We start from the raw sequence: 72,089 nt of genomic DNA on the forward strand, positions 1-72,089 counted from the left end.
CCCTCCCACCCTGTTACAGCCCCAAACTGTTGGTTGCACTGTTGGTGTTTCAGATGTAAATACAGGCAGTGCATGAAGATTGTGTGCATGTGTTTCATTCATTGATGGCTACCAGGGCCGTGCAAAGATGTTTAAAGGGACAGGTGCTCAAAGTTAAAAAGGGGCAAATAGAACCAGGCAGAATAACAACAACACACATTAATCAAGAACCTAATAGTGAATCACATCATACTATGTCACTATCAACAGGTGGGGACAGTGCAAAGCAAACGTAGCCTATGTTTTACCTGATGGGTACAATGTTGCTGATGAGGACTTGAGTTTTCCACCCTCTCTCCCATGTGTGGGTGTCACTTACAGGCCTTCCATATTCTTCTGAGTCTGTTTTCTGCTCTCATGTGAAGGACCAGGTGGTGATTTTTAACAATAGTTGACAAAATTCTGTTGGGGCAGCTTGCTTCCCATCATGTGCTCTCAGAGTCCACTATTCCGTGTTTTTCCTTTCTCCATCCATCCGTTGATCTCAGAGGCTCCTGCCTCTTTTTGCATTGCTTTGATATCATCTTCTGTCAATGATGGTAGTGTCCTCTGTCAGAGCAATCATTTGTCCTTGCCCTCCTTTCTTGTTGCCAGGTCTGCTGCCTCATTTCCTTTTTGCAGGCATATTTGGTTCCTTTGATGTCCTTCTATTTCATCACTGCCTCTTCCCTGGGCAGCTATCGTATCGATTCTTCCAATTGTTCTTTTTGTTTTACTGGAGTTTTGGTTGTAAAAGTCTCCATTGTGGTCCACTGACATGAATTGCTGAGTCTGTATAGATGTTTACTCTTTTCCTCCTGAAAGTCGTAGTCCTTTCTGCTACCTGAGCTAAGCCAGGTTGTGTGACGTTTACTTGTACTGATGTTCCATGTGTCTCTCCATCATGGCTCTTTGGGAAAATAGCCCTCAGCTTCCTGCATGTTTACCTTGAGTAACCACTTTCATCATAGGTTTTTTCTATTGATTCCGGATTCAAGTAACAATTTAACAAAAATTATAACCTATAAACTCTTGAGTCCATTAATTAAAATAAATAATAGCAGTTTCCCCTAGTTTCACAGTAGGATGTAATGTAATTTCAAAAAGTTAAAATGGAACAAATGTTCAGTTAGAGACATTAGAAATGGGATGTGAGTTATGCGTGATGTCTTACAGCTTTATTTTTATATTAAATCTATGGTCTACATTCATTAACCATTTACGGTTGTCTTTCAGATCAGATTAACTTCACACATTTTCTCACCCTTCAGTGTCGGCTTAGCTGCTTTGCAATTCTCTTGTCTGAATCCCTCAGCAGCACATTTAAAAACTGTGAGGTTACGAATCTCTCCCTCTCTTTAGTTGTGTATGTGTGTACATCTGTGTGAGAGATTGTGTGTGAGACAGAGAGATGGTGTTTAACAAATCAGATCACAATCTGCAATACCATTTGGCAGGGATGGAGAGACCACAGATAAAAGAAGGATGAAGATCGGTGAACCATGGAAAGCTCCACACTGTTCTCATGAAAATGTCTCAAAGAGAAAACTGCAGAGGTCATAAAACCGGTTTCACAAGGAGCAAAGTCAACCAGAGACAAAGTGCCGGCAAATTGACCATAATGTGATATCAATGGCAATGTTTTTAATTAGAGGAGAGTTCAAAACTGAGTCTCAGAAAATAGATGCCATGAATAATTGTGATCATATTTAAGCAGCACTGTTCATAATAAGTTAGGGTGACCATATTTTGATTTCCAGAAAACAGGACACTTTAATAATTCTGTTTGTTTAGAGAGAATTGTAACATTTTAAACAATGCTTTCTCTGTGCGGTTAATGAATGGTGAAATAAAAATGTCATATAGGCTCTTACACATCAACAAGGGCAAAAAACTAACTTAAACTCTGGATTTAAATAATGGTGCAGAAATATGGCCTCATCTGTATAAAACGTGTGCGCAATGGTTTCTGCTGTTTCTGTTTTGTTTGCAAGGCACTATTCTTCCATCAAAGGACTGAATTATGAATACTTACATAAATCTTTTCTCTGCTCCATGGTTACTTCCATCTTCCGTGACTTCCACTGAATGTTACACTATCATAACATTGACAATAGCTTCAGTCTTGGTGCAGGCGCTGCTCAACCTTGCAGCATCCTTGTTTTCCCCAGGTCTAACAAAGAACTCAATTAATTTACCCGATTAATTTTTATTTATTATTATTATTATTTTATTTTTATTTTTTCTGTGTCCATGTGAGCAACAAGGTCTGCGGCACCTTTGTTAGACACACAAACGTATGTGCCAGCTCTGCACACGATGCACTCCACCTCCCATTTATTCCAGCCGGGATGGTATGAGGGAAATTTCTTTTCCAGTTCATCTGAAAAGATGCACTTCCTCTTTGGCATCTTTTAACACTAGATTACTGAGCCTTTTTTTCCTGGTGCAAGTCCCTACTACTAGATTTACTAACCCTGCGCAAATTTGCATAAATTCCCCTGAACCTAACACCTCCTAGCACCCTGCTGAGATTTTCACAGGCCTTCAGCTCCATTGTTCTCCTGCTTTTGTTGTGCAAACCACCCATTATCTTTGAGGCCTGGCACATTTGTATTTGCTCACTCAGAGTAGCTCCGATCCAAGCCAAGAGAAAAATCTGTGTTACAACCCTCAAAAATGCCTGCTGTATCTATACAAAATATCCCACACATTGACTGACCTGCAAATATGAAAGACACACATTCACAATATATGGAAAAACAAGTCTGTTTAATTTATAAAAAATTGTGTGAAAACAGAATCAATAGTTGCTGATACAGTAGCATATGTGATCTCTCCATCTTTGTGTGTTCTCTCCTCTGCCTGTTCATGTAAAAATAGCAAAAATTAAAAAACAAAAAACATAAAAAATAAATTCTGTCCCTCAGTTCTTTTGCCACACTGCAAAAGACAGCACTGTGTGGGTTGAGGAGGACATTGGGATGCCCAGTGCAGAAGCAAATCGCTCGTGCTTCACTGCGCAGCTGGACCCACAGAGTCTGCTAAGGTTTGTCATTGACATATTACATATGATATTTATATAAACCCATTTACAATGAGCTTCATGTAAATTTACCATTCTCTAATTATTTTAATTACTCCCCATCAGGGAGTGTACGGTCCATCAAGCCCACAGAACAGAGCAGGCCTGGAATTTGTCAGTTCATGAACTGATGGCATTCATTTCAATCCTGTTTGTAAGATCAATCATGTGTCCTGTTGGTGCCATTGTGGATTGCTGGTCAGAAAGATTTCTGGTGCCAGTAATCAAAGAGACAATGCCCCGAGATAGATTCATTTCAATTATGTAACACCTTCGATTTGATGACAAGGACACGCGGGCAGAACGGGTGAAAACAGACAAATTTGCGGCGATCTCTGACATCTGGACACGCTTCAACGAGAACTGTGCTAAGAGTTTCACTCCAGGAGAACACATGACCATAGATGAACAGCTGTTCCCTACCAAGGTTCGTTGTCCATTCACACAGTATATCGCAACCAAGCCAGACAAATTTGGGATCAAGTTCTGGATGGCCACGGATTTGGAGATCAAATCTGTCTTCATGCAGTGCAAAACAACGTTCCTGGGCACGGTGAATAAAGTCCGGCAAGAACTTCCTCAACTTGCAAAAGACACTACACAGCGAAAGATATTCTCCATTTCAGTGCTTAGAAGTGTCTCGTGCCAGGCAGTGCCAGGTGCAAGACAGCTGCAACAGGAATCGCAGCAGGTTTACCTGTGTCAGAAATTCGTGACTCAGAGTAAACAAATGTAAATGTTGCACAAACACAAACACAAAAGTAGCTAATCTGTCTTTATTAGTCCCACAGGTGGAAAATCTGCATTGTCATTGCAGAAAAGTGGACAGTGCAAGACAAACGCAGCAAAAATAAAAACTGTACAAAGAGCAAAGTATAGAAAGTGCACTATACAAACAATCTGGAAACATAAATATGGACACGTTGTTAGGGTTCAATGTTGAGAGAGGAATCCATAAATAACCACAGATCCAGTCCGGTGTGCAATTAGACAGTATTTTAATAAACACATGTGTGAGTTCAACAACCCAATCAGTGCTGAACTGTCTTTATCATATTCAGACAACTGTTTTATGGGGTTAAGAATTGTACAGCCCCCTTTTCTGTTACTAGGCAGATTTACGTCACACCAAAACCACAATGACTTTTAACATAGAACATCATCTTCGTGTCTACGGCTGATGCTTCCTGTCAGCCCGCCTTCGCTGTCGCTTATCTCCCTGGAACATCAAGTGCACTTCCTGTAGAAAATGTCACTCATACAGGCACAACTTCTGCATTTCTGCCCTACCAAAATAGATTTACCATGGTGTGTATGTGTTTGTGTGCATACGCGTGCGAGGGCGCGAACTTAAGCAACTTGAACTTTCCCCTATCAGTGATCCCTATATGTGTACTCTACTGAATTAATGTTTTGATCAAAAGCCTCTACTAACAGCTTAAATCAAAGATAAATGCATACTAACTCTTTGGCTCTTTGGCTTTCACTCGCTCTGCTTTCGGTTTCACTTCTGCAAAACATGCTCTGCAGACGCATTTCCTGTCAGCCTGCAACTCAGTTTTCTCACCCACTGAAGACTATGTGTAAGAATATAAAACATTCAAAAACCTTTAAATTATAGATTCAACTGATTATACTGAACCTGTAATAAAGACTAATATAATACCAATATATTTTGAACATCTGAGTGCATCTGAATGCAACATCACATGAAATGGTAATGATGATTATAAAATAACAGCAAATAATAGCAGTAAAATATTTCTCCTCTCTCGATATTCCCACTCTCGACCTCTGGCACACCAGAGGTCGCCATACATTATGTTGGGTCACTCCTTGGCCCATTCAACTGCTTCCCTGTCCACCCCTGACGTCATGGACATTTAGGATCACTGTTCTTAGCTCTGACCCTCTCTTGGCATCCTGTGACTTAACAAATCAGACAACCTCATGTCATCTAGGTGGTCTTAGTTATAAAATGCCCGCTCCCACTTGAGAACACTTCATGCTTAAGTGGTCTCTGCTCCTCTTCTGGGTCCCACTCTAGTGGAACTCTGGCCACCTGCAAAGGAAACAAAACACTTTCTCCCTAGTACGGCTTCCCTGCCTTATGTCCCTCAGTTGTCTTCTTTATTCAAACCTAATGTTACTCAACCTAATGTTACTCAAAACATGAACCTAATTTTGTATTTGGTTTTTGACTTTTATTTTTATATCTCATTCAACCGTACTCAGCATTTGTAAAACTCTCACAGCACTGCCTTTAAGAGAATCGGAGGAAGCACGTCTCTACATGTGCTTCCTCTTTGCTCCTTATCTGATCATCAACATCCTGTACACAAAACTGTCCCTGCTGCAAGTGCCTCTCATCTAAAGTCACCTTTCACAAGAAAAATCATCATAAAATCATTATAAGGGCTTATTCTACTAAAAGGATCAAAGAAAAAACAACCACTTTAATCACTAAGTGTAAGCACATAGTTAATTGCTCCTAGATAAACTTCATCATAGCTAAAAACTGAACTCTAACTGTATTTTGAACTCCCATTTCCTGGGTGATAACCTGTTTGAATCTATCATTTTATTTCATTTTGCTGCTTTTAATGTAATGACTCCTTCTAACTTAAACTTTATCAGACTTAACCAACATATATAAGCTTTCTCCCTTTGCTTCTGTTTTCTGTATTTCTGTATTCTGTAACTGCTTTTTATATAAGAGGACTAAGTTAGAGCTGCATCTGTTATCTCAATATTTTACATGTCACCCAATTTAATTACAACCGAAACTCCTATTCAGTTAAATGCTAAATGGATTTCAGGCCTTTTGCCTGGAATCAATACTGTCATGTGTCTTAATGAACTCTATATGTCTGTATCTAACATTATGTCACTGTTACAACTTATCCTAAAAATCAAAAAGAAATCCCACATTTTCTACTCATAAAATCTTCACTATTTTCCCCAAAGCATATCCTTTATTCCCACAGTTTCCCCTTTAAGTTTGGTGTACAACTTCTTATTAACACCAGCAATTTATCTTCTAAACAGAATTCAGTTCATTTTACTCCTCTTTACAATCTCTGCCTCGGTTTTACCCTATCTAAATTATCAAACAACCCCAATCGTTATAAAATCAAACTAAAACCCATTTCAAATTAAACAAATTAAATCTTAAATCCCTCTCTTTTTTGACACATCTCATGTGGCAAAAACTCAACATGCTTCACCCAAGCTTAGGAAATTAAAAGGAAAAAAGGTTAGTCATTTCATTTCTCAGAACAGCTCAGCAATTCTCCTCTCCGGTATTTTGTTCCAGCCCTGAAAACCTGTGTTTAAGGAACAAAATCAATTTTATCATCATGTCAAATCTTCTCCAACTCGTTGCTCCATCGAACTCTGGATCCTTGGGACTCCCTGGAAACAAAACCTGTACTTCACTCTCCCCCTTTATGATCCAGTCTGTGTCATGACAAAAATAACCTTAAACAAAACAGTTATTAATCATGAGTTACCTCAGTTCATGGTAACTTGAGTTACCTCAATGTTTCCCTTTTAGCATTTGGCATTCTATAATGTAATAACATAATCCAACCCCAGTAAATAATTTTCTCAAAGCACACACCAATATCCCAAAATCAGCATCCCCAGATTTAAGTCTCCCACTTGTCCTGTTTGTCAACCTTTTATTTATTTCCCCTCTTGGTCCCATCACTCACATTCACTCCCATGCATTCACACATGATATTTTTTGCTGATCTGCAGCCTTCTGCGCACGTCATCAGATGCTCCACATCAGCAAAATGAGCTCAATCATTTGTTTTATTTCGTTTTTCCTTTTTAGGAGAGTAGTTCTCTATTTTTTGACTGGATTGACACGCTGCAATCATTTTTAGACAGAGACTTGCCGCCACTCAGTCTCTGATTATAATCAATTATAATTCTGTAAAGCCCACCTGATTTTCGTACTTGGTAATTTTGTCAGCGCCGTCGGTTCACTGTCTTCCAGGCCTGCTTAGAACAAAAATGAAAAAGAGAGCTGATTATTAGCTCATCAAAGTACAAAACAAAATCACCTGACAGGTTTTTTAAGTGCACTGTTACAAAAACTATGGGCCCTTTTAGACATGACCATGTTTATCAAAACTCCCTCTCTTGAAATAGAAACAACAGCCTCAAAAATCTAAAACAATCTTAAATTTCACCCATTCAACACACCGAAAACCTCGTCAAAAGATCAAAGACCGTTTGCACAATGTCACCCTTCCTCCCTTTGCCATGTGTTCATTCAGCACAAAATAAAAACCAATTTCAACCACATATCATCCTTAAATTATAAATTTCCTGTCCAAATCTGCCCCTCTGAACAGACCTGACCACCGTAATCAAATATCCTGATACTTTACCATTATATATTTCTCCCAATACTCTTCAACAGCCACTGCTCTCTCTTGAACTGAAAGCCTCCGACACACACGCACACAGGAAGTGTCTCTGCTCCAGCTAATTTGCATAAACCCACAGCTCAACAGCCACCTTGACAAGAAAAATACATATTTAAACCTTATCACATTATTGAATTTTTCATTTTCTTTCTATACTAATCACTTACCCTTATCAATCAGTGCAAGAGCACTCCTAAGTAATCACTTCTCTTTTGTTTTGTTGTTTTTTGTTGTTTTTTTTTTTTTTTTCCTAACTCACTCCCTTGTCATACAGCTTCGTTTGAGTTATTCCACAACAACTCTATTTTATCCAAGTGTGTTTTAAGTGTATTTTCTTCAACATTCACACCATTTTAACCCTCATGAAATTAGCAGGCTGATTTAATTACATATGTTTGTGTTCTTAGCCAGGTTTTAACACTAGATTTACTATCCTGCGCAAATTTGCGTAACTTCCCTAAACCCAACACCCCCTAGAATTACTGGCTTTTTTATTTTCTGGTGCAAGTCCCGAGGTGTTAAGCACCCCTGCTGAGATTTTCACAGGTCGTCAGCTTGTTTCTCCTACAGCTTTTGTTGTGCAAACCACCCATTGTCCTTGAGGCCTGGCACATTTGCATTTGCTCACTCAGAGTTGCTCAGATCCAAGGCAGGCCAAACCTCTGTGTTACAACTTTCAGAAATGCCTGATAGAAATGCTTCAACTTACTCATGAGATTTTGACCACATTTGTTGCGGAAGTCACAACTATACTGAATGCACGACCGTTGTTGCCAGCTGCAAGAAATGCTTGCATATATATATATATATATATATATATATATATCTATATATATATCTATATATCTATATGTATATATATATATATATATATATGATATAGATGTGTCTGTGTGTATAACTAGACTTTATGCATATTATATAACGTGTGGCTATATAAATATATGTACAACTTTATGTATATATGTTTATGGCCAGGCATCCAATGTAGTGACAAGGATTGACAAGATCTAATATTGCATATGAGAAATATTGCACATAGAAACCACCATGGTGTATAGTACGCTGCAGGTAAGGAAGGAAAGTAGCTTTGCAGGGAAGGAAAGAATGGTCCAAGTCAGGCCAAACCTCTGTGTTACAACTTTCAGAAATGCCTGCCGTATCTATACAAAATATCCCACACATTGACTGACCTGCAAATATAAAAGACACACATTCACACCTTCCTTGACTCTCAGCACAGATCTTCCATTGTTCCATCGTCACTGTGTATGTGTATGTGCCACTCCCTCACATACACAGTGACGATGGAACATTGGAAGATCTGTGCTGAGAGTCAAGGAAGGTGTGAATGTGTGTCTTTTATATTTGAGAGAGAGTGGCATTGCTTGCCTACAGCACAGTGCTGTGCATAAAAGCAGACCGACCCAGGCCGGAGAATCATTTCTTGTTCGCATTTCTGAGAACGCACATCAGGATGGCCTCCGTATCACTGCCATGCAGGAAGAACCTCTCCACGCAACAGGCTATATATATATGTATATATATATATATATATATATGTATATGTATGTATGTATGTATGTATGTATGTATGTATGTATGTGTGTGTGTGTGTGTGTGTATATGATATAGATGTGTCTGTGTGTATAACTAGACTTTATGCATATTATATAAGGTGTGGCTATATAAATATATAAATATATAAATATATGTACAACTCTGTGTATATATGTTTATGGACAGGCATGCAGGCAGGTAAGGAAGGAAAGTAGCCTTGCAGGGAAGGAAAAACTTGAATCTCTCATGGTTAGGGGTCGGGGGAGGGTGTGTTTGCACAACAAAAGCAGGAGAACAATGGAGCTGAAGACCTGTGAAAATCTCAGCGGGGTGCCAAGAGGTGTTAAGGTCGGGGGGAATTTACGCAAATTTGCGCAGGCCAGTAAATCTAGTAGTAGGGACTTGCACCAGGGAAAAAAGGCTCAGTAATTCTAGTGTTAAATCATTATCTGTTCATTAATCTTCATGAGCTTGTCTGTGTAAGGTTAGTGCATTTTCTGTTTGTAGGTGTGATTCTTATAAATGTTTCTTTATGATCTTTGTGATCTTGTAAATGTTTCTTTTCCAGTGTTCCAAACTCCTTTTGACAGGGTGTGTTTTCTCTCTTTGGCTCATCACTGGTCATTGTTAATGACATTTCCCCTCGCCTGTGCCCAGTGGCCTTACCTGTTAAATCCCGTCTCCTCCAGTGACTCCAAGGTCACTCCGGGACTTAGGTTCAAGCAATCGTGACTGCGCCTTGCCTTAGGTTGTCCCAGGGTTTCGAGGTGGGATCTTACCCGTCATGGGCTGTCCAGCCTTCCATGCCCGCCTACTACAGTGGCCAACTGGGCAAGAGTGTTATCAGGCCTAGGGGACACACTGGTTCTGGAAATTAAAGGAGTGTAAACTGCTTTCTTTATTAAACTTTCCAACCATAATTTCACATGTAACAGTTTGTGTACGTGCGTTTTCAATTCATTAATGTAATTGTTAGTTCATGTATTTATTTCTCTCGGTCTGTCTCTTTTCTAAAACCTGTAATTAATATAATTTTATTACTTTATTACTTTTTCTTAACACATGCATTCGCTTCATCTTCTTAGAATTTAACTCTGTCTATTTCTCTGGGTGCTCCCCTGACATCATCAGTCACACACACACCTTCCTCTCACACACACTTTTAAATGTTTCTAACCTCTTTCAGACGCCATGACTCGTCTCACACACTGCCTTTTCTCTCTCAAACTTCCATTTTCCACTCACTCAGACAAATCATGCAGAGTCACTCAAATCAAATACTGACAGCATTCACACAGTTAAAATCACACAAAATACGCTTTCATACGAGTATCTTGGACATGCCTTCCATGACCAGAAAGAGCAAGTCAAAAGAAAAAAGAAAAAGAAAACTGAAACCTCTCATCGTCTCACAGCTTCTCCCCACACACACATAACTGAAAAATAAAACACACCAACCTTTATGGCTCACGAAATATACATCTATCAAAATTCAGTCATTTACTATACATCCACACTAATATATTCAAACTGTATTTACACTCTCATAATAAGCAAAACCAACCTCTTATATACAGGCATTTTAGCAAAATTTTTCAAACAATAGTTACACATTCACTCCACTCGAAACCGAAAGCGATAGTCACTATGAGCGTCACTGCTCCTCATTTACATGAACACACACCATCTAAAAATAGAAGTCAGCAGGCAGTGCTTCTGATACAGAGACTCCCTTCAGCCGAGGATTTCTTATTCTTATTATTATATTACAGAGACGTCCTTATTTTTACAACTGCACAGATTTTTTAGGCCTCTTAGCTCCTACCAATTTCGAAAAATTTAACATAACCGACTCGAACGGGCAAACCTCAGGTTTTTTGCAATCAATTCACCAGACCAGACTCTAACTGGCCTGTCCAAATATCTAATCCTAACTTAATTTACAGGTAGCCAAATAAGCGCAAAAATAGGAGACTCTAACTCCTAGCAATTTTGGAGATTCCCCAGTTTTCCCCGCTGTCGACGGTACTATCCCTACTCTTCCGGTAGGTCAAGGATAAACGCCTTTATCCAGGAGGGAGCGTTACCTCCGAGAAAATGCGCTTCTTAACAGACGCCGCTGTCGTCCTAGAAAAATTTAGAATAATTTGAGTCAACAATCTTACCCTCCCCAACAAGGATTAAGATTGAGGACAACCCTCAACAATTTCGGAGATTCCCCAGTACTCCTCGGATGTTGCCCGAAACTATCCCTACTCTTCAGGGTAGGTGAAGGATAAACGTCTTTACCCAGCAGGGAGCGTCACCTCCGAGAAACTTCTTCAGGATTGTATGACCAATGGGACTCTAACCCACAGATTGACCAAATTCTATCACTCTAAGTTCACTTATTACTTACTTATTCTCATTACTCAGTACTGTCACTTATACTTCATTATCATTACTTCACCCGGTAAACTTCATGAAAACTTCACCAAAATTAAAAAAACAGACATTCACCAGTAATTTTCAGTGAGTAGACTTTAATTTGACATGTCCAATCTAGCACATTTTGGAAAATTCAACAGGTATGTGCCTTACCTTTGTTTAAGCCGGCTTGTCTCTCACTTCAGACCACTGACTCCTATCTGCCCATCTAATCACCACAGACCCTGGATCTCTCCAAAACCCCAACATTATTCCCTCTCTCTCACCGGAACGAGCCCCCAAATGTTAGGGTTCAATGTTGAGAGAGGAATCCATAAATAACCACAGATCCAGTCCGGTGTGCAATTAGACAGTATTTTAATAAACACATGTGTGAGTTCAACAACCCAATCAGTGCTGAACTGTCTTTATCATATTCAGACAACTGTTTTATGGGGTTAAGAATTGTACAGCCCCCTTTTCTGTTACTAGGCAGATTTACGTCACACCAAAACCACAATGACTTTTAACATAGAACATCATCTTCGTGTCTACGGCTGATGCTTCCTGTCAGCCCGCCTTCGCTGTCGCTTATCTCCCTGGAACATCAAGTGCACTTCCTGTAGAAAATGTCACTCATACAGGCACAACTTCTGCATTTCTGCCCTACCAAAATAGATTTACCATGGTGTGTATGTGTTTGTGTGCATACGCAAGCGTGGGCGCCGAACTTAAGCAACTTGAACTTTCCCCTATCAGTGATCCCTATATGTGTACTCTACTGAATTAATGTTTTGATCAAAAGCCTCTACTAACAGCTTAAATCAAAGATAAATGCATACTAACTCTTTGGCTCTTTGGCTTTCACTCGCTCTGCTTTCGGTTTCACTTCTGCAAAACATGCTCTGCAGACGCATTTCCTGTCAGCCTGCAACTCAGTTTTCTCACCCACTGAAGACTATGTGTAAGAATATAAAACATTCAAAAACCTTTAAATTATAGATTCAACTGATTATACTGAACCTGTAATAAAGACTAATATAATACCAATATATTTTGAACATCTGAGTGCATCTGAATGCAACATCACATGAAATGGTAATGATGATTATAAAATAACAGCAAATAATAGCAGTAAAATATTTCTCCTCTCGATAACGTGTATCGAAAAATATTGGTGTGTGTGTGTTTGTGTGTGTAACTAGACTATGCATATTATGTAAGGTGTGGCTATATAAATATATGTACAACTCTGTGTATATATGTTTATGGACAGGCATGCAATGCAGTGACAAGGATTGACAAGAACTAATATTGCATATGAGAAATTTTGCACATATAAACTACCATGGTGTATTGTACGCTGCAGGTAAGGAAGGAAAGTAGCTTTGCAGGTAAGGAAAGACCTGAATCTCTCCTGGTTGGGGTTTGGGGGAGGGTGTGTTTGCACAACAAAAGCAGGAGAACAATGGAGCTGAAGGCCTGTGAAAATCTCAGCAGGGTGCAAGGAGGTGTTAGGTTCAGGGGAATTTACGCAAATTTGCACAGGGCTAGTAAATGTAGTAGTAGGGACTTGCACCAGGAAAAAAAAGGCTCAGTAATTCTAGTGTTAAATGCTGTAAATCTGTATGTGCGTCACGTGTGTCTGAGAATTTCAGCGAGTATAATTTAATGGAGGGAGAAATATAGAGACGGAGGTCTCACCACGGTTGAGTGTCGGGGTGCTGTTGATATCTCCCGCCATGAAAGAAGATTCTGTCTGCTTCCGAACCGTGTCGTTCCACATCCTGCGGATCCGACTCTGGAAGAGGAAGCATGGTGCAGTTAGTGGCGGTAAACAAACAAGTTAAATATAGAAACACTGTGGGTAGACTTTGTAATTCAGTGGGGCAGGCCACGATGACTGTACTCTCGTTAATGAAGAGGAGGCCACAGGCCCATGTCAAGCCAAGTAGGAAGAGCAGAGCGATGGCCCCCCGTGCGCGAGGGGGGGCGCGAACATTTTCCTTGTAAAACAAAGGGGGGCCTAGCGAAAAAGGTTTGGGAACCACTGTACTAGGAGGTTAAAAGTTCCACACAGTCACACCCACAGTGATACTGCCTAAAATAATCCAATAATTAAAAAACAAAGAAATGTCCATATCTTCACTCCTCAAAGGTTGTAAGGTGGCTCCACCTTTTTCTTCCTTCACATGAACTGAAATCAGGTGATTGTAGCTCACACTGCACAGGAGACAAAGGCATGTTTGGTGGTTTGTAATGGAAAACATTATTGCAATGTGATCACAGAGTTTAGCATTTTATTACTGCATTACAGAACAATACAAGTAAAAAACATTACATTCAACAATGTCAGTAGCTGCTGTCTAGAATGTTAACTCCAGTTATTATCTATGCTTCCTGTATTCATTCAGCCTCGTTGCCTCTTTGCTCCTATTTGTCCTTTTTTCTTTCAGCTAAGACCTGATGTAACAGGATCCATTGTGCCTGGTTCTGTTACAGATCTCTAAAAACAAAACTCTGGGTGACACCAGCTTTAGATCACGAGTCGGTGTTTGAGATAGTTTTAATTGTCCATTTGTGTGGGTTTCATTGCAGCCCTGCTTTGGTTGAGTTGTCATGTTGTTACAGTCCATCACTGCAACACACCATATACACAATGATGAGGATGAATGAAAGGACTTTCCACAAAATAAACAAAGCCTTTACCCGCTGCTGTCATCAGATGATGTTGTTGCTGCTTCAGTATCTGATTCAGTGGTTTACTGGAAAGTGAATCATTCGCAGGATTTGATCATTTCACTGATCATTCTGTGGAGAGATGTGGAGCCAGTGAGGACGAGAGGAGGTTCTGTCATGTGGGAGTATTTTGAGTTGGTCAGGTGGGTTTGCTAGGTTTCTGTTCTTGTTGTTTACTTTTGTATTGTGTGTGTTTATTTTATCTGAAAGTGTGAAAAACTCAGTAGCAAACAAAAAATCGGCTTTTCAAAATATACACATCTTTAAATAATTTTAAAGAGTCAAATGGAAGTCTTTCTAAATTTAATAAAATGAAATTTAAAAACGTATTTTATTTTTAAAATAAATTTGCATCAATTTAATTTGTTTATTGTTTTTACCTGATAGTCTATGGAAGACCGTATTCCTGCATCTCTACAGTTTCTCTGCACTCCTCCTGTCCCATGTGGGAGGATTTTCTGAGGCAGGAGAAATTATCTCCAAGAAAAGAAACAGACTCGGCCATCGCACAGTGGAACAAATTCTCTTCTTAAATAAAAACAGACAGGATGACCTTAAATGCATCATGTGTTTACTTTACAAGTTCATAAACATGTTCTGGTTCCAGTTCAAAATCAATTTACCTCAAAAGCCAAAAATATGTATGAGAAAATTGGCCTAATATAATATTACTTATAAACATACTGTTTCAATGATTACTGACATAACTACATGGAGACCTCACAGCAGAAGCATACTCCATAATGTGCTCTACATTATTATATGTATATTAATGTATTTTTCATCTATTGCATTTACCAAAATCAAAAGGTAACAAGCAAAGAAAGACGACACAATGATACGTTTAAATAAGGAAAGTTTATTGATCAAAATTGCTTATTGAACAAATCAATTTTTCATCCAAAAAAGTTAATGTTGAAAGCAACAGGACGGTGGCTCAATATCAGACAGAATTGTGAACTGCACTCTGTGGAGTGGGAAGTCATGATGAAGCAGTACACTTTAATTTGTAGACTCAAGCTGCTCTTCATGTTTCTGGCCACCAGGTGTCACCAGAGAGGACTGTGTTGACAAACAAAACAAAATGACACAATTCATTTCATTGAGGCCGAGTTTATAACATGGAACTGTTTAGATTTGTTATAGTTTCTCACTTTTAATAGAATTTTATAGAAATTTATTTATTTTTGTGCATGTGTGTTGTTGCTGTTTTAATTGTGTCATTTTTGTAAAAATGTAAATAATCAGTGTTCCTTAAATAAAGCCAGTATGGCTGCAGGTCAGATGGATGAATACCTGCTAAAAGATCTCATAGTGCTTTGTTATCACAACACAGTACTTCCAGTTCCCTCTTCTGTGGAACCAGCTGGGATTCAGGAGACAGACACTGTCTCTACCTTTAAGATTAGACCTAAAACTTTCAATCAAACCTTCATTTGTCACATGCAAGTTTGTCTGTGAAGGTTCTCAGTCATCCAGGTCATCGTAGTCAAAGGAGTTTGCAAAGAAAAGCGTCTGGACTTCTTTAAGTTGCTTGAAGACGTTTCACCTCTCATCCGAGAAGCTTCTTTAGTTCTAAGGTCAAATGGCCGAGAGTCCCAGATTTAAACTCAGTGGGAGTATCCCCCCAAAGAGGGACAAAGGACCCCCTGGTGATCCTCTAATCACATGAGCCAAGGTGTGAAAGCGGGTGTGGGACCTAATCAGCCAGGGTTTCGGGTGAGCCCATTGTGAAACCTGGCCCCACCTCGTCATGTGAATTCCTGAGGTCAGATGGCCCAGGATCTGTGGATAAAAACATCAAGTTCACCAGGGAAGACACAAAGGATGACTGTTTGCCTTTCCTGGACTGCGCTGTGCACATTGAAGAGAATGGCAACCTCAACATTGAAGTTTACTGGAAGCCCACACACACACGGACCAGTACCTCCTCTTTGACTCCCATCACCCTCTGGAACACAAACTTGGAGTAATTAGGACCCTACACCACCGGGCAGAACATGTTCCCTCTAAGACTGAAGGAAAAAAGAAGGAACACACACATGTAAAGGAAGCACTTAAAACATGTGGTTATCCTAACTGGGCATTCATAAAGTCAGCAAAGAGGCACAGAAAAGAAGATCAGACACCAGCGAGGGAGGATAAGAAAGACAGACGCAACAACGTTGTCATCCCCTATGTAGCCGGTGTATCAGAGAAACTCAGGAGAGTTTTCTCCAAGCATGACATCCCAGTGTACTGCTGTTTTAATTGTGTCATTTTTGTAAAAATGTAAATAATCAGTGTTCCTTAAATAAAGCCGGTATGGCTGCAGGTCAGATGGATGAATACCTGCTAAAAGATCTCATAGTGCTTTGTTATCACAACACAGTACTTCCAGTTCCCTCTTCTGTTGAACCAGCTGGGATTCAGGAGACAGACACTGTCTCTACTTTTAAGATTAGATCTAAAACTTTCAATCAAACCTTCATTTGTCACATGCAAGTTTGCAAACCCCGACCATACATACATAGCACAGACACCAGGTCAGAGACAGGTAGTAACTGGAAGAACATTGAAATGTACTCAATGGGCAACTGGAGGAGGGGAAAAGAGGCCTCTGCTCATACTGGGCTGCTTGTGGGAGGTCAGCATGAGAACAGAAAACAAAATACTCGTCTGCACAGAGAGCACAGCTTCACATCACAACACCATGAAGCACATGACAAACAGCAGGATGAGATGTGAGCTGATGTAGACGCAGCCATCTTGCCAAGCAGCTTTTAATCCAGCCTTGGATTTCTTTCCACTGTAGTTTAAGATGTATTATTTATTTGGTGTAATAACATTTCTGGGATTTTGTAGCTTAAAAATTGAATTTTAAATCCCAAGTAAAGCAAAAATGTAAATTAGCTTTTGTCAAAGCATCAATCATAGTGGTCAGAACGACTTCTTCAAAGACACGTTACTTTATTCTTAGAGCAGCATAAACAAATGAAGCTACACACAGTTAAAAACAAACACTTAATTTTTCACATAACTATTGTTTTCTCACCACACAAAGCCTCTCGGCCACCCGGTCTGTCATATATTCACTTAAAGATAAAGATGCTGTGTATGTGGCAAACACAGCATGTCATATGATTGTTGGGTTTTTCTCTGTATTTATTATTGTGCTATCTACTGTACAATATAAAGCGCCTTGAGGCGACTTTTGTTGTGATTTGGCGCTATATAAATAAAATTGAATTGAATTGAATTGAATTGAATTGACTCACACACAAACACCCCCACAAAGACGAGGACAGTGGAGGACAGTCAGGGAGTTTGTTTGAAGCAGATAAACATTTCTGTAATTAGCTCTGTGGTGCTGAATTAGTTTAGACACACAGTGTTAAACACATATTTATAATATTTATCACACATAAAAGATTGATTTGATTTTAAAGACACATTATCACAGCTGATATTGTAACTGTGCCTGAATCAGCTGCTCCTATGTCTCGCAGAGAGTCGTTAGTCATGTGATTCATCATGGAGTCCACTTCATGAGTCGGGTCAGCTTCGTCAGTCCCTTTGAAGGGACCTGTAGAGAAACTTGAGGTTCTTGTACTCAGTGTGACTGTTTCCAGTCAGATCAGGGGAGCATCTAAAGATTATAAAAAAGAACAGTGTATAAACGTGATTTTAGTTACATCTCTTCCAACCTGAGACTAATATTTACAGGATGTTTTGACTGTATTCATGAGTTCGTGCACTGAGTGAGATGAAAGAAATCATGGAAACCCCCAAATTATCATGAGATTCATGAATACCAGTATTTCAACATTTTATTGCATCGAGTCAGAAAAGAAAGCTCCATGACACGACTTCCTGTCCACGTGTCTGTGCTGTGAGCCACCATCAACAAACTGTTTACATGTTTTGATTCCACTTTTTGCTTTTTCTGCTATGATCCAAAAGCTCTGTGTGTCTTAAAGAAGCACAGAAATACATACAGGCTTTAATCATCTGTCCCTTCATCGAATCATGTGTGTGACAAACATCTACAGTTAATGGGTTTTCATAGTAAACAAAGACAGTATGTTTGTAATTGAACTTTTATTCAACCAGGAAGATCCCACTGAAACAAAAACCTTTTTTAGGGAGACCTGACGATGGGCAGCAGCAAGTTACAAAAATGACACAATTAAACACAGGCAGCAACAACATGCAGGCAAAAATAAATAAATAAATTAAAAAATTCCATAAATTCTATTAAAATTGAGAAACTATAACAAATCTATTAGAAACATTTCCATGTTATAAACTTGGCCTCAATGAAATGAATTGTGTCATTGTCAGTCCTGCAGTTGGCTTCAAGGGTGCTAAATGGACCAAAGCTCTTTTGTTCAGTGTGATGCACGCTGGGCTCTTCAGAGGCTGCAGGCCTGTAACTTCTTGTCAGCCAGCTTGAGAGACACCCAGGTGTTGAGCATGGATGCCCTCAGTTTGCACCACACCAGGTGGTCCCTCAACCCCAAGATCTGCGCTGCAAACTGAGCACAAGCTTCAGGAGACAACACGGTGGAGCAGCCAAGACCTGCAGGACAAAAGTAAATAAATGCAAAAACAGCACGTATGATTAACGCTGCACGTTACAGTAAAGAGCTCTGCTCACCACTTGGCATGCGGAGGGATGACCAGACATCTTGTGGTCCCCAGTCTGGAGTGAGAGGAGGGCAGCTGATCACAGGGTAAGCCGTGTTACCAGACATCACTGGGCTGAGGCCGTTACTCCTCCCAGCCACAGCCACGAACACAGTGGGTATGCCATCACCTGCAACACAGCATAAAGAAATGATCCGATTAGAAAGAATCCCAGATCAGTATAAAGACGCAGTTACGTCAGTATTAAAGCACACCTTCATATTCAGCTTTAATGCGCAGCGTCTCATCTGGACCCTTGTGTGCCGAGGTGACTCTGAGGACACAGGGGAGCCCGTAGGAGGCGCACGCCTTTCTTATCTTTTCACAGTGGGCCACGTCTGAGGTGGAGCCCATTAAAAGCACCACCCTGCTGCTTGCCTGGGGCTCCAGCAGCAACTGTAGACACACAGAAACCATTGAATCATCACTTTATGTCAGTTTTAACAGCTCAAAAGAAAAATCGTACAGCTGTGCTGGTTTTTTCCTGAATGACATCAAAAGCAGCTGCAGGCTTTTGTCATGTTAAACGGTGTTTGTTGGTTTGGACGTTCAAAGCAAAGAAAGAGCTAAACACTCCTACAAGATCAAGAATAGATTAGAGGCATCTGTGTGCTGTACCCTGACCCTTTCAGAGACCCACTCAAAATTCCTCTTCACCATCTGCATTGCCTCTGGGGTCACTTCCTTCAGCTCTCTGTACACCTACAAAGGGGACAGAAAAGTTTCAGGCTTGTGTCTTTTTTTCATATCAGCATGAAAATAAATCAAAGTTAGTCCATCACCTGTTTGTCTTTTTGCTGGCTCCGATCTCCAGCTGGCCAAAGCCTCCATGAATCGCTGTCAATCACGTCAGCGAGCACAATCTCTCCACTTTTCACACTGACGCCAAATTCAATCTATAAGCAAAGAAAAAGTCCTTAGTTGTAGTTCTGCTGCAGCTACAGGAGAAAAGTGATCGCACCAAGATGTGACATTAACCAGCAGGGGGCGCTGCTGCACAGCTACCTTCATGTCCACCAGGGTGCAGTTCTGAGTGGCCCAGGCCTTCTCCACTATCTCAAAAATGGCCACAGTGCTGCGACTCATTATGTCCACCTCACACTGACCAATAGTGAGCCCAGCCACACACAGTTTGGCCTCCAGCAGCTGCTCCTCTGACCACTGAGGATCATTGTTGGCATCATCCTAAAAACACAATCATGATGAGTTTGCTGCAACACTCAGACTGAAAACACACGGAGAGAATCACTGCACGCCTGCAAGACTCACTTTAAAGAACATCTCCATCTTTAGAGGAGAAAAGCGGTAGCCCTCTTTGACTCCTGGATTCCTCTTGAGGAAAGATCCAGTCGCCACTCTGCGACACACCCACTCAATGGGTATCATCTCGCAGTGCGCTGCGATGAACGCTGTGTCCGAGTGCTGCTTAACAAAGGCCGTCTTAATGCCTGAGGAGAGAAGGGTGGATATCAGAGCAACCTCAAACTCACGGACAAATTACAACATCTGAGATTAAAACTATATTTTATTGAATTTGTATACATTAAGTATTATTGCATGATTAGCATTTCTGTTCATGCACGAGATTTAGTTTTTCCAGTCAGTGAATCAACCTTTGATGCAATCTGTTGTTTCCAAAACCTTGTGCAGAAATAAAAACCTCACCAGACTCCTGCAGCAGCTGGAACACGCAGCTCGTGGTTTTGTTGGCAATGGCAGCTTTGCCCTCCATCTGATCTTTCCTCACGGCGTTCCCAGCTGTGATCTGGTCTTTAGACTGGACTAGAACCAGTCCCGGCTGGTCCACGAGCTCGAAAATCTGTTTAGTCTTGCCCTCATTGAGCTTCTGGCCGATTTTTAACTCTGAAAACAAGGAAAGAATTAAAACGTGCACATCTAACTGAAGCTCTAAAGTGCAGATTAAGGCTCGTGCAGTACCTGGGGTGGAGGCCATGGTGCTCGTGGATCCTGAGCAGCCCTGAAAGACAAATCACAAAACACGCCAGTGAACTTATTGAGGAGTTGCTTCATTTTAGTCTAAGCCCATAAAAGCCGGATTTGATTTCCTAGCAGGCAGCACTTGTTTCTTTTTTAAAGAAGAAAAAAGTGGAAACACAAATCACCTTTTAACGTGTCACTGTTGTTAGCAACATGTTATCATGCAGCTTGTCTGTAAGGATGTCATATTATTGCCACATTCTTGGTTCTGATGAAATACAAGATACGGTTGTTGAGACCAGGCTAGTTTGAAGTTATTAATTTGACAGCAGCTGGACTTCTTTAGTTCATGAAGCTGTCCCACATAGAAATCACACCTTAGGTCATGTGACCCAAATAACCCATGCATTTAGTCACACGTCAGCTCAACTGACGGGACCCTTAACGACCTGCATAGAAACCGGGCGGGTCAACGATCCATCACGCATGAGAGGTGAAATGTCTTCATGAACCAAAACGTCTGGTTTCCTTCAACAAGCTTGCAGTTTAATATATTTTTCTTTATTTCCCAATTACATTGAATTTAGAAAGTCAACCAGACAACCACAGGTTAGCAGATTGCACAGCACAGAAGAGCTAGCTCATCAGGCCAGGACTCTGTGGTCTGTTTACACCTACAGGCCAGTGGCAACTCTTTCAGTGATGATGTGCACATCCTGGTTTGAGTGGGGAGCCGTTATGTGAAAAGGCGATGACATCTTTCAACGATTGCTCATCATCTCATAGTGATGTGATTGGTACTCATGGTACCAGTTTGCATACTGACGATCCTGAAACTGAATTGGTGGCTCATTGTTAGTCAGTGGTGCTGGTTTCAGTTGTTATGCAGCTGTTCTGCTTCAGTACTGCACTGTTAAGGTTGTGGTCAGCTGATACTGACGAAGTCACCTGGATAAGCAGTGAAACATTTCTCCCATTAAAGATCCTGTGACCAGATGAACAAAACCAACTTTCTGGAATTTTCTAACATGGATTAGTGAAAAACACTTAAGACATAACTTTTCCTCAGGTTTGATTAATAAACATCAGCCCAACATACATCATAGAGCTGCAGCTTTTGGCTTTACAATATTTGCATTAATCAATTAATCTTTGTTTTTGCAATCTGAAACAATCTGAAATCTAAACATGTTAAATTTTACAATTATAATTTTAATGTTGGGCATTTTTATTTGAAAAATAATGAACTTATTATATAATAATTTGTCACTCGATTAATCAAGTAGTTGGGGTAGTTTTAAAAGAACTCACACGAGCGTTTATTATGTCTGAGAATACGTCAGTTTTGTAATGGTCACATGAGATCAGTGAATGTTACCTGTGGCGATGGAGCAGAGGAGGCCACTGAACAGACTGAGTTGATCTTTATTATGGGGATGTGGTCCTGCTCTTCTTTACACTGGGTGTGCAGTCTGTCAGCAACAACAGGGCCAAGAGGGTTCAGCTTTTTCAGTGATGTGTGCAGTCCAGGGTCTGGAAATAAGAAGGACAAAGGTTAACTTACATTTTAAGTACGACTAGTGTAACATGTCAGCTCCTAACAGGGTTTCATGAGTTGTGCATTGTATTAGCTCACAGCCATGTTTTTATCCATATTTAATTATTTCAGAAGGAGACACATTTCAGACCTTCATCCACAGCTTTCCTCTTCAGTCTTCTGTTTGATGCAGTAGTATTCTCTTTATCGACCTCACTCTCAGAAGCACCTGCAAAATTATAATATTTAAGGCGATTACAAAAACAGATATAGATATGCTTCTTTGCTGCAAAAGAAAAGAATTGTCTTGGTACTAAACAAAGTAAGACTGGCTTACGACCACCTCGAGACTCATTTTTAAATAAAACACATCTTAAAACCACTTCCTGTGTGGCTGCAGCTCAAGTTGGACCAAGTTGTTTACTAACTGGAAAGTTGGTGGTTTGAAAATAATATTTATTTCCCTCTGACTTCAAGTCTATTCAGTGTTAAAGGGTCAGTTTACTGAACCACAATTTCTCTGTAGATTTTAAGGTTTTAATTAAAATACTAACTAATATGTTTTGTTGATATAAGATTTTGAGAAATATTTTAAGGGACAAAAAACCCCAAACATTTGTTTTTGGCTGTCCGTGGTGTTCCTGCTTGATTATCTTACTCATTGTAACTGACCACTGAAAGCATTGTGTAACCTTTTGATCTAATTCATACTGATGATAATGATGATTAAATGATCTGCTCACTCATCAACATGTGTTCTTGATCCAAACGATGCTCCTTGATTTTATGCCGCTCTGACTCATAAGTGTTTGATGCCTCGATGGTTACTGATAAGTCAGAATTTGCCAAGTTGCCGTCCACCTTATTTTTCTCATCACAGTTGTCAGATATTGTAAGTCTGTCTGAATCTGCTCCTGGTTCTTGCAGAGAGTCGTTAGTCGTGCGATTCATAATGGAGTCCACTTCTTCGTAAAACCTCATGAGGCATCTCGGGTCAGCTTCATCAGTCTTGCCCCTTTGAAGGCACCTGTAGAGATACTTGAGGTTCCTGTACTTAGTGTGGCACTGTTTCCAGTCACGATCGATGCCTTGCTGCAGTAACCTGCTTGAGATCTGGACAAAGATGTCCCTCTTTCTGGTTGAGCTCTCCAGCTTCCTGCGTATGCGCTCATCGGACCAGACTTGGATCAGGGCTCGCACCTCTTGGTCGCTCCAGTTTCGACCAGCGTCCGACACTGTGACCACTTGGTCAGAGCTGGAGTCTGTGTGTGCTCGATGGGCATCTGGAATAAAAGAACAGATATGGAAGGAAAAGCTTACGTATGCAGCTAAACTCCACGGGTGGCAGATTTTCTTTTCTTTGTTGGCAAACCTGTACTTCTCTCTCTCTTTATTTCCATTTCTCCGTCCATGTTGCAATCGTCACTGTTGTCATCTTAAATAAGGAAAAATAAGAAAATTATTTTCATGGAGTCTTGAATCTAAAACAACTGATTGCAAACTTGATGCTTACCATCATCCATGTCGATGACCACCTCCCTCTCAGAGCCTGTTATCTGCCCTGTGTGGCCTGCTGGTGTTTGTAGCCTCCCTGCTTCCAGTTCATCATACAGTCTCTTCTGCATCTCCATGCTCCCATTTTCCAGTCCTTTGTCCAGTAAAATAGCTTCCACTTCATCAAAAAACTTCATGTGCTTCGCCAGGCTTCCTGCACTGCTGCCTCCTGCAGCGTGTGCACTTTTAGCAATCTTATAGTCATATTTCAGATTCTTGTATTTTGTACGGCATTGTCTCCAGTCGCGTATCACCCCATATTTTCTTTGCATCTGCTGAGCCATCTCTTGGAATATTGATTTGTTGCGCAGCGTGCTTTTCAAACGTTCCCGAATGTTGCGGTCGGCCCAGACGCACAGCAGCGCTCTTACTTCATCATCTGTCCAGTGGCGGATTCCCTCTTCAGCCACATTCGTAGAGTCAGAAACAGCTGAAGGAAATTGAGTCTTTATTCCTGTGCAAACATGAAGACATTGTCATTTTTGGCTAAATGGTGATTTAAAAAAAGAAACTTTAACCTCCGAGGATCCACATATATGGACATCACATTTTAGGTTATTTAGACCAAAATACTCAATTTTGCTCTACAAGGGCCTGATATCCACCTCCCAGGACATTATACTGCTGCTCTTCTGCTCATATGTGACTCATTTTTCTTAGAAACAAAAATCAGGTAAAAAAATCATTCTGATAATTCTTTGTTTTTACATTCAGCAGATCCCAATCAGCCCAAATATCAAAGAGAAATTACAAATGCATGCCATGGAAGAGTTCAGGTCTCAGGAGGTTCATGTAAGTGTCTGAGTTTTTAGCACAAGCAAGCTTTATCCTTGGATGCTAGTTTTTGTTTTTTCCCAAAGTGAACAAAGTCATGTTAGCGTCATTAGTACAGTTGGTGTTGAACACATTTACCTTGCTGGACTGGGTAGATTCTTCTTTGATTATCCACACCTTCTTCCTCCCGTGGCCTTTCCAGCGGCCTTTCTTCCACTCCTGGGCTGTAGTTCACTGACGTGCCTGCATCAGGCTTCCTGCTCTGAAGTCTCATGCTTCTGTATTAGCTGAGAGTCCTTCCAGCTGCGCACAACACTGAGCCTCCTCAGACGCTCTGAAATCACCTCAAATGTGCTTCTGCTCTCTACTGCGTGCTGTTGTCCACCCTGGTCCCACACTGAGAGTAGAGCCAGCACCTCAGCCTCCCCCCACTGCCTCTCCACTGAGCCTTCTCCCTCCCCCACCTCACTATCACCTCCTCTTTGTCTCTCTGCTCCTCTCTCCAAGTTTGAGCCGACCCGGAAACGCTTTTCCGCCCAGCCTGTCTGCTGCACGGTTCCCTGGGAAACCAGGCAGTTAAGCCTGAAAGCAACGCCTTCATGCTGAAAAGCTGCCTCACCAGTGGCTTAAACTGTGTGCTGAGGGGGCGGGACTAAGTGTAATCTGAGAAGCAGCTTGGTAATGACTGAAACTGCAGCAAGACGACTCTCCATATATGGCAGCCTCACAGCAGGGAAGCAAATCTGCTTTTTTGTTTTCGGGTGAATTTTGTTTCTGCTCCATTTGGCCCTCGTTAAACCAGTTTTGATTTGCCTCAAGGGAACCGTTACTGACTCAGGTTTCATGCAGAGAAGAAACGGAAATCATTCATGCAAAAACACATTTCCCACTAATACATGACAATTTACACTGCTATTTTTTAAGAGTTGTCAGACACATGATATCCTGTTGAGGCCAAAATTATTAGCCCCCCCAGGAAATATGGAACAATTTCCTAAACTTCTTCCCAATTTTATGCAATATTGATGAAACTTGATATAATCAGAGTCACCAGTGCTATTTAGTAGCTTCTGGTACATTTTGTAATATAAAATACATTTGTAGGCTTGCTTTGTAATGTAGTAAAAAGCTCCATGTTAATGTTTGCTTTCAAAACACACCTACAGTAATGAATCACCTTTAAAAACACACCTTAACTCAAGTCAGTTGGCTCCTAACAACATCCAATCAGCATAAAAAGACTCCAAGGAACAGGGCACTTGAAAACATGACAGGGACGACTGTTACTCGCCAAAGACAAAGGAAATCAGAAAGAAGACAATAGAGGCTCATAATAAGTGGAAAGGCTACACTGCCATTTCCAATCAATTCACAGTTTGCTGTGGAAAATACTTTATTGAAGACATATGAAGTGCAATAATTACACCCTGGAAAAGCAAAAGTTCAAAGAAATCACAAAAACCCCCAAATTATCATGAGATTCATGAATACGAGTATATAAACATTTTATTGCATCAAGTCAGAAAAGAAAGCTCCATGACACGACTTCCTGTCCACGTGTCTGTGCTGTGAGCCACCGTGAACAAACTGTTTACATGTTTTGATTCCACTTTTTGCTTTTTCTGCTATGATCCAAAAGCTCTGTGTGTCTTAAAGAAACACACAGAAATACTTACTGGCTTCAATCATCTGTCCCTTTATTATTTATTTAATCTATATTTAACCAGGAAGATCTCACTGAGATTAAAACATTTTTCAAGGGAGACCTGCAGCAAGTATCTCACAGTCACAAAAATGACACATATAGACACAATCAGGAACAACACGCAAAAATCAATATAAATTCAGTAAAAAATTAAACCCTCCATCTGTCCTTAAAAGTAGTGAAAGAGCTGGATCTTGCATCTTAAACACGTTGCTCTCATTGTTCTACATTCTCATGTTTTGTTTTTCTTTACACACACTGAAATTGTGGGTTTTGTTTTTGATTTGGTTAAATGCAGCTTTTGCAGAGAAATGATGAAAACGTTTTTGACTCTTGTGAAAACTGAAGTGGCTCTAAATCAGTTTTAGTAACTGTGGGATTCTCAAATTTGTCCTCACAGAGTAAAACCAGTCTGCATCCATCTTCCACTATCATCTATTTGCTGTATCCTTTTTGTCTCTGTTATCTGTGGGATTAACAAAATAACTAGCAGCTGCTCACCTTTTACTGCAAACAGCTCTACAATAAAGCAGGTCACCAGTAGAGAAAGAACTTGACCTCATGTCCAATAACTAAAAGTATTAATTTGCTCACAGATTTTGTTTTTCAAGAGAAAAAAGCAAAGTTAAGTAAAACAAAACACCCACAAAAAACCCACCAATCCGACATTTTGCAGCTATTTTCAATGCTGATTCTGTTCTCTGTCTTTAATCCTGCCCAGAAACAGACAATCTTACATTTGCACTGTAGCCCTAAACCCTTCTACATATCACCTCATAGAGGTTCAAGTGAAAATATAATCCAACTGTCCATTCAGACAAATTAACTATGTAAGACACACTCACATTCTGGTAATTGAGAAATGCACGTACCCATCTGACCCATCAGAGCACGGACACTGGACATATGGGACGTCCTGTGGAGTCTGAAACAGGACGTTGGCAGCAGATCAGTGAATCAGACTTGTTCTGCTGAATCTTGATTTTGTTGTTGTTGTTGTTGTATTCCTCAAGCCATTTCAGAGCAGCTGATGGAGTGTCTGAATTGGTCTGGATGGGTGCAGCATGTCAATCTAAACCTCACCTAATTCAGGGTCAGTGGGTCAAATGTTAAACACCAGACAACTGACTCCATTCATGTCAAATTTATGCTCCCATTTTAATTTTTTAACCCTTTGATAATGTTTATAGTTGATATCCAGTCAGAGACATATCATTTTTTCACCTGCTGAATTTGTCAGTTTTCTCACCTACAAAAACATTAAGAACAAATAATGAGGCTTTGTTAAATATGGAAGCTGCTTTCTACAACTGGACATAACTGTGGCACAGAAATACTCAGATTACAGCACTACTGTCAGTGTTTGTGTTTACTTGCATTACTTGTATTGTGTACTGTTTACACAGTCACACAGACTTTTATTTGTGGACCATAAATCAGTCAATGTTAGGACCTTGGTTAGAAAGCTTTGGTTATGTTTAACCCACAACAAAATAAAAGTAAGTTAGTGTGCTCCATGAAGTGAGTGCACCGTTACTTGTATTTTAGTCTGAAAGCTGTAAATGATAAAGGTGAAGATTCATTATCTTGTGTAATGCCTTCTTATTGATGGACACACAGTTTTGTCTGTGTCTGTATCTTGTGATATCTGGTGATTGTAGACAGAAACACTTCAGGCTCAGCAGTGTTTCTATCTGAAATGCCGTCTCAAGAGTCACATGTCTCTGTTGACTGCAGGTATTTTCAACACCTGGCTGTGGTGGCCTGAGGCAGAGGAGACACTGTGAGAGAGAAAATAGAGACAATAAAGTCCAAAAAACAAAGAAGGAGGCCCTCTGCTGTTGACTCTCCTGCATCTGTCTCAGAGGGAAATCTACTCAGAGATGTTAGTGCTGTGTTCACACATGCGCCTGCATCCTGTTGTCTCCTGCTGTTTGGGTTACAGACACAGGAAGCTGGAGAAAATCCCACAGTCAGCAAACAATGGACCAGGGTGTGATGTGCTGAGTAACAGTGAGTGGGTTTCTGTTTGAAACCTACAATTCAACAACATGATGCACACATTACTAAAACTTCCACAAACAGGCCACTGAACAGAGCATCTGAGTAGGATGATGGAGTGTTGCCATGGTAATGCACAGGGGAGCGGTCAGACAAAGCACTAAAGGTGGACTTCTCCTTGAAAACATGCATTCACACAAAGACTCAGCCGCTCATGGCAAAAACACAGACAATAAATCTCCTCCTGTCCTTTACAACAACAACATGAAATAATCAATGAGTTATATTGTTGTTCCACATTGCACAGTATAAGGATGTACCTCAGCATAAATCAGTTCTTATCACGAAATATAAAAGTGTAACCATTACATCAGAATACAGAACAGAAGCCTGTAAAAACATCTGAACATGGATTAGTTGCTATCTGAATAAAATGCTGCATAACAAAAGTTTGTCTTTGTACGACTTTGTTCAGTCAGAAAGATTTACAGCAGAGCTTGTTGGTCCTGTGACTTCAATGTGTTTATATATTAGGACAGACTGAGCCTGTGGGTTTCAATTTGGGATCTGTTGGTCTTGTTTTGTAACTTGTTGTAACTCACATCTGAACCGAGTTTAGCTTTTGTTTTGCAAATCAGCGACTCTTAAATGTAACTGTATTCTGACTTTGGAGATACAGAATACAAATATAAAATAAATATGAATAAAAGTGTCAGGTTAAACTTGGAGGCCATTTTAAAGAAGTCTAGCCTGTAACCTCACAGTACGATGAACGGCAACTTCATGCTCAAGACTTTAAAAATGTCCAAAATAGCTTCAGAAAACAAAAACTTATTCTCTTTTTGTATAACATGAGCTTTTTTGGTTTCTCCCCATCCACTGATCTCTGTCTCACATTCATTGCCAACACCCCTCACCACTTCTTTATGTTAAGGTGTTAATGAAACATGTCTGCCATCAGGTTCATTTTAACACAAAAATCTGTCAGAGCCCGACTCCTGCTGTTTCATCCCCTTTAACTTTCATTCCCCAAATGTTCTGTAATGTTCCCTGATCTCTGAAGCCACCTTTTGTTGCCATATCTGTTATTTCAAATGCATTTAGATCATGGTGGAAAGCATTTTGTGGGTCCCTCCATATCAGGAGAAAGAGGGAGAGTTATTTTGCAAAGCCATGTAGTATTATTAGTGTACCACCAAAACAACTTTTAGCTCCAGTGGGTCAGTTTTACTGACATATACAGACATGACACAATATTAAAATCAGATTAAAATAAAGCTGGTGTGACAGTTTTTATTAGGGTGAATCTCCATTCTTTGTAGCGAAGTGTAATTCCCTTTGTTACAAGGGAAGCACTCCTGTAAGTGTCCTGTGTCTGTCTGTGGTCAGTGTCCTGCTGTTCTCAGAGCAGCTGATCTCTGAAACAGCCTTTCTTTTAAAGGATAAGAACTGTTACTTTTGATGTGCTATTGCATCTGCTATTAATCTTTAATTCACCATGAACGTGATGTGTCATCAGCAATACAAGTACAAATTATAGACTCTATTAAAAAAATTACAATTAAAAGCAGAACTGGCTCACCTAAAAATGTAACTGTCCTTTCAAAAACAAGTTGGAGAATTCACCATAATTTCCCAATGGATTACATTTTTTTGAATTCATTTTTTTTATCACTTGTTATTCAGGCATTTTGTTCAATGCTATTTTACATTATTTTGATGAATTTGTTTTTTATGTTGCTGGTGTCAGACTCTGAACCACTGTGGACTGAATCTTTGTAATAAACTGATAAAAACACATGGCTGTTAGTGAGACTGAATTCATTCCTAGTTATTTCTCAGGTGAGAATGGGACATGCTCTGCCAAACAGAATTATTATAGTTTTATACAGTGTCTGAAGTTTCCACACATATTTTTATTTTCACTTCAAGTTTAGTGTCAGTCTCCAGGGTGGGTTTACCAGTTTCAGTTTAGGTTTTATTGTTAGAAAATGTGCGTATTGCTTTCAGACTTCATTTGAATTCGACCGTCTGTCTATATATCTATATTGTAGTGGTTACATTCTGCACAATAGTACAGTAATATAATGCAACAAGCCCATGACTCTCAGTTCAATTCAGTTTTATTTATATAATAAAACTACCCCCTTTGAACATGACTTTGTGACAATGGGAAGGAAAAACACCCTTTTACCAGGATGAAACCTCAGACAGAACCAGGCTCGGAGAAGGGCAGCCATCTGCCATTGTAACCCAGTGTTACTTTGGTTATCTGATATTCAATATATATGTATATATCTATATTGGGTGTTCAGTTATAAAATGTTCTTTAATGATTTTGAGGTTTTTTTATTGCTATTGGTTTGCAGCTGCTTTAAGACAGTCGACTGTGATAGTACATCCTAGCGGGAGGGGTTATGAGCTCACATGGCTTGTAGCTGTGCCAGAGAGCAAGCTTGGGTGAGCTAGCGGGGAATATCTCCTTCTGCAGTAGCCTTAAAAAAAGACTATTGTTCGTTCTCCTGCCAGACGCCTCGCTGCTGTGCTGCCTTACTGCTGCGCTGCCTCGCTGCTGTGCTGCCTTACTGCTGCGCTGCCTCGCTGCTGTGCTGCCTTACTGCTGCGCTGCCTCGCTGCTGTGCTGCCTCACTGCTGTGCTGCCTTACTGCTGTGCTGCCTTACTGCTGCGCTGCCTCACTGCTGTGCTGCCTTACTGCTGTGCTGCCTTACTGCTGTGCTGCCTTACTGCTGCGCTGCCTCGCTGCTGTGCTGCCTTACTGCTGTGCTGCCTTACTGCTGTGCTGCCTCGTTGACGTGCTGTCGCACTGGTGCCATTAAAGGATCGGCGGCTGCCATTCATTCATCCATCCGGACCTCGATTATTTGGACCGAAGTACTCACACACACGCCCGCACTCAGTGCCATACACTCTCTTTATTTTGCTGGCCAGCTAACACCAATGTTTTATTTTCTTGTTGCATTCACAAAGACTACCCAAAGACATTTTGGTTATTGTCAAATAGACACTCTCTGATTACACACTGTAAAAAAAAAACTGTTAAATTTACGGTAAAATACCGGCAGCTGTGGTAGCCAGGAATATACCATGAAAAAAATGTGGAATCTGTAAAAGACAATACGGTATACTGGTTTTGTAACCCTAAATTTTAAGGTAGACAACGTATTATTTTACCAAAATCATGATAGAAAAAAAACAAATATATTTGTCAATTATACAGCAATTTAATGTAAAAATGCAACTTTCCATAGCTTTTTACGGATATTTGCAGTAAAAAAAAAGTTATAATATAATAATATTTACAGTAATTTGTTGTTAATTTAACAGTAATAGGATAGACCCTATTACTGTAAATAACTGTAAAAATAACAGAAATATGTTCAACCTTATTAAAACCTTTGACAGTAAAAAACACAGTGAAATTGTATAACAAATTACAGCATTTTATTTTGACCAGATACATTTTACGGTAAATTCCTGGCAACCACAGCTGCCGGTATTTTACCGCTAAAAATACAGTACAATATGAGGAACATAAATGGTTTACCGTACATTTTACATTTGCAACCGCTAAATATAGAAAAATCTAAAGATGCTCATATATAACCAAGGTAGTGAATATTACTGATAAACAATGAGAAAATTTGACATACCATTTGAAAACAGACTAAACATATAATTTTCTCAATTCCTACAAAACAGCATAGATCTTGAGAATACAGCATGTGTCCATATATATGGCTGGTAATCCATGGAGGAATGAATAAACATGAAATAAAATATTACCTGCCCCTGACCTATCAACAGTAATGAGTCACTGGGTCCTGCCTTGGTGAAGGAAAGGACTCAGTGGAGTTTCTAATGCGCATGGTGTCGAAGATACAAGCGCTGCAGGAGTACTTCAATGTCCATCAGGAGTTCACTTTGGACTGGCAGGATCCCCTCTGCAGCAAAAAATGGACAAAGTTTGATCAGTGCTTGAGTAAAATGCACAGAAATGAACAAAACGTGCTGCCAAAAACAGATCTAATGATAAATGATTTCTTAAGTGTAAAATATACAGTTCTTAAAGGATAGCTATTGTCAAAATGCAACCTGGGCTGTTTTTTTTTTTTTTACTGTAAAGCTAGACAAACATATATCTAAAAGCATAATTACGACAAACGAGCCGTTTTTGAGATTGACCGTGATTTTGTTTTGTGGTCAATAGCCAGTGAATGGGAATACTAGGGGCCGGGCATAAATTTGAGCGCATCAAAATCGATACAGAAAAAAAAAAAAAACAGCCCAGGTTGCGCTTTGGCAATAGTTATCCTTTAAATCTACTTATGTAAAAGTGATACATAGACAACGCAGCCCTAATCACAATCATAATTTGTTGGAAAACGTATTTAAGTTTCCTATTGATTTATCATAGAACTTGAAGTTAATGGCTGAATGCATGGTGATGAGACCTATCATTCAATCTACATTTTATAGCGTATGAAACTGCTCACCTGGACATGAACCTGAGCTCGGCTGATTAAGATTAGTGTCTCCTGTCCATCTTTTTTTAGCAAAACTTGAATAATACCACTGCTTACCTCTTATTGAATCTTTGGGTGCAGACTTAATTGAAGAGCCTCGTATAAACAGGCAGGGTGTGATGTTTAGGGAAACCAAAGAATACAGGTGCCATCATTTCTGCCAGAAGACTCATGGGGTGCAACGAAGCTTTCATTGTGGACTGGCTAGATACCTTCTGCATTCAGAAAGAAAACAAGAAGGGCATACACCATAAACAATAATAACTGACAAAAATAATGAGACAAGAAATTAAAGTAACAAAATAAGTGCAAATCAAGTTTCCCTGTGTTGCAGTGTAGCTGAATGTTTTTCAACAATTTGATTTACGGTAAAACACATACCAAATATTTCCAGCAAGGGCGTAGATTTGGCATGGACGGAAGGGACATGTCCCCACCAATAATTTCATGTCTTCAAGTAAAAAAACGATCTGTCAACGTCTCATTCACCCAGCGGTGCAGAAAGAGTTAAATTAGGTTCTCTACTGGAGTCCTACCCCATGTGACAAATATGGCCAATGTGATTGGCTGTGCCTTTCAGGGAGCTCTGTTTAGTTTTAGCAGCGGCAACCCTGCGCTGCGAGGACCTGCGCGGAGGAGAGGAGGATGGCAGCAAAAAGGAAGAACCTGGATATAAGAAAGTAGTTTTCAAAGAAACCTGTAAGTCACTTAAAGTCAAGTTCACTCATAAAATGTGTCCGTCATAATAACGTTACAGGCTATGCTAGGCTTTGGCGCACATCAGTCTAAAATTGTATGTAACCATGAATAACGTGTTTTGGAAACTAACTGCACAACTATGGAGGACCACAAGAGCCACGCGCATCGAAATAAAAAATTCTGTGCTTAATTTTAATAAACTGCATTTCAAAATCCTTTTTCGAATTCCACTTTAATAAAAACATTTTCGAATTGCACTTAAATAAACTGCATTTCAAAAAACATTTTTGAATTCCACTTTAATAAACTGCATTTCAAAAAACATTTTCGAATTCCACTTTAATAAACTGCATTTCAAAAACTTTTTTCGAATTCCACTTTAATAAAAACCTTTTCGAATTGCACTTTAATAAACTGCATTTCAAAAACCTTTTTCGAATTGCACTTTAATAAACTGCATTTCAAAAAACATTTTCGAATTCCACTTTAATAAACTGCATTTCAAAAAACTTTTTCGAATTGCACTTTAATAAACTGCATTTCAAAATCCTTTTCCCTTTCCTGTTCGCTCAGGGATTAACATGTGGATTAGCAGTTGGATTAGCAGTTGGATTAACAACTTCATTTTAAAAATCCTGCTGCTATTCAAATTAGCCACACCGTGGGATGTAAGGAGCTCTCTGATTGGTTGGTCAGACACAGGCTGTCTGCCATCCTGGATTTTTCTAGCTCATAGCTTCGCCCTGCTACGAAGTGTGTGTGCTTGTACAAAGGCCGTTCAGCCTCGGGATTTACACTCGGCTCGACACGGATATGTGAAGAATGAAGGGAGCCTGCAGCGAAACGGAGAGCCAACCTCTGACTGAGTGCCCGTTTACTCAGTCTGACCACCTGTTGAAGGTAACGTGCTAACATGGCTAACGCTAGCATCACCCCACGTAGCCCGTTATTTTAAGGTCATTTTAGCTTATGAAAATTTTACGTCGCAGCTGTGCGAGCTAGCTACGTGTTTTGTAAGCTGCTGTGCTCTTCACAAATAAAGCTGGAAGCAGCTCAGACTGTTAGAACCAGCACTGAGCCCTGTTACATTTATACAATGTTAGAGCAATGGCTGCAACCTACAGCCTTTAAACTAGCGATTAAAATGCTGACAGTAAACTCGTCAGTCCAGATGTTACCACATTACTTTGTGATACTTAGAGTTAAAACAACTGAGACAGGCTGATTAAAATAACAGCTGTCAGTTCTCTCATTCCTTATATCAAGACTGGAGATCACACTACTGATTTCAGTTCATTTAATATGTGAGTGCACAGATTCATGCTCAACTGGACATAAATGATGATCAAAGGTTGTATATATGATGAATTCATCAAATCCCAGCCTCTAAGCATTCACTGAACCTACAGTATCTACACCTGTGTGGCAAATGTGTGGTAAAGATACAGATAATGAAGTTTAATTATTAATACAACATACATCATGAAAAACAAAAGCTGAAATTGATTCAGTTTAGTACTTTTCTCTGTATGTTCTGTGATTATAAATGCCTTAAATTCTGTGATATATACTGTAAATGATTTTCACAGAGGTCTTAAAGTACTTAAATCACTGCTGATAGTCTGGTTGTTTATATTTTCATGTTTTTGTGTCTGTAGGGCTGTTTGATGACGATTTGGACTCCTCTGGGAGATGAGGACACACCCACATCTGTTCCATACTGCAGCCATGGATGGTGTTACGGCTCTGAGTCAGCTTTGGGCCATCAGATGCACACACTGGAAAACCAGCGCCTCTACTTCATGCAGGAGAGATGACCTCAGTGATGGACTCTGCATCCTCTACTTTACCTCCTAATCTCTTTCTCTTTAACACACAATTAAAATCACTCCAAAAGAGTGTAAACTTACTGAGGAAGTCTCTAACTTGTACACATTTGTACTTTTACTTGTTTTATGAGTTATTTTTAAGAAGAGTAAAGTTATTCACAAAGTTTTTATTCTTCTGTATTTATTCTTTTGTATCATGTACCACAGTCATACTGAACTTTACAGACCTGGTGAATTGGGGGGAAAAAAAGTCATATATATACATGAATGAATCATTCAGCTTCAGCAGTATTTCTATTCATCTTATGAATTCCAGTCTAATGTCAATTCACTGTTTGAGTTCAGTTTTGGTCTTAAACTCCAGAGAATACCACCTAGTTCAACAATCTTTTCATCTGATTATTTGCAAAACGGTTTTCTTTGAGAGATGCTGCTAGAGCTGAAATTGAGCCCAAAGAAACAACAACAAAGTTTAGTTCCTCTGGATTTTCCATGGAAAACTGTTTTATCACTCACTCAGGTGACTTCTCCAGTGTCACGGATGAGTGATGAATGTATCTCCCACTGGAAACCATTGTGTCCAGTTAAAGTCAATCGACTTTTTTAAGGAGAGTTGTTAGATGCTGTGCTCATGAGGACAATGAGTTTTAACTTGGAGCACAATAAAAAGCTGCCATACTGGATCAACGAACAAAACACTTAATTGAGCAGAATTAAGTCAAAATGTAATATCCTCATATAATGACACATCACACACGACCCAGCATTGTTCTAAGAATGCAAACTTTCTTATTGGAAGTTTTCACAGCTGCCAGAAAGGGACAGATTTCTGTCTGGTCTTAGTGAGTGGTCGTTGCTCTCTCGTTTTCTCTGGAATTGCGGCACAGAGGATGTAACACCCATGATAAGCGCTGAGGTGTGTGTCCTTGTCAGGAATCAGCCATCCTCAGCTTCCAGGTTAAGAAAAGTGGAACCAGAAGATATTCAAATACATCTCTTCACAGCTGCTGATGAATTCTACAAAAAACAAAGTTTGTTAAAAACATTTGCAGGTGAATCACCACTGATTTATCAGTGACATCCATTTACTCAAAAATTACTCACAAGTGGATAACTAGAATATATAGTTTATAATTTCAACAATGTACTGTACAAAATGGAACTGTATATGACAAATTGTGGTGTGGTGCTTGTGGAATTTTTAACAAGGGCCCTACAAAACTTTACAGTACTCATGCTGCCAAACGTCTGCTGGCTAGGTGTGCAGTTCCTGCTTTAAATGCATTCACTTTTAAGATTAAGAAATCTAAGTGATAAGAGGCCAGAAATGTTTGAACTCGCTCATGAACCTACATCACTGAGGTCATCTCTCCTGCATGAAGTAGAGGCGCTGGTTTTCCAGTGTGTGCGTCTGATGGCCCAAAGCTGACTCAGAGCCGTAACACCATCCATGGCTGCAGTATGGAACAGATGTGGGTGTGTCCTCATCTCCCAGAGGAGTCCAAATCGTCATCAAACAGCCCTACAGACACAAAAACATGAAAATATAAACAACCAGACTATCAGCAGTGATTTAAGTACTTTAAGACCTCTGTGAAAATCATTTACAGTATATATCACAGAATTTAAGGCATTTATAATCACAGAACATACAGAGAAAAGTACTAAACTGAATCAATTTCAGCTTTTGTTTTTCATGATGTATGTTGTATTAATAATTAAACTTCATTATCTGTATCTTTACCACACATTTGCCACACAGGTGTAGATACTGTAGGTTCAGTGAATGCTTAGAGGCTGGGATTTGATGAATTCATCATATATACAACCTTTGATCATCATTTATGTCCAGTTGAGCATGAATCTGTGCACTCACATATTAAATGAACTGAAATCAGTAGTGTGATCTCCAGTCTTGATATAAGGAATGAGAGAACTGACAGCTGTTATTTTAATCAGCCTGTCTCAGTTGTTTTAACTCTAAGTATCACAAAGTAATGTGGTAACATCTGGACTGACGAGTTTACTGTCAGCATTTTAATCGCTAGTTTAAAGGCTGTAGGTTGCAGCCATTGCTCTAACATTGTATAAATGTAACAGGGCTCAGTGCTGGTTCTAACAGTCTGAGCTGCTTCCAGCTTTATTTGTGAAGAGCACAGCAGCTTACAAAACACGTAGCGAGCTCGTACAGCTGCGACGTAAAATTTTCATAAGCTAAAATGACCTTAAAATAACGGGGCTACGTGGGGTGATGCTAGCGTTAGCCATGTTAGCACGTTACCTTCAACAGGTGGTCAGACTGAGTAAACGGGCACTCAGTCAGAGGTTGGCTCTCCGTTTCGCTGCAGGCTCCCTTCATTCTTCACATAGCCGTGTCGAGCCGAATGTAAATCCCGAGGCTGAACGGCCTTTGTACAAGCACACACACTTCGTAGCAGGGCGAAGATATGAGCTAGAAAAATCCAGGATGGCAGACAGCCTGTGTCTGACCAACCAATCAGAGAGCTCCTTACATCCCACGGTGTGGCTAATTTGAATAGCAGCAGGATTTTTAAAATGAAGTTGTTAATCCAACTGCTAATCCAACTGCTAATCCACATGTTAATCCCTGAGCGAACAGGAAAGGGAAAAGGATTTTGAAATGCAGTTTATTAAAGTGGAATTCGAAAATGTTTTTTGAAATGCAGTTTATTAAAGTGGAATTCAAAAATGTTTTTTGAAATGCAGTTTATTAAAGTGCAATTCGAAAATGTTTTTATTAAAGTGGAATTCGAAAAAGGATTTTGAAATGCAGTTTATTAAAATTAAGCACAGAATTTTTTATTTCGATGCGCGTGGCTCTTGTGGTCCTCCATACACAACAGGCAGCACTATTAGTTATCTCAGTCTCAGAGCAGCATTTCTAATTTTGATTGAAACTATCAGAGAAAACGGAGCCTCGAGCAAGCCCGGATATTAGTTTACAGAGGCTGTTAAAATTATATGTCTAACGTTAAAATGTTGGTGACACAATAATTTCATCCTAATGGCACTGACATATTCATAGGGTTAATTTTTGAGACAAAATATCATGAGGTAGTCATGATTTTGCAAATATTCCACCTTGCAGTGCAGTTTGCACAAATTGTTTTAAAAATGCACTCACCCTACAAACATTACTGATGAGTCAAGATCTGCACAAAGTGACAGAAACACTGAAGCAGCTACACATTTTATTCTTATTGTCATGTATGTCCTATTTGTCAGGTGATAGAAAGTAATGGTGACACAAGATCACAGATGAAATTGGATGATGACCTGGTGGTTCATTACTGTATTTGAAGCACATGTGTGACTGCATGTATTTGGAATGTCTCACTGTTATTCATCAGGTGACAGAGGCAGCTCTGCCATGTTGTAGCTCAGACAGAGGTGAAGAGGCGAGGTCACAGGTCACTGACTGATGATTTGGTGCTATAGATTAACGAGAGGGGAAGGCATGTGTTTGGCTCCTTCACATAGTGGACATTGAGTTGTTGTGTGGGGCATGTAGTCCATGTCTGTTGCTGTAACAGTAGTTCATGTTTAGAATAAAAAATCCCAGCTCACTGACTTGATCGGGGCAAAAGTGCCTAAAATGTTGCATAATTCTGCTGAGAGATCTTTTACTTTGTGGTAATCTTAGATGAGTAGTTTTATGGACAAAAACCAGCAGGTCACTGAGTGTTCCCTTAGTGCTAATGTATCAGAGATGTTAGTGTACTATAACTGGAGTAATGTTGTTAAGTCCTTAAAGTCATATTCTGTTATTGTCATGACTGTATTTTTATTATTGTATGATACCTGATTTATGTGGAATATGGCTGAAGTAAACTAAACTCTAAAATACTTAGTCAGTCATTTGTTTAATAGTAATTTAACATTATATAATTCACATATAAAACTATGAATTGTAATTTTTAATGGTTTAAAAGCATGTAGAATAGCATATGTAGGCAAGTATATTTCTCCTTTTTTATCAACAAGCAAAGACAAAAAGGAAAAAAAAGAAACAGGGCAGAGTTCGGTGGCTGAATCATCCGTCCCCACCAATGCCAAAACCAAATCTACGCCCTTGATTTCCAGCCAAGGTTTGTTTCAATCTTCAGCATGTTTTTCCTGCCATTGTCTTGAAACTGTTTCATCTGTCCCTCTCATTTGATGCTGTTTACAAAAACAAAACAGCAATATTGTAAAGGGAAAAAGGAAAATGAATTTAATGGAAAAAAAAAAAGAAAAAAAGATTATGACCTGAAATCTCACCATTTCCTGAGAGTCACAGGTCCTTTGCGTATCCTTATGGTTTCTGCTCAAATTCAGTGTCTGAAAAGGGCAGGAACAAAACAAACCTTTTTAATCATAATAAAGACAAAATAAGATTTAGAGACAGACAACAAAGAAATGTGTAAAACATCTTCTTGAATCTGTTTACTCCCTCAAAGATATCATGACCTAGACATGGTGGCAAGCCTGGCATACAAACGTTGAAGTATTTCAGTGAATTGAACACTGACCTGAACTTCACTCCTTCGACGTCTGGTGTATTGTCAATCTGGAGGCGATCAACAGCAGAGTTGTAGTTCTCTTTGGTACGTTCTGGTCCACACAGATTTGGGTCAGCACCCTGAAATTCAGATTTCGTTATCAGGCAGTACCTGCAGAAGTACTTTGAAGAACTAAAGTTTTCAGTGAAGCCACCAATACAGTGAGAACCCAGATTATCACCAGCAATGCAAAACAAAGTTCCTTTGACTCTAGTTTCATCTGATGCAACAATCCCACTGTCCTCCAATTCTTTCAAGTCTGCCAGTAATTCAGAGAACACATTAGAATGACCAAACTCTTTAAAATCTTTCTCCCTGCACAGTAAGACAAGAGACATGTGATCTGTGTCTGAGCGTACATGAAGTGGCAAGTTTGCCACTGATGCATATACAGCTAATACCTTGTGTTTTGTCCTTGCAGAGCCTAAAGGGTTAATGACTTCAAAGGCATCCTGGTAGAGTACTAGCTTGAGACATGATGGGTTTTGACCAAAAAAATCATTTGATTTAAACAGCTTACTATCACTTATGTCACACAGAACATCAGCAGGAGGCTCAGTAGAGGGCTCTTCTGATTTCTTTCACTGCTGATATTTGCTTCTTTTTTTTAAAATGGTATTTACTAGTTGTATTATTACGGTGGACCCTATTTTTTAACATCTTGCTTCTGTAAAAATGAATGTTTTTGTTTGCTTAAAAATCTACAGCTTTATACTGTGAATTCCAATGTGCACAACCCCAAAAGATGTAGTTTTACTCAAATAATACCGTAAAATCTAAGTTTTTCAGACATTTTCAACATTACAATATTTAATTGTAAAATGTATGCATATTTATTTGTTTTCACAGACAATATATATAATTTCAACATTTTATTACAGTAAAAAGTTTTATCCAGTCTCACAATTAACGGTTATTCAATCTATTTAATACAGTAAAAGGAAGTTTTTGGTTTTACGCTCCATTACCGTTGGAATTTGACGGTGTTTTGCTGTGTATTTTACTGACTTTTGTTACAGTGAGACTGAGGAGGTTGTGGTGTTACAACCCCAGGACTGAGGAAAAAAAGACTCTTTACACAATATATTCACTTGCCACCTGGTTAGAAGTGGCCATTGATAAAAATATATTTTTACTTCCTCTTGTCTTTGTTTGTATTGTATCCCAGGGAAGTTCTAAGTTGTTCAGGTTGAAACATTTGCACTTAGAGTCGGTTAAGTTTCCTTTGATGTATCAGTGTCAAGCTGATGTTTAAGAGGGTATGTTAAGGACAGATGTGCTCCAGTCCATCAATCCTTTAAAGTGCTGGACACCGATGGTAAATTGCCATCAGACCCTAAATAAATTGTCCTCTGCTGTTATCCATATTGCTTCACTCATTCTTTGGTGAGTAGATGTATTGGTTACACCATGATAATGTCAATGATAGAGGCATAACTGTCTTTTTAAGCATATTACCCAAAACCCTACGACATAAAAAGAAAGAAAGAAATTTCCCATATATGTTTTTATTAACCTATCCCCTTTGAGGGGATAGGTTAATTGGATACTCCAAATTGTCACTAGGTGTGAATGTGTGAGTGAATGTGAGTGCGAATGGTTGTCTGTCCCTGTGTGTTGGCCCTGCGACAGACTGGCGACCTGTCCAGGGTGTACCCCGCCTCTCGCCCTATGACAGCTGGGATAGGCTCCAGTGCCCCCCGCGACCCTGAAAAGGATAAGCGGAAGCGAATGGATGGATGGATGGATGTTTTTATTATTGTTATTATTATTATTTTATTTATTATTATCAGCAAACGCCATCATTTTGGATAGTTAAACCCTAAGAAAGACTAGTTTAAAAAGCCTCCTCCCTTATATGACCAAAACTCTTAAAGCCAAAAATATAACATAAAATATATTTTCTTCATGTGTGAAAAATCGATTTGAAGTTATTTTTTGAATACATAGCTTATTAATGTGTGAGACATCCGTGCTTTTATTTCGGAACTCCCACTGAAGCGGGACTTCCGGTCAGGGTGTATCTTTCTCGTTGATTCGTCCCATTCTTCATGTGCTGGAGCCTATCAGAGCTGAGGGGCGGGGCATCAGCCTGCCGCAACATTACTTATTCCAGTCTTTGTGATTTAACTTTCACAAACAACGATTCTTTCTACCAGGCTTCTTTACATATCCTCACTGACGTACGCAACATTTTATCTGTAAATATTAAATGCTCTTAAAACATACATTGACGCTTTTATTCTGAAACATTTGGCGGAAGGGTTCCAGGTGGCGCGAAAGCTTCGAGCAAGTTTTGAGGACGAGTTAAATTCCAGCTGAAGCTCGTGAATACGGAGAGCGTGGACGACGCTTCACTGACAGTTTAATCCTGAAGCTCCACGACGAGAACGGAGTGAAGTTCGGAGAATACAAGCTGAAGAGCGGCCTGCTGGCTCCCATTTATATCGACCTGAGGGTGCTCGTGTCCCACCCCGCGCTCACAAACCAGGTAACTACGTGCTGCCTTCATGACTGCACAACATACTGACTTAAGAACAGCTTAAAGCGATACCTCATTCACTTTCTGAAGGTAAACGTGTCTGTGTAGGCACTCGTCAGTTTCTGTGTAACATTAATACTCACGCGGTGTGTTTTACAGTAAATTAGCAGACTTAATGGTTGAGTTTCAGTGAACTCCTCCGTTCACAGAAAATATTGTAAGACAGTTAAAACAGATAAGACTGGACCTGTCAGCAGCTAATCACTCACTCAAGCCTCAATAATCTTTATATGAATCAGCAGCTTTCTGCAGCAGCACGGCTCCTCTTCAGGTCACTCAGGACAAGATGAGGATGAGCAGTTCAAACCATTCAGCCTTAAACAGCTGATCATTTAAATGTATCAGCTTTTTAATGAACATTTTATTAAAAGTTCATCATCTGCAGCACATCACTTTAAACTGTGCTCATTTTTCTCTTCTCTCCTTTATCTTATTTTTTCTTCCAGGTGGTGAGTCTCATCTACGAGCGAGTGCAAGAAGAGGGGCTGCAGTTCCACTCTGTGTGTGGGGCTCCTTACACAGCCTTGCCTTTGGCCACAGTGATCTGCTCACGACATGAACTGCCCATGGTCATCAGGCGGAAGGAGGCCAAAGACTATGGTGAGCCGCCCTCAACTGATCGCATTTTCAAAAGACTAACAGACTTATAGTCCACATGTTTGAAAAACCTGATGCTTCAGGCTGTACCCACAGGTATCCAGTGCAGTCAGAGAGTAAACTGTGTCTCTGGTACAGAACCTGTGTAAATCTAACCTATAAAAACAAAATGCAAACAAGAAAATAGGTCCTTAATCTTGCGTGTGATATTATTGTTTAATATTTCCCAGTTTGAGAATAAGTGGAAGTTTGTCCTTCAGTATGGACTCGTAATTTGCCTTCTGTAACCCTGCTTCAGGAACCAAACGGCTGGTGGAGGGGTCGTTGCGTCAGGGGGACACGTGCCTGATCATTGAGGACACGGTGACCAGCGGCACCAGCATCCTGGAGACGGCTGAAGTGCTCTGCAAAGAGGGGCTGAAGGTCCAGAATCTAACGTTACAGCAAAGCTAATAATACGATCGTTACGCTGCACTGATGTCAGCAAGAGCAGCAGCACACAAGAATGACCTCTGACATGTTTTTATTCAAGGTGACGGATGCAGTGGTCCTAATGGACAGGGAGCAGGGTGGTGTGGAGATGTTGGCTTCAAAGGGAATCAAGCTCCATCCCATCATCTCCATATCTCAGCTGCTCCGTGTGCTGCAGGCAGCCGAACGCATCGACGCCCAAACCGCCCAGAGTGTCCACAAGTTCATCCAGGACAACAACACTTTCAGGTACAACTTTACAGAGTTTTTCTCCCCAGTGGGGCTCAAGTGTTTACTTGTGTTGCTTCACAATCCAGGAGCAAAAAGTCAGTACAGTAACTCTGTCACCTTCACTCTCTCTCAGCCCCAAGAATGGCAGCGACTCTCCTGCCAGTAAGAAGCTGCAGCTCAGTTATTCAGACAGAGCCGAGTTACCAAGTATGTAGTCTTTAAACTTTAATTATCTAAAGTTATTTAAAGTCCAAACAGAGACTGGTGCTGTTTTCTTTGGTTTCTCATTTTCTGTTCCTTCTTCATTTGTTCCTTCTTGTATCTGCAGACCTTCACCCTCCAGCATCAAAGCTGCTGAAGATTATGGAGGAGAAGCAGTCCAACCTTTGTGTGTCTTCTGATGTAACCAACAGCGAGGAGCTGCTGCAGCCGAGTCGCTCGGTCCAAAGATCTGCATGCTGAAGACCCATGTAGACGTCCTGGAGGTACAGCAGGATCAACTCAAACCTTCAATCTGTACATGTAACAACAAGCTGATGGGTTTTTTTTCCATATGTGCTACAGGGCTACACATCAGCCTTCATTCAGAAAGTGCAAGCCTTAGCAGAGAAACACGACTTCCTCATCTTTGAAGATCGCAAGTTTGCTGACATCAGGAACACAGTCAAGCATCAGTATGAGGGTGAGACCATTTCACTTTCTTTTGGTCGTGTAAATTCAAGATGACTTAAAAATTGTGTTGTTTATATCCAAAGTATTTGAACGCTGTGATCTTCTGTCTTTTCTCCAGGTGGTTTGTACCAGATTTCCTCCTGGTCCCACATAGTAAACGCCCACGCAGTGCCGGGGCCGGGAGTGCTGAAAGGTCTGAGCGCTGCAGGAAAGCCTCTGGGCCGAGGCTGTTTGCTCATAGCTCAGATGAGCTCCCAGGATCACTGGCTGCTGGTGAATACACAAAGGCTGCGGTGAGCACATCTGTGTGGGACTTGCTCTCAGTTTGTTTACATGTGCTTTGTGTTCTTTTCAGCTTACAGCTGTTTTGTGTTGCACAGGTGCAAATGGCAGAGGAGCACTCGGACTTTGTGATGGGGTTTATCTGTGGCTCCAAGCTCACAGAGAGGCCAGAGTTCATCCACATGACCCCCGGGGTGCAGATGCAGGCTGGAGGTAAATCTGACTGCTTCTGTTGAACTTTTTCCACTTTTATTCATAAATTCACACTAGAAGAACTACAAGGTGAGGTGTGCACAGTGTTGATATGAAATCCACCCGACTGAAGACACATGGATACACCATGCTTGTTTTAGTGTTACATCCTTTGTTGTTGTAACTCGTGGAGCCCCATCCTACACAGTCTGTACAGCTGAAGGTGAAGCCTGCACCGTGTCTGATCAGGAGATTCAGAGATTTGTGTGAAGTCGTTCTGTTTTTGTAAAGTTCAGGTCAAACTGCACCTCAGACAACCTTGAAGTCTGCTTTTTGCCATGACTCATTTCTACCACAGGGTGGTGCTGTAGTACATCAAACTAGCTATAGCTATTGCTAATCTCACAAAGTCTGCAGCAGTCTCCCCCTTTAACCCCATTTCCCTTCTCTCGGTCTCCTTCCCCCCTCACAGGAGATTTGCTGGGCCAGCAGTACACCACTCCAGAGGAAGTTGTCTACAACAAAGGCTCTGATGTCATCATCGTGGGACGAGGCATTTTGGCAGCCTCTGATAGGGCGGAAGCTGCAGAGTTGTACAGAAAGTCGGGCTGGGACGCTTACAGAAAGAGAGTGGGCCAGAGCAGCATCTGAATGTTTTTCTGTGAGTCTGTTGTGCTCAGTGCTGTCAGTGCTGTCAGTGCTGCTGCATGCTGAGGGTCACAGATACCAACAGACTCAATAAACTGATCCACAAGACCAGTAATGTTGTGGGGATGGAGCTGGACTCTGTTAGGTGGTGTCTGAGAGGCAGGTGTTGTCCAAGATAAGGACAATAATGGATAACACCTCCCACCCACTTCATGACATGCTGGCTGGCCACAGAAGCAGGTTCAGTGAGAGACTGAGATTACCCATAATGCACCACTGAATGACACAGGAAATCATTCCAGCCTGTGACCATCTCCCTGTACAACTCCTCCATCTAACACACTGTAAACACTGTAGTTACACCCTTTTTACACAAAAAATGAATAAAATGACAAAGTTCACAGGTTAGAGTCCAATCATATATATTCCACCTCTGTAATATTCTTTGTCAGTATTCTTGATATTTATTTATAATCACCTTTGTAAATATTTTATATTTATAATTCAGTGATTTGTATATATTACTGCTCTTTCCTAAATTTGTAAACTCTGTAACATATTGTATATGTAAATACTTCTGTTACTGTCTTGGAGCAGCTGTAACTTATAATTTCCTCAGGGATTAATAAAATATTCTGATTGTGAAATAATTCTGACTCCAGTTTCAAAGTGCAGCTGTAACAGGACCTGTGCAGGTAAACTGAGTGTTTGTAGGCAGCGTGTGATGATGTACACGGTAATGTTTGCTTCTGATATCACATCAGTGTTTGACACTTGCAGCTTGTTCTTGGCAGGTGTGTATTTTACTGTTGTGAACAGTCTGCCGAGCACTGTTGTGTTTAAATGCTGAACTGTAATCTACAAACAGCAGTCTCACATAGTTACTGTTTTTTGTCCACGTGGCTGAGACTGGTGTGCAGGACGTGGGTGATGCGTCCTCTGTGGATCTGTTTGGGTGAATATAGTGAAATTTGATGCTTAATTTTGCAGTGAAACTTGTTTCTTGGATGGAAAAGCGACTATATAGCAACACCACAAGCTGTTCATGGTGTAAGAATAAGTTTTATATGTCAGATAACACTGTGAGAGAACTATACAGGGAGTGCAGAATTATTAGGCAAATGAGTATTTTGTCCACATCATCCTCTTCATGCATGTTGTCTTACTCCAAGCTGTATAGGCTCGAAAGCCTACTACCAATTAAGCATATTAGGTGATGTGCATCTCCGTAATGAGAAGGGGTGTGGTCTAATGACATCAACACCCTATATCAGGTGTGCATAATTATTAGGCAACTTCCTTTCCTTTGGCAAAATGGGTCAAAAGAAGGACTTGACAGGCTCAGAAAAGTCAAAAATAGTGAGATATCTTGCAGAGGGATGCAGCAGTCTTAAAATTGCAAAGCTTCTGAAGCGTGATCATCGAACAATCAAGCGTTTCATTCAAAATAGTCAACAGGGTCGCAAGAAGCGTGTGGAAAAACCAAGGCGCAAAATAACTGCCCATGAACTGAGAAAAGTCAAGCGTGCAGCTGCCAAGATGCCACTTGCCACCAGTTTGGCCATATTTCAGAGCTGCAACATCACTGGAGTGCCCAAAAGCACAAGGTGTGCAATACTCAGAGACATGGCCAAGGTAAGAAAGGCTGAAAGACGACCACCACTGAACAAGACACACAAGCTGAAACGTCAAGACTGGGCCAAGAAATATCTCAAGACTGATTTTTCTAAGGTTTTATGGACTGATGAAATGAGAGTGAGTCTTGATGGGCCAGATGGATGGGCCCGTGGCTGGATTGGTAAAGGGCAGAGAGCTCCAGTCCGACTCAGACGCCAGCAAGGTGGAGGTGGAGTACTGGTTTGGGCTGGTATCATCAAAGATGAGCTTGTGGGGCCTTTTCGGGTTGAGGATGGAGTCAAGCTCAACTCCCAGTCCTACTGCCAGTTTCTGGAAGACACCTTCTTCAAGCAGTGGTACAGGAAGAAGTCTGCATCCTTCAAGAAAAACATGATTTTCATGCAGGACAATGCTCCATCACACGCGTCCAAGTACTCCACAGCGTGGCTGGCAAGAAAGGGTATAAAAGGAGAAAAACTAATGACATGGCCTCCTTGTTCACCTGATCTGAACCCCATTGAGAACCTGTGGTCCATCATCAAATGTGAGATTTACAAGGAGGGAAAACAGTACACCTCTCTGAACAGTGTCTGGGAGGCTGTGGTTGCTGCTGCACGCAATGTTGATGGTGAACAGATCAAAACACTGACAGAATCCATGGATGGCAGGCTTTTGAGTGTCCTTGCAAAGAAAGGTGGCTATATTGGTCGCTGATTTGTTTTTGTTTTGTTTTGAATGTCAGAAATGTATATTTGTGAATGTGGAGATGTTATATTGGTTTCACTGGTAAAATAAATAATTGAAATGGGTATATATTTGTTTTTGTTAAGTTGCCTAATAATTATGCACAGTAATAGTCACCTGCACACACAGATATCCCCCTAAAATAGCTAAAACTAAAAACAAACCAAAAACTACTTCCAAAAACATTCAGCTTTGATATTAATGAGTTCTTTGGGTTCATTGAGAACATGGTTGTTGTTCAATAATAAAATTATTCCTCAAAAATACAACTTGCCTAATAATTCTGCACTCCCTGTAAGCTTTATACTGGTGTGAGTTTTTAGTGTTTTTGCATTTTTTTAGTTTGTTTCTGCCAAACAGGAAAAATCTTAAACTACGATGGAAACAAAAGGTTGAGAGAAAACAGAGAGACTGTTTTCTCGTCTGCGGAAATCTCACAGACCTGCTGGTTTTTAACAGTTTTTCTCTGCTCTGTTCAGGAAAATCCTGCCACACACCCACTCACTGTTAAACTTATGTAAAGCTACTTGTTTAACAAAATGATTTCCCACTCTGGAGAACCGATGTGACTGTTCTCCTCAGTGGTAAAGCAGCTGTCTCTACTCCTGTGTCTCTGTCTCAGGTGGTCCCCGTCCCGTCCAGGTGATCATCACAGAATCAGGAAACCAACCAGACTCCCACCCTATTCAGTGGAACGCCCACTCGTCTGCACACATCACCCAGTACATCCTTAAATGGAGAGTGGAAAGCGTTTGGTTTTTTTTAGATTTTTCTCTTCCTCCATGATTGGTCTAAACTTAATATCTTTTTTTCATTTATAATAATTTCAGCCTGTAAACTGTCCCTCAGCCAATTATCTTACAGCCCGAGGAGAGAGGTGGCAGTTTCTGGCCATCTAAACTCGTACACCATCTCTGGTATGAAGCGCAGCATCACAGACGAGGGTCAGCTGATCAGTGTGCTGCATTTTGGACACAAACAGGTCCACATTTTGACTTCACCACCACTTATGGATCCTGTAAGTTAAGAGAGGCTGGAGTCACCTCAGCACTGTGTCACTGATGGTTTTGAAGGAGCGTGTATGAGACTGTCCTGAGTAACTAATCTCTGACTTTCTCTGTTTGTCCTGTAGTGGCTACAACACGAGGTCAGACCAACCCTCTTCCACCTGTGGTTGACATCTCAGAGTCTGTGAGCGATATGACCTCCAGCAGCTTTGTCATCTCACCAGTTTCAGGTTTCAGAGCACAGCTACCTCTGTGAACATTAATGAGCTTCTCCCTGGGAGGAAGTACACTGTTAACGTCTATGAGGTTACTGAGGGAGGAGAGGACAACCTCATTCTTATTAATTCACAAACAACTGGTGTGAACATTCTTTATATTTGTCTGTGAAGGTTCTCAGTCATCCAGGTCATCGTAGTCTAAGGAGCTTGGAAAGAAAAGCGTCTGGACTTCTTTAAGTTGCTTGAAGACATTTCACCTTTCATATGAGAAGCCCCATTTCTGGTGTTATTTCCTGTCAACATCATCTTATTTTTAAAAATAAGTGGAGCCAGACTGAAATACAGTTTGTGTCATGCATCAACATTACACACACAGTGGTTCTAACTTGTTTGTTTCATAGCACCTGATGGTTTCAAAGAGCATGAAGTGGAGGAAGTGGGAGATCCATCCATCATGATCAGCTGGGAAAAACCACTGGCTCCCATCACTGGTAAGCTATGCTAACATTTTCAGTCGCTGGCTACTGACCTCATCGGCCTGCACACGGGTAACTGTGTGGTCGTCCTCTGTGAAGGTGATGTGGTCTACACTCCATCAGTAGAAGGTGAAATCACAGAGCTGAATCTCCCTGAAACAGCAACGTCTGTCACTCTGAGTGACCTTCGACCCAGGAACCTGTACACCATCAGGATCTTCGCCATTGAGGACACCCTGGAGAGTGAACCCATCTTTGTACATGTCAGCACCCCTGGAGAACCACTGCCAGGTAAATGAGTTTGTCTGTGTAGGTGTACTACAGGCTGATTGTTCTGGCTCACGTAAAAAATGTGAGGAATAATCCACGATGGTGAAATCCCGTCCCTGGTTCCTGTCAGCATCTCTAATATTTACATAGAATAATTTGATGTTCTGCCGGTACCTCCACAGATTTTGAATTAATACACTCAGAGCACCAACCTGCTTTGTGTCTTTAAGTGATGATGTAAGAACCCTGCTTCTGGGTTAAAACTACTCTCTGTTTTTAACATGTTTTCATGCTTTGTATCTGGTTCTGTTGAATCTGAACATGCAATGGTCTCCAGGATCTGTAGGATGTGTTGTTGCAGGTTGCTGTCTTCACCCCTCTCTAACCAGGGCGGTGTCACACTCTGGGAGAGACAGACTGTAAGGAGTGGACCCAAAATGCAGACACGAATGAACGTGAAACAAAGCTTGATATAAACAAAGTGAGCTGTTTAATACGGCTGATGGAAAAATACTAAGGCAAACAAAGATGAGCCTAAACAAACAACCTATACTGGAGAAACTAAAACTTCAAAGTTACTTGGGACATGAAACATGGCAGCTTGGAAACATGGCAAAGAATAACAGATACACACAGGAGGATAACAAGGGAAGTGGGAACACATTGGGAAACAGCTGAACCAATGAACATAACGACGTCACAGAGGAAGTGTAAAACCAAATACAATGAACACAGGACCACTTCAAAATAAAACAGGACATGACATGACAACATGAGACAAACAGACATGAACCACATGAAGGGTAAGGGAGATTTAACACAGGGGTAGGAGGACACAAGGGTAATCTACTAAACAAATGAACTTAAACATAAAACATAAACTAAAACTCAAAACGCTGGGTCAACAGACCCAGGAACGTGACAAGCGGAGCTGCACCTTGCTCCCTGCCTCTGGCCTCGCCTACAATGCTCACCTGTGGCCATCTACTATATTCACCTGCTGGCTTCTCATCATGTCCAAAAGTTGATTCTGTTCATCTGGACGTAGCGTTTTCAGTGGGAGAAACGTTTTGTTACTCATCCAAGTGACTTCTTCAGTCTCAGCTGACTGCAGGTTTTCCCAAATCTTATAAACAGGACATTTGCTTCATTAAACCTCCTTATATGGGCTCAAACTGTGGTTATGAATATTTTGTGTAGTTGTGACCTGCGTTTTGTAACCTTGTAAACTAAAATATCTGAAAATTTTATGTTTGTGCATCTATAGATGAAAATGTGTGTTTTTATAAAAAAATATTTATACAAGTTACCTTTTTTGTTAAGGTCTGGTTATAGATACAGAGCAAAAAACTACATTTAAAACTCAAGTTCCCAGTTTGTGTGTGAGTTTGAACTTGCAACATTTTGACCCGATTTCCTTTCCTTTCAGCTAATTGGTGTAAGCCATGTCAATCATAAATTTAACTATCCAATCAGAGAGCAGATAGGTTTCCTGTCAGAGGAACACTTTGTACAAGGAGAGGAGAAGGTCGTTAGGAGAAACCACAAGGAAACCACAAGGAATTACCAGGTGAGCCGGATAAAAATACTTATAACCAAAATTTGAGCCCATAGTGGAGGTTTAATGAAGCTTGTTTGGATGAAAACGATCATGTGCAATGCTCCAGTTTGACCTCATGGGGGCAGTGCTGTTATACACTCAGACAGCAGGACATAATAACAGTGTTGGAGTGTGAAAGTAAATCAGCTTTAAACAATAAACCATCTTTTTTTCTGAGTATTTCCAGAGTGATTTCTGATGACATCAAACTGTTTGTGTGTTTCTTGTCACAGCCATCAGTGACACCAGCACACAAAAGCAACACAACAGCAGTTAAATACTCAGAGGAACAATTCATTTCTAATATCTGACCAGTTCATTTATGTGTTTATGTGTTCATATCATACATTTCTGGGTCAGGAGCAGGTTTATTGCATAATTTAAGTAAAGGAAACAAACACACAGCTGAGTAAAGAGATGGTGTCACAGAAAGTAAAAGATGTAACAGAAGAACAAAGTCAGCAGCAGCAAACTTTCACTGATGAACCACTTTGAGCTGAATATTCAGAACCTGGACTTTTGCCGTCCTTTCATGAAGACAGAGGCTCAGGTCACGAAGCTGATTCTAACTTCGAGAGACGCCAGCCTCAAATCCACCCTCTACACCCCACTGTGGACTGTCCTGCAGAGGGTAATGAAGCTGCACATATGGTTGATGATGAGATTTTATTATTTTTTATTTATTGTGCACAGAAACGGGGCTATGGATTAAATCTGTTAGAATTCAATGGGCAAACTTTTTTCACTCAGATGTTAAGTCTCGCCTTTTTCTGAGCTGATTTGAACCCTTTGGTGTGACTGAGAGGTGGAGTGTGATCTTATTATAATATTTATATTCATTTAAGGTTACGTTTTGCCTTATTTAAGAAGACATGCTAAACATTGGATGACTGTATCAGTGCTGCAAGTTTTTATTAATTTCTCCATTTATTTATTGTCATTTTTTACATATTTAATACTGATTCAGCAGATGAGGTTCTCCAGAGACAGATGAAGTGAGATTATTGGGTTAGCAAACCATGTCGAGCTAGATCACCATGGTAACTAATGATGAAGATGTGTGAAATGGATTGTGTCAATAAAGATGCACTTTTAACCAGAGGCATACAAAGGAAGGTCAAAGGTCAGATCTTCCTGTATGTTCGCCGGCTCAGTAAACTCTAAAACCCCAGCAGGTGACATGACTGTGGGTGTCATCTTTCACTGTTTCTGCTCCAGGCTCTGTGTGCACTCACATACTAAAGGGTGTTTATTGGTCATGTGACTCTTCTTCCTTGTGATAAGAGACTCAGTGAAAACATTTTAAACTAAAACTGTGATCATAACTGTGGAACCAAGGAGCAGATCAGCTCAAACACACTGCAGTGAAAATTGTTTATTTACTGTGAAGTCATAAATAACAAGACACAGAAACAAACCAGGGATCTCAGGTGATGCAGGGACAAAGTGGAAACAGCAGGTAGTGACTAACAAGCTCGTGATTAGAAATCTGTCTGAATATGAGTGAGAGGATTTAGTGGAAAGTTGAGTTCACTAGTCAAATGATTTTGGTGGGGCTTGAGGACAGGTGGGAGATTTATGCAGGTGAAAGTGAAGAAAGCTCTTGGCAGACGTCCTTCTGTAAGATCCTGAGAAAGCTGGTGATCTGGGCAGAAGACTCTGGAGAAGTAAAGAGTGCAGATTACAACCTCGACAAAGTTCATCTTTAAACTAAACACAGAAGTGACTGGTTACCACTAAAGCAGAGACAATGATCAGCCACGATGCTCCTTAACTACACCAGCCTGATTGAGCCAAAGCATCCTCAGGTGTGTCAGGGAAACCCAGCACACCATGGCCACGCCCATCCGTCCTCTTTTTCCTGAATAGGAAAACAATAAAAGTAAATCCAGCCAACCCACATCCCAACAACAACCTGCTCCTGCCCAGGTTCTGTATTTAGTATCAGTTACCATGGTGATTTACCCAGGTAAACCTTTATTTCAAATCAACTTTATTTACAATAACAGCAGTTCACTTTATATTAGTGTGTTCATTCAGACTTGTTCCTGATGTTTGACTTTGCTAATGACACTCGTGGCCTCAGGATCCCACGTTTCATTGGTTTGTTTGTTTTCTGTTACTGTATTAATGAGACCGTGGAGTGTTATCAGCTGACGTTAGCTTGCTTGGTTATCAAGTTGTACCCACAGACTGTCTTTCATCATCATCATCACTATCACCTTTAGGAGTCCTTTGACCTTCAGGTAGAAAAGAGGCGTGGCCACAGCTGGAATATACAGACCATGGAGGGAGGAGTGTGAGTGAGCTCTGATATCTGTCACACTGATTTATGCTGTGAATGTATTTAAAAAGTGTCTCTAAATATGAAACATGTAATTATCTCTGTTACAGCCGACATCATAAGATGCTGCTGTACGTGGACTTTAACAAAAGTGTTCATGATGGAGATCAGTCAACTTTGACAAGGTTTAAAATATGAGGATGTTAAGATGTTATACTATTTTTAATTAAAGTCAATCAGGCCAAAGGCAGGACACAGAGGAGACAAGGGGACTGTGGCAGGGGTGCGGTCTCTGGCTCCACTGCAGTGGACGAAAACGCCGTTTTCAAATCTATCCAGGCTAGTGTGGACGTAGCCTTAGTATTTCCAACAATCAGATGTCTCTCTTTGAGCAATCAATTGGAAACAGTGCGAAGAAAAAACTCCCATTTTAAAAGGAATGAACTGTTTCACTTCCTCCTCGGTTTCATACGTATATTAAACAAAGAGGACCTCCTGCTGCTCTGATGTTCCTCCTGCTGAAACTGCTGAAAACTTTATTCCTCAGTCATAATCAGACGCTTTTATTTTCTTTGTAAAACAGCTGATCAAAGTTTTCTCAGACAGAAAATACTGAACACAGACTTTGTTTTTCTTCTGTACTGAGTGTTTGCAGGATGCTGTGTGAGTCGGTTACCTGCACTGTGTTTTCATACTGATGTGATTTAGAGGTTTTTTTGGCCCAAATGATGCTCGTCTGCATTTCTGTTGGACCACATCTGTCCCACTGAACTCTCAATGAGCTTAAACATCACAAACAGCACAGACGTGTCTGATATCTGGTTTTAGTACAAACATGAGTTAAGAGATGGAGTTTGTTAACATGAGAAACATAAGGAGACAATTTAAAGTGTTTCTGCAGGTAAAACCACAGCAGCTTCCTTTAGACTGGAGTTAGTGTGAAGCTGATGAGCTTCTCACTGCAGTGTGTTCAGGTTTGGTTAATAATCGTGTTCATGTTGTGAGAACATGTTTGCTTTGAGCTCAGTGCTGAAGAGTGTCAGTGTGCACTGGAAGAAGATGCAGCTTTGTGCTCGTCCATTTTATCTTCTAAAAAGGATTCAGTTTATTTTAATCCTTTGGCTTTAACATGAAAATAATAATTTCTGCCTAAGTTTTACCGCACCTAAATTATCAAACCCCCGAAAAGTCATAAAATGATCATATACTCCATTGTTCCATTTCCATGTGTCAAACAAAACCAGAATTAGGAAATTAAAAGAAAAAGGTTAATCATATTATTTCTCAGAACACTTCAGCGATTCTCCTCTCGAGTATATTTGCTCCGGGCCTGCAAACCTGTGTTAAAGGAATAACATCAGTTTAATCATCATATTAAATCTTTTGAACTCCTGGCTCCACCCAGAGCCTGCATCCTCAGAACTGCCTACAAACAAACCTGTGTGTTAACATCAGCTTCACATGTGAAACTCACTGTGATCCAATCTGTGCTGTAAGAAACAAAACTTAGAACAGTTATCAGTCATGTGCTTCATACAAAATTTGCATGAATATTTTATTAAAATATTTAATAAATCATCTGTATCTTCTACCTGTTTCAGTAAATCCATATTCTCTGTGATTGTCATTTCTCTTCCTCTTTGCCCTTCTTCACTAACAGCTCCTCAACTGTGGATTTTAACAAATATATTTGCCAACACATTTGCCTTTTCCTCATCTTTAACAGCTGTTGCTTCTCCATCCCTCAATATTGGATATCCACACTTCCTTTTTATATCATTCATCCTTCCAGTCATTGAGCAAACATCATGTATTTTTGTCTCCCTCAGAATTACAAAAGCTCCTCCTCTTTGCATTTTTAATGATTCTTCTTACCTTAGCTTGTGATTTTATTTTTATATTCAACAAGATTCTGAAAACTGTGATTCCTCTTTAAAATCTTTATTCCAATACTTCACTTTATCACACTTCTTTGACCCCCAAGGTATGAACTTCTTTTCCCTTCTTTCTTACCGCCCAATTTGCCGTCTCTAAAACTGCCTCACAAATAGAATAATTTAACTCAACATTCATATCAACCTTTTGCATTTCCTGATCACTGACTAATCTAAATGTATCCCAGTCAGCATCACTTAAACACTACTTCTACAACTCCCAATTTCCTGTTTCTCTACACTCGTCTCTCTCTGTCGTTATAGGATAATGGTCACTACCTACAGTTGTCTCTTTTAGTACCTGCCATGAACAAATACCTGCTAATGAGTCTGACACTAATGTGAGGTCCATTGCTGATTCTGGATCTGTTCTACCATTCACTCTTGGACCACCTCCGTCATTCAGACACACAGAATTTTTTATTTTTTTTTTTATCTCTATCAATTCCTCGATCACTGCTCCATTCTGATCATTATAATCACCCCATAGTGTGCTGTGTGCATTAAAGTCCCCACACCAAATTACTTTACATTAAAAATGTGCCAAGTTCCTCTACTGAGAAAAGTTTGTTACCCGGATTGTAAAAATAGATCACTCAGATATTTCTTCAACAGATTTTAATTATAATATATTCTAAGTGTGTCCCTAATTGGGTTCCTTGCTTTACAAATGTTGCACATCCTCCACCATTATCCTCCTTTCTATCTCGGCGGACACCATCAGAATCAGAATTGTCATGGTCTGGGTGAGTGCGGGGTTTTTCCACTCCACTGGGCTCCACCTTCAGGCAGAGACTCCAATCAGCCTCCACACCTGCTTCCAATCCAGTCACCAGCATATAAGACCAGCATTCACAGCAGACCTCTGCCAGATCTCCTGCTAACTCACATTAGTGCTAGGCTGCCAAGCCCTCGTGAGAGCCCTTAAGTAAGTAAGTGAAGTTTATTTATTAAGCGCTTTTCATAGACAGGTAGTCACAAAGCGCTGCACACAGAGATTAAAATAAACAGTACAATAAATAGCAAAATGCACAATATACACAATATAGAATTTAAATGTAAATTAAAAAAAATATATATATAAAAATGTAAAAAGCATTGGTCAACAGAAAGCTTGTTTAAACAGTAAAGTTTTTAACTGTTTTTTAAAGGATTCCACAGAGTCAACCAAACGTAGTTGTAGAGGTAGACTGTTCCACAGCCTTGGTGCCACAGACTGAAAGGCTCTGTCCCCTTTTGTCTTCAGTCGTGTTCTGGGAGCAACCAACAAACTCTGAGTCTGTGAGCGGAGACGGCGAGCAGTAGTGTATTTTGTGAGAAGCTCGGATAAATAATCTGGGGCTTGGCCATTTAGTGCTCTGTATGTTAAAACAATAATTTTAAAACGAATTCTAAATTCTACTGGGAGCCAATGTAAAGAACATAAAATAGGAGTGATGTGAGCTCGCTTGCTAGAGCGAGTTAGCAGTCTGGCTGCTGCGTTTTGTATAGCTTGGAGGCGAGAAAGAGATGATTTATCCAAGCTGGTAAACAGGGAATTACAATAATCTAAACGCGATGATACAAATGCATGGACAATTTTTTCCAGTTCAGCTAAGGAGACCATATGTCGCAGTTTAGAAATATTCCTTAAATGAAAGAAACAGGAACGAGACAGAGATTTTACGTGTGAGTCAAGGCCCAAAGAAGAGTCAAATATTACTCCAAGATTTCGAATATTTGGCTTAGCAGAAGAACAGAAAGGGGCAAGAACCTGACTGATTTTAGAATATAGATCAGGAGGAGCTATGATCATGGTCTCTGTCTTGTTCATGTTTAAAACAAGGTAATTGTTAGAAAGCCAATCAGAGATTTGAGTTAAAGCCTGGAATAGGGTGGACAGCCTATCCAGCTGATGAGGCTTAAAGGACATATATAGCTGAATGTCATCGGCATAGAAATGATAAGAAAGGTCACTAAAAGACTGAATAATGCCAGCTAAAGGAAGCATATAAAAAGAAAATAATAATGGACCCAAAAATGAACCCTGTGGAACCCCGCAGGTTAGGTTCTCCTCTAACACTGCTGCCCTAGCAGTCCTAACAGAAAAGGTCCTGTCTGATAAGTAGGAAGAAAACCAGTCTAAGGCGGTGCCAGATATACCAGCCAGAACCTTCAGCCTGTTAAGTAGGATTTTGTGGTCGATGGTATCGAAGGCTGCGCTAAGATCTAGCAAAATGATCACGGAACACTTTCCTGCATCAGATGCCATTAGTAGATCATTATGGACCCTTAAGAGAGCGGTCTCCGTAGAGTGCTGCTTTTGAAAGCCAGACTGAAAAGGGTCAAAAAATCTGCAATCGGCATAGTAAGGACCTGAACTGATTTTCTACAATTTTTTCTAGTAGTTTACTTATAAATGGCAATCTTGAAATAGGACGATAACTACTAGGGGAGGTAGGATCTAGATTCTGTTTTTTTTTTAACAGAGGGGTTACCTCAGCATGTTTAAAATAGGACTGAACACAGCCTTGCCTCAGTGAATTGTTGATGGATAGTAGTGTGGGACCAATGCTGGTGAGAGTCCCAGACAGGACAGAGGGAGGTAATATATCTAAGGAGCATGATGAGGATTTCATTTTACCTATTACTGCAATTAAGTCATTGAGTGTGATTGGAGAAAAAGAAGTAAATGACCCGGGACAACAAGGGGCATCTTCATAAGGGGAGGCACTTGGGGAGATTCTGGATCTCAAGTCCATCACCTTATCTACAAAGTAATTGAGGAAAGTGCTACAGTCTTCATCAGAAAGTAACACAGCATGCTGAGTTGGAGGAGAAACAATACTATTGATAGTGTCAAATAGAATTCTTGGGTTATTTTTATGACGATTTATGAGATTATTGAAGTAAGAGGCTCTGGCCTCTTTAACTGACTCATTAAATAAGTGAAGAAGTTCTTTGAAGTGTTCCCGATGGACAACCAGCCCAGTGGACTTCCAGAGACGCTCTGCTTTTCGACAGGAGCATCGAAGAACACGGGTTTGATTATTTAACCATGGTGTGCAGGAACTAACAGTGCAGTGACTAGTTTTGAAAGGAGCAACCTGATTAAGAATGGCAAGACAGTGTTCATTAAAAGAATTAATAAGGATGTCAACCTCGTCAGAAGAAGGTTTAAAATTAAAAAGTGAAGAAAACTTTAAAATGACAGAGTCATCAATGAAGCGCCTGCGCTTAATAAAACTTTGGGGAAGAGACTCTGAATTGAACAATACATTAAAAAAGACTGACTTATGGTCGCTAAAAGAAACATCATTTAAGTTCATGTGGTCAAGGGAAACACCACAGGTGAAGACCAAGTCCAGAGTGTGCCCAGCCCTATGAGTAGGCGCTGCTACATGCTGAACAAAATTGAAAGAGTCCATAATGCTCAGGAACTCCTTAGTGGTACTATTTGATGAGTCCTCTGCATGAATGTTGAAGTCACCAACAATGATGACCTTGCCCAGTTTAATCGTGGAAGTTAAAAATTCTTGTAGGTCTGACAGAAAAGATGCAGCAGATCCAGGTGGACGATAAATTAAAATACCGTATATGGGTTGTTCTCGTCCAATTTTTATCATAATCATCTCAAGAGTCGTAACAGCTAGAGGAGATCATCTGGCATAAGAATGTCTTTTTGAAAATTACCGCTGTTCCACCTCCTCGTCGAGATATCCGAGGTGCACAGAGAAATGAACAGTCAGCGGGACACAGCTCTAAAAGATGTGAGAAATCATTCTCACACTGCCACGTCTCAGAGATAAACATAAAATCAAGCTTCTCCGTACAGAACAAGTCATTTAAGATATAAGACTTGTTGGCAATTGAGCGGGCATTAATTAACATCCATTTAACGCTGCGACTCACCGGGACAGGGGTAGGGTTTCCAGTAACAGAGTTCGTACTATGCGGTAAGCTGCGCAGCAAAACAGGGTTCCTGCCGCGATGAGGCATTGCTTTCCATGCTTTTAGGTGGAAGCCTGGGTGGTAAACAGTGGGTTGTGGGGATTAATCCAGCTCCGACAAGTCTCAGGCGGATCTTACCGCTAGCAGCCCAGGAATAAAGCCCACGAAGATCTGCCTCTTTCCGAAGACGACGGAGCAGGACAAGAAAGCCGGCTCTCTTCCCCCGCTTCCTCCGACGAGGCCTCTGAAGCAAAATTGAGCTGACCGGCAAGAGTGGAGGTAAACCGGGTGCTGCGTCGCGCTCAAGCGGTGGTGGGAAAACAACGTCGTATCGTTGACTCTGAAAGTTATCCATGGCAGATTTGATCGCCAGTAACGCATGGCGATCATAAAACTACTGCTTTTCTCCTCACCGTGTTTTCTTTGTCATAGGACCCACCTGGCAGTAACACTTCCCAAGCTAAGCTACTCACATCTCCACCTGGACGCTGGTTCTGTCATCTGGTTGCTTCCTTTCCATCATTGGACTACACCTGCCTGCCTCCCTGCCAAGTTCCTCTCTCCAAGTATATTCTGGACCCTCTCTGGACACTCCTCACCCAGAACCCCTTGGACACCCCCTCCTCGCAGGACACTTTAACCTGCAGCACTGACTGCGTACCTCCATCCAAGCCGCTGACTTCCTGTGTCGTTCAGTGGTGCTTTTTGGTAATCTCATCATAACCTTTACTGACAAAACTTCATTTCAGAGCAATAGAATCTGAGACTTTGTTTCACTGTAAGATTATAACAATGACAGCAATATAACTGTTTGTTGTTCAGCAGAGCAGTGTCCAGTATGTTGGCTGATGTACGTTTTTCCATTTGAAAATAAAAGTTGGGCTGATTTTAATGTCATTACAAGAAGTGTTGTTAATTATTCTTTTTGAATCATACCAGCATAAAGACTTATATTAATGTAAGTCTTATACTAGAAATTTCAAGGATCATTAAACATAACATAATTTAAGTAAGTTACCATAAACTGTTTTTCAATTTAGTAGAACTTGAAATGTTTGGCAGTGGGTAAACAATTAGTATTGCAGAGTCAGAAACATCAAGTTACTCTTACTGTATTCTTGCAATGAATAAGTTGTCCTAACAAAGTTATTTTAAGTATGCTTTACTTTTTAGTCACTTTACTTTCTCCTAACATCCTTTTCTCTCCCACAGTCTTCTTACAGATGCTTTCAGCATTTAACACGTTTCTGTTCTTCTGTTTTAACCACTATCCACAAGTTTCCATCCATGAGAATTTTAGCCAGCTGCACTTCTCCAAACTTCTTTTTCAACTCTCTGGACACAGCTGCATTTCCTCATCTTCCTCCCTGAACTCCAGCATTCTTTTAAATTCCTCCCCCACCCTCTTTCTCCACACACTCCACACTCAACCCGTCGATCCAGCTCTCAGCGCACCAACACGAGACCGTTGTCTTTCCCACAGATCCAAAAATGTGAGCTGCATTCAAGTCACAGTGTAAAAGTGGAATATCTGAGCTTCCTCTTCACTCTTGTTAGGGTTTATTTCTTTGTTTGTTAGTTTTTTGTTTGTTTATTAATAAACATGACGCTTATTTTTCTAAATAAACACAAAGTCTAATCATCCCTCTGCTAGAATACACAGAGTCAGCAATTATAGACACTACAAACACACTACCATAACATCAGCTTTAGGCGATTCTTCAACATCCATTTAAGGTTTTGCAGGTGAACCAGAAGATGTTGGCGGAATTTTAGACATTTGCGATTCGTGAAGCTTAAAGTAATGAATTATACGTGGATTATACTTTGCAGATTTCTCTTCACCGAGTAGTGACGTCACAAAGCTTCGGCCGTCACTGGTGTCACGTGTTCTGGCGAGGGCGTTTCCGCTTCCAGCCTATCTGCAGAACTTTTTCACGTTTAAACAAAGCTGACTTTCAGGCTTGTTTAAACATTAAACCCCGACTACACGAGTTTAAACTTAAACTCTTTTATTTATGAGAAATACCAACAGACTCAGACATTTAGAGCAAGTTAAATGTCGGAGCAGAAGAACCAGAAAACACGGAAATGGTGGCTGGGACTGCTCTTCTTGTTTGCTGTCTTCATGAGAACCCCAGGTGAGAATTAACAGCTAGAAAACCAAACTGCGCTTCTATCTGGTAGAAGATGAACAATCATTCTGGTTTGGATGTTACCAGTCCTTCCTTAAGACTTACTGTAATGTTATTTTAGTTTGTGTGTGTGAAGGAGACACGAGGCTGGGTGGAGTTAACATGTGTAATCCAGCTGTGGCAGAGACAAAGAAGTGTAATGTGTGTGTCAGTGTGATGTGTTGTAGTGTCAGGAGTCAGTATACAGCTACAAAGCTTTTTGTTCAGTGTATACAAACAGCTGTAGCTCCATAAAGGCAGCATGCAGAGACTCACAGGGTCTTATAATGAGAGGCTGCTTTCTCTCACACATTATGTTCACTTATTATCAGCACATGTTGTTGTTTGTGCAACAGAGTTATTGTAGTTTTGTATTTTCTCATTAGTTTTTATTCCATTGGACTTTTTGTGTTTAGTTCAGTTTAGTTTCCAGATGATTTTCTTCTTTTTCAGGTTTGATTATTTATTGCTTGAAGAGTTTTTAATGGTTTTATTCTTTTTTCATTCTTACTGTTTGGAGGTTTGTGTCAGAGGCCAGATTTAGGAGCATCAGTACAGCTGTTCCAATAAAAGCAGTGACTCAGTCTGACAGACGTCCAGAGTCTCAATGAACTCGTCCATCAACAACATTTGATCAAACTAACAGATTCTAAAACTAAAGATTTGTTTTTATTTGTTCACAAAATGGTTTCAGATGATGTTTTTCATCCATCTCAGTCTTTCTCATGAACTTTGTCTCCAAACCTCTCAGCCTGAGCTTCCCTCTGATCAACTCGTTCATAATCTCGTCCTTTCTGCTCTCAATGAAAATCTGAACATGTTCAGCTCGGCCTCCTGTCTTTGTGTCAGAGTCTCCAAAGCAAACATCACAGCAGCTCACTGCCATCTTTAAACCTTCCCTTTCACTCTTGCTGCTGTCCTTCTGTCACAAATCAGCCCTGATGAAGATGCTCGGGATCAGGTGAGGAGGAGGAGAAGACTCGCTGTGGTGACGCCTGAAGGGAGCAGCTGACACAAGAAGAGACACAATCAAAGATCATCATCTAATAACAGAAGACAATCTTTTATTGTGTGTTTCTGATTGGCTGCTGTAGAAGTGAACAGTTGTACTTTGACCTTTAACCTCTCTGCTCTGTGTTGTTTCCTCTTTCAGACCAGAAAACCATCACAGCTGAGTCTGGACAGGACGTCACTCTGACATGTCGAGCTCCAAACAACAACATCATAGGTGTAGAGTGGAGCAGAGCTGACCTGAGAGATGAATATGTCCTTGTGTACCGGGATGGACACTTTGTTCCACAAGTCCAGCATCCATCGTTTAAGAACCGGGTGGACCTGCAGGACAAACAGATGAAGGATGGAGACGTGTCTTTGATTCTGAAGGATGTGACGATTAATGATGCTGGAACATACGAGTGTCGTGTTGGTAAGAAACAACCAAACCAAGAGAGACCCAGTTTGAAGCTCATCAACAACACCTACCTTCATGTTGATCCTCCAGGTGAGTGAGTAGAGTTGAGTGTGTGTGTGTGATCAGAGGTGAAGCTGCTTCCTGGTTGTTGATGTTTGTTTGTAAAGATGTTGTTGATGAGACTTTGTAGAAAGCAGCTGGTCTGAGTGATGTGATCAGAGTGCAGTAGATAATGTCTGACAGCAGTTCGAAGAGGAAATGGATTCAGAAAGTTTTGCCCCATGCCCCACGCCCCACCCTACCTTTCTGCTCATCAACATCAGGTGCTGTGAACAGGTGAGTGCAACCACATTTATCCTCTACCACACCCATGAGACACGCCCCACACCCGTGCACCAATAGAGTGAGTCCATTTAAAACAACTCACTTAAAAAAAGAGCAACTCATATGGCTCCTACATACCAGCCCCTAATTACTTTAGAGCAATAATTACATCATACTTATGTAGGAGACATATTAATAAACATGATCAATCCTTTATCAAACGTTCAAAATACAATTTCAATTCAAAATAATGAAATACACATTAATACAAATAGACATTTGAAAAAGTCAATCTTCATGACTCTTCTGCTTCCTGTAGAAGACACACTTTAGTGATCAGCCTGTCCAAACAACCAGTCTTTGTTTTAACACGAATCCGACGTACAAGTCCTTTACCGTCAGAAATTGCTTCCACAACTCTACCAGTCACCCAAGAGTTACGAGGCGCAGAATCATCGACAACGATAACCACATCCCCAGGAATGAAGTTCCGTCCGATTCTCTGCCACTCATGACGCTCTTGAAGCTGGGGCAGGTACTCCTTAACCCAGCGCTTCCAGAACAGGTCAGACATGTACTGTACTTGCCTCCATCGACGTCGTCCATACACGTCCCCCTTCTGGAACACTCCTGGTGGCATCAATGGCTTGGTCTTAAGCAACAACAGATGGTTAGGAGTCAAGGCCTCCAAATCATTAGGATCAGTAGAAGCTTTGGTTATTGGTCTACAGTTCACAATAGCCTCTACCTCACAAAGAACTGTACAAAGGCCTTCATCATCCAAGTTCTGCACTTTCAAAACAGAATTTAACACCTTCCTGACAGATCTTATGAGACGTTCCCAAACACCGCCATGATGGGAACCAGCAGGAGGATTAAAAATCCACTTTATGCCCTTTTGCAGCAGCATCTCATGAATCTGTGCCTGATTCCATCCTTCCACTGCCTCTTTCAACTCACGTTCACCACCCACAAAGTTTGTACCATTATCCGATCATATCTCCAATACCTGACCCCGCCTTGATATAAATCGTCGGAGCGCATTAATAAATGAGTCTGTGCTCAAAGATGACAAAACCTCTAGATGCACAGCTCTCACTGCCAGGCATGTAAAGATAATTCCATATCTCTTTACTTCGCACCTTCCACGCTTAACTTGAAAAGGTCCGAAACAATCTACTCCAACCCGAGAGAATGGAGGTTCATCTGGTGAGATGCGATCTTGTGGAAGGTCTGCCATCATCTGATATCCTGGTGCTGCATGTAGTCTGCGACACATAATGCATTTAGCCAAAATCTTTCTTATGGCAATGCTTGCACCTGGAATCCAATACCTTTGCCGCAATTTGGACAGCATGTGGTTACGTCCACCATGCCCCATTTTCTGATGTACATGTTGAAGCACAAGGTCAGAAATATGAAGATCCCTAGCTATGATAGCGGGATGCCTCGCATCTTCAGGCATAGCTGCTCTACTAAGCCTAACTTCCACTCTCAACACACCATTCTCAAGCTTAGGATTAAGCCGATAGAGCTCTCTACTCTTCTTCACCTTTTCACCCCTCTGCAACCTACTGATCTCATCTGAATATCTCCTTCTTTGACAAAAGCAAAGAACTGCATTCTCTGCCTTGTTAAGTTCTTCTACCGAGAGAAATCTTTTAGCAGCATGGTCCTTGACAGTTTGCAACTCTCTTTTAAGCTTTTCCTCAAGATTTTCTTTAGTCGCGCTAGACGCAAAGCTCTCTTTCAGCTGTTTCCTCCTTTTACTAAGTTCCTGCAGCAAACTTCTGAATCTAAGAATCCATGCAACCATCCTTTTCAGACGAGTCCACGAAGAAAAATAAGTAATGAACTTCATCGCACCATCTTTGTATTCATTTGCATCAACAGCATTAACTAAAACGGCCGTTTTAATCTCTGGATCACTTACAGAGACCTTTCCAAAATCAAGGTTCACTGGCCAATTAATTTCTGGTTCAGCGAGAAACTTTGGCCCTGTCAACCAGGAATCATCCTTGATAAACATCCGTTTAAGGCTCATAGTTCGCTGTTCTACGACCTTCTTATTATTTGGCATTTTTACCTAATTGCACCTAAAAGGTAAATCAATGGTATAATGACTATTGTGGAATTACAGGGATTATTTTACATAACCATCATCTTATTATTGCATTAATTATCATTTCATCAAAGCATTTGTTGAAGCTGCTGGCATTATGTTATAATTTGTATTACAGGGGTTATCATAATCAAATATTAACATGTTTATTACAGGTGCAGTTATAACCACTTTAAAATGATTGAGTTAAATATATATATCAAAACTCATATGCTGAGTATATTGTTACAGTAAAATAGGAGCTGAGCAAAGGCCTGAATGTATTCAGCTTCTTGTTGCATTTGAGTTTGCCTAGTTACAGGTGACAGAAGGAGAGGTCCAGTCCATGGTGACCTCAAAGGCCTGAGATCATCACCATATTCGGAAGAGGATGCCGAATGTGTTTGCATTTAATTCTTAAAATACATGAATGTTCTGTACATGCAAATTATGTGCTTGTAAACTGAGTACAAGAAAATAATTATTAGAATGTAATGTGTTAAATTTGTTTAGATCACAGTAATAAGAAAGGATTGGTCTGTGTTTTAGTTTGGCTTAGCTGTAGGCTTGAGAGTGTGTGTAATTGTTTAGAGGGAAAGGAATTTATTGACACTGAGGGTCTGCTGTCATAAAAGGAGACAGGAAGCTACAGTTGGGGGTTGTTGATGCTGATGCTTGTACCTTTAATAAAAACTCAAAATTGCCATAACTTAGAAGTAGGCTTGCAGGAGACTCTCCACCTTATCTGTAAATGTAAGACAACAAGAGGCCAATGGCCCAGTGGATGCAGAGTGGGGGTCTCAGTGTTTGTAATATGTTAACTCTGTTTTCTATGTTGTGTAGAGGAATGTGGTTTAACCTGGGTGAGGAGATTACTTTTATGACCCCCAGGAAGTCACGTATACAGAGACACACACAAACAGTGCTTTGACTGTTATGACGCACCCACACCTACATGCACATTTACTCACACTGACATGGACATTCACTCACGTGCACAGACATATACACAGGTACGCGTACACAGTCATTCATGTGCACTCACATAGACATACGGGTATGCGCACACACAGGCACTCACGTGCTCGTGCACATAGACACAGACACAGAGTTTGCAGCACATTGTGGGGGGTTTTATGATGGGGTCGCTCCTATAAAGCTGCCTGGAACTAACAAAGGGGTGAAGATTGTTTCAGAGGGACACCGGCCTCGTCTTCCCTTCTAGAAGTGCATGCTTAAATGAAGATGAATAAGAGATGAATAAGAGATGAATAAAGATTTTGTAAAAATGACTACTGGGCCCGGTGCATCTCTGAAGGCCCGAGGAATAATAAAGAACCGGGGTAAAACTGATTTCCCAACAGTTTTGGTGCCGAAAACCCGGGATTCGCTCGAGGCCCAGAGAGGAATTGGCAGAGCTGAGATCGTGAAACGAGGCGAACAGAGAGCTAGCTCACATGATTAAAAGGTAAGCACGACCTGTTTATTTTCGAACCGTGCATATTGTTTAAAGCCTAAATTATCTGTTCGCTAAGTTGAGCGTATCTCAGTGTAAATTCACTCAGTAGTATAAAGGGGCGGCTAGGTCCGTCCCGGCACGACTAAAGCAAGAGACTTTTGTTAAGAACTCCAAGTTGATGTTTAGCGTGCCGCCCAGTGCGACTAAAGCAAGAGACTTTCGTTAAGAACTCCAAGTTGATGTTTAGCGTACTGATGAGAGCGACTAAAGCAAGAGACTTTTGATAAGAACTCCAAGTTGATGTTTAGCGCCCCGTAAGAAAATCTCCGTGCGTTAAAGCAGGAGACACTTGTTACGGATTAGTAGAATCGGTGTTTCATCCGTTTTAGTTATTAGGAAAAAGTGGCGGTGTGTGATCCGTCCTCCATGCGTTAAAGCAGGAAACATGTGTTACTATTAGTTAGAAAGCGGGGCTGAAAGGCCTCGTCACCAGCTCAGTGCTGTGTGTGTTCCGGGCTTGGTTGCCCCACCTATTCTCGGACGCGGGGGTAGGACCTGTGAGGGCAGGAGATCCAGGCTGGTTACCTAGGCACCGGGGACGCCTTAAATAACTAAAGCTAGGTGTTGGATCCTAGTCGCGGTTGATAACCTGACTGCAGTGTGTGTAGACTGCGTAGTGTGTGTGAAAGCGCCGTTAGAGTCGGTGTCTCGTTTGAAGTACGGGAGTCAATTACAGTAACAAAAAGAATTCGCGTCTAAAAGTGTGTGTTTGGGGAAAAGTGAGTGTGTGTGGGAACTAAGAGATTTGACTATAAGATTGTGTTTTTTGTGCTGTATGTGGACGGGAGGCCGTGCCACTAAATGTTGTGTATCCTGAGTTTATTGGGGATTGAATTTGACTGTGTTTTGAGACAGAGGAGAAATCGCGGTTAAAGGCTGCGATCTGAAGATCGTGAGTTTATAATTTTGTTTTTTGTATTTTAGTTCTAAAAAGCGGACCATATCCACTCTTTGTGCTGATCAGGGTGTTGTCCTGAATCACAGCAGAGAAGGTGTCTTGCAGAAAGTTTGAATGGGACTGCGAGAAGCATGAGGTGTGTGTGAGCCAGCCTCGAGGGGCGGGTTCACAGGTGGAACAAAGGAGGAGTAAAATGTGTGTGTGTGAGTGAGAGAGAAAGAAAGGTGGGGGCGAGTGACCAGCCTGTGTGTGTGTGTGAATTCCTTGATGACAAAAGAGGGAGAAAAAGTAGATTTGTTGATTTTCTGTGAAATAATAATAGTTAAGAAATCAAAGTGATCAAATAGGAGAAAGTGAACTAAAATAATAAAAGAGAGAAAAAAAGAAAAAAAAAAAACTAAACAGTGGATTAGCGTTAAGGTAATGATAAATAAATTGATAAAATTAACAGTGACATTTAAAGGTGACCAAGTACTCAAGGATGAATGGAGAATTTGATTGCTGACTGTATGAGAGCTGTTGGGGTGAAAGGAAAATGAGGTTGGAGGAGTGAGTTAACAGGTTAATGTGTGGGTGTAAAACAATGGGGTAAAAGAAAAGAGAAAGAAAATAATGAAAACAAAGAAAAATAAAAAGTGTGGAAGTGTGAATGGGAAATTGTCTCCAACTGGGGAAAGCAGTGACACTACAGGTCATCTTCTTCCCCTGCTGGACACAAAAGAAAACATAATTTGGAGTATTGTGGGTGAAAATAATTAACAACAACATCAAGAAGATTTTTTTTGTGTGTTTGCGGTTAAGAACAAATAGGAATTTTATTTTCGGGGTTTAAAGTTAATAGAGTTCAAAACAAAATAAGCGGAGATGTGTTGCTTTAGGAGTGATGAAAACATGTGCGGTCACAGTGAATAATGAAAGTCTCTCAGTCTGTCGATTACAGGTGGGGAACGGACCTGGATCAATTCTCCACGGCAGCAGTCGGAAGAAAATTATAGGTTAAGATCATTAGAAATAAAAAATAGAAACACCCAGCCAGAATTTTTGGCTGAATTGTTTTTGCAGCTTCCCGTCCTCATCCTGAAAAAGCAGGCTCCAAGGAAGCTAATCTCTCCCTGAAGACACAGAGTGCACTACCAGAAGCACGAGCATGAACATCAACAGTGGACAGCAGTCCAAGAGACAATACCAGAGACCTGAGCAGAGAGGTCCAGCAGCACTATGGGCAAACGACATCAGAAAGAGAAGATCCATCATCTTGATTGGATGAATGGAGATGCGTTTCCAGCGAGCTGCAACTTCACTTTGTGTGAAGGACTTTTGAGGAGATTGTTGGAGTTTGACACTTGCTGTGTTTGGAGCAAGATGGCAATGAAAGAGACAGTGGGAGTAAACACGGGACAAAGCTGAAGAGAACTGACTGCGATTGGACGGCAAAGTGGGAGAGAAGAACGGAGAGAGAGGACCAGAGTGAAAGAAGAGGAATGCTGTTTTAGTGTGGGGAATTAAATTGGGTTAAGGAATCTGGGGAGACAAACGACTGCCTTGAAGTGGAGAATTGACAAAGTGTCCAGACCACCATAAAAGGGGGAGGAAGACAAGCACTGAGGTATGCAAGAGTACTGTTAGAGGAAATGGACAGACAACACCACATGCACATAATGTGTACTAGAGGTAGCACACAATCATACATAAAGTGTTACACATCAACAGAGGGTATTTGTAGAAGGGGTTAATAACACACAGCGTGGTTGCCGATGGTAACCTGCAAGCATTTGGGGTTTAGCTGTGCCGGACTGTGACAGATTTTCATTTAGATGTTTCTGAAACAAAATTTGGAGTGAACGGAGTTTTGTTTCAGAAAAAGGGGGAAGGTACATAAAAGCACACACAGAAATAGAAAATGTCTTAACCCGACTAACACACACACACACACACACACACATGCAATGAAGCTCATTAGGATCAAACACAATTTTAAGTAGGAAATACTGTTACCACCATTCTGTCTGGTTTATTGAGTGGGTTGAGAAGTGATACATAGACGACTGAATTAGTATTATTTTGGGGAATATGATTGAATGATACCAGAATCCAGAGTTAAATGAATAAAACTAGCAGATTTTTTGTTTTGTTTTGTTTTTTGTTTCTGATGTATGGGGAAGGTAGTACCATGGCACCAAGGTTTAGACTTGGTGTGTTTTCACCCATTAGAAAAATAATATTCTGGGACAAGTCCTAAGACCGGGCTTCTGTATTTTTATTTAATTTTGTTTTTCATTTTGATCTGTTATTTTTATTTTTATTTTTATTTTGTTTTTGGACAGTGCACTGGGAGTTTTGTTTGACAGTTTTGTTTGTTATTTTTATTTTATTTTTTGTTTTGAACAAGTGCACTGACTTGTGTTTGTGAATTTCTTTTCTTTAAGCAGATCTGCACGACGGGAATTAAAAGCGCTATACGACATGTCGAGAAAACCGTTGCAAGTGAGTTTCTCCAAAAATTACAATGGGCTCTGGAGAAAGCCGCTTATTTGGGACAACTAGAAAAATGAGAGTCCCTGCCCAAAAAGGATTCAGCGAGATAATCCGATCTAAAAGTTCTTCTTTTTCTTTTTGAAATGACGTCATTTTGCTGTGGGTGGAAATGAATATCCGACATAGTTTCCACTATCAGCAAAGAATCATGGAATGAATGAATGAATGAATGAGTGAAAGAAAAAGAACTGACTGACTGGTAAAAGCTGACAAGACTTGACCACTACTCAAGGTTAACCTCCACCTAGACAGGACAAAAGGGTGGATGAATTTATGTGTTTCTTTTACAGGAGCAGGAAGATGACAGCAGCATCCTAGGTTGTGTGATGATCTAACCTTTTAAATGCCACTTTCTGTGTTTCTGAATCTATCAGGGGTGTGTTATTCATGGGGTTGTGCGCAGCGTTAACATTTACATTTCTTTTCTACAGCAGAGAGTTAATCATGTGTTTGATTATGTGAGTTACAGCAGGACACACTAATGGTTAATGTTCTTTCTACTACAGGATTACTGGGTTTATGAGTGAAGGGAACTGTGTTTACAGGCTATATGTTGATTATGCTATTACACTGTGTTTTTGGGAAAATGTTGACTATTACAGGGGAGAAGTGAAAATAGTGTGAGAAACATCCTGTGTTGAAACCAGTGTCATTCCTTTTACAGCAGGCTTAACTTTATGACCTTTTTACAGCACCTCTGGAACCTGTCGACCTGTGCCTGACCATCAGGATTGTCCATCTGTGTTGTTAATGTTTGTTTTTCTAAGAGTGCATGTAGAGGATTCAGCAGAAAACAGACAAGTGACATGAGAAAACAAATAAGAGATGCAGTGTTTATGGAATAGTTGAATGTGGGCTCATTAGCTGGCCACTACTGAGCTCACAGTGATAAAATGAGTGGAGTGACATTGCTTAAGGAAAGTCACCGATTAAATTGTGGACTAAATTGGGATGATTCATGATTTGGGACAAATTATGATAATAATAGTGATTTAATGACTGGAGAAAACCTGCACACAATACTTGTCTTTTATGCTGAATACCTTATTTAATCTTATGATCTCTTAGTTGGTGGCAAGTGTGTAGTTGTTTTAACTTAAAGACTTTGTCTTCCAGGATACAGGCTCCGGGTGGAGCTGGGAGTTAGACAGGCTAAACATTTAACCACTGGCTAATGCTTTCTTATGAAATGGTTACAGGCTGTAAGTAGGGTTAGTTCAAGGGAGAAGCCCAGGGAATTTTTGAGAGCAACATGTGCAACTTTCTTGTGCATCTCTAATTGTGTGGGGGTGATGCACGGCCAGGACCATGTGTCAAAAGAGGGTGTTCTGGGGAGATTCATTTTTCAGT

At 40.5% G+C, this 72,089-nt stretch overlaps 2 protein-coding genes, 2 long non-coding RNA genes and 1 pseudogene across 7 annotated transcripts; 2 read left to right on the top strand and 3 right to left on the bottom strand.

Annotated features, from left to right (window-relative positions):
- Positions 1 to 18,327: 18,327 nt before the first annotated feature.
- LOC116334329 lies at positions 18,328 to 25,295 on the bottom strand. 4 transcript variants are annotated; one of them, XM_039608710.1, is made up of 15 exons: positions 24,860 to 25,295; positions 23,907 to 24,374; positions 23,766 to 23,828; positions 23,137 to 23,676; positions 22,545 to 22,622; positions 22,235 to 22,389; positions 20,857 to 20,896; positions 20,584 to 20,781; positions 20,188 to 20,366; positions 19,924 to 20,103; positions 19,701 to 19,814; positions 19,537 to 19,620; positions 19,134 to 19,314; positions 18,890 to 19,048; positions 18,328 to 18,811 (listed from the first exon to the last, which is right to left on the bottom strand). In XM_039608710.1, exons 1-15 carry the CDS (start codon positions 24,993 to 24,995, stop codon positions 18,645 to 18,647), a joined length of 2,742 nt encoding a protein of 913 aa, XP_039464644.1. In that variant the 5' UTR covers positions 24,996 to 25,295; the 3' UTR covers positions 18,328 to 18,644. The 4 variants fall into 4 exon arrangements, with proteins under 4 accessions (XP_039464644.1, XP_039464643.1, XP_039464642.1 ...); XM_039608709.1 differs by having other exon boundaries at positions 19,543 to 19,620; positions 23,907 to 24,401; positions 24,860 to 25,294; XM_039608708.1 differs by having other exon boundaries at positions 23,907 to 24,401; positions 24,860 to 25,294.
- A 6,573-nt stretch (positions 25,296 to 31,868) lies between these two features.
- Positions 31,869 to 33,367, bottom strand: LOC120438340. The gene is made up of 3 exons (XR_005611809.1): positions 33,354 to 33,367; positions 33,030 to 33,187; positions 31,869 to 32,390 (listed from the first exon to the last, which is right to left on the bottom strand). It is a non-coding gene; the product is annotated as an uncharacterized LOC120438340 (long non-coding RNA).
- A 6,251-nt stretch (positions 33,368 to 39,618) lies between these two features.
- LOC120438344 lies at positions 39,619 to 40,449 on the bottom strand. The gene is made up of 3 exons (XR_005611815.1): positions 40,033 to 40,449; positions 39,782 to 39,841; positions 39,619 to 39,682 (listed from the first exon to the last, which is right to left on the bottom strand). It is a non-coding gene; the product is annotated as an uncharacterized LOC120438344 (long non-coding RNA).
- A 1,924-nt stretch (positions 40,450 to 42,373) lies between these two features.
- On the top strand, positions 42,374 to 46,335 carry LOC116328909 (annotated as a pseudogene).
- A 15,299-nt stretch (positions 46,336 to 61,634) lies between these two features.
- LOC120438331 (programmed cell death 1 ligand 1-like) lies at positions 61,635 to 63,490 on the top strand. Its single transcript, XM_039608755.1, has 2 exons — positions 61,635 to 61,918; positions 63,105 to 63,490. Exons 1-2 carry the CDS (start codon positions 61,837 to 61,839, stop codon positions 63,458 to 63,460), a joined length of 438 nt encoding a protein of 145 aa, XP_039464689.1. The 5' UTR covers positions 61,635 to 61,836; the 3' UTR covers positions 63,461 to 63,490.
- Positions 63,491 to 72,089: the final 8,599 nt, after the last annotated feature.

Source organism: Oreochromis aureus, linkage group 3 (assembly GCF_013358895.1).
Source record: "Oreochromis aureus strain Israel breed Guangdong linkage group 3, ZZ_aureus, whole genome shotgun sequence".
NCBI classification, from domain to species: Eukaryota; Metazoa; Chordata; class Actinopteri; order Cichliformes; family Cichlidae; genus Oreochromis; species Oreochromis aureus.

Bases quoted from the DNA above. Each gene is read 5' to 3' on its own strand.
- LOC116334329 (XM_039608708.1), bottom strand. From the start codon at position 24,995: ATGAGACTTCAGAGCAGGAAGCCTGATGCAGGCACGTCAGTGAACTAC. The intron at 24,402-24,859 runs GTAAATGTGTTC...ATGTTTGCACAG, and splicing joins AATCTACCCAGTCCAGCAAG to GAATAAAGACTCAATTTCCT. The intron at 22,390-22,544 runs GTCTGAAATGTG...TCTTATTTCCAG, and splicing joins GAGGAAAGCTGTGGATGAAG to ACCCTGGACTGCACACATCA.
- LOC120438331 (XM_039608755.1), top strand. From the start codon at position 61,837: ATGTCGGAGCAGAAGAACCAGAAAACACGGAAATGGTGGCTGGGACTG. The intron at 61,919-63,104 runs GTGAGAATTAAC...TTCCTCTTTCAG, and splicing joins TGTCTTCATGAGAACCCCAG to ACCAGAAAACCATCACAGCT.